Source organism: Oncorhynchus mykiss, chromosome 2, assembly GCF_013265735.2.
Source record: "Oncorhynchus mykiss isolate Arlee chromosome 2, USDA_OmykA_1.1, whole genome shotgun sequence".
Classification (NCBI taxonomy): Eukaryota; Metazoa; Chordata; class Actinopteri; order Salmoniformes; family Salmonidae; genus Oncorhynchus; species Oncorhynchus mykiss.
The window spans coordinates 35,493,511-35,555,987 of NC_048566.1; the positions used below are offsets into that span (position 1 = coordinate 35,493,511).

The following is a 62,477-nucleotide window of genomic DNA, read 5'->3' on the forward strand; positions in this document are numbered from 1 at the left end:
TGAGATATGTGGGCCATAACAACAAGAAGTGAGTATCCACCCTTCACTAACTGTGACAGGGGTCGATGCGAGTTACAGGTACAGGTCATTTCCTGTTTGAATCGACGATAAGGAAACACTTCAGCCTCGCCATCCATTCTAAAACACCTCTGTGTATTCATGAGTGAATGATTGATCGATGAACGGACTTGAGAATCATTAGTCATAAGTTATGCTAACGCCAGAGCGAGTTCAATTAATTTGCCATCCCTAGTCCCATTTCTGGAATCCTCTGAGATGGAGATCCAAAATGGCTGCCTTGTGGATTGGGTTAGCAAGCCAGACTAACCGTAGCCTATAGTTTGCAGGCTCAATTCCCTGCTTTGTACCCTTGACCTGCTATGCTAAAAATACAGCCACGGTAGCCTACTTAACTAAGGTGCTTCAGCATTATACCAATACATCACATTCCGACAAAAGCTTTTACTGAAAGTCGCTCCAAGAGAGGGTGTCAGCTCAACCGCAACTAAACCCATGAACCAATAACCACAACCATGAACGTCGACCACAACCATGAACCATGGGCCTGTAGATTATTAACTGCGTTGGGAAGCAGGCCCTTGTTTTAAAATGGATGCCCAGGCTTGGAGTGTCGCCCTGAGTTAGTTAGTGGCCATGAGACCGAGTCTGATCTTGTGACTCCACCCCCCAGAGAGAATGGCAACCCTGGGCAGGACCTGGTCTCTAAACTGGAGAACCCAGCGTTGTACTACAGCACAGTCAAGAAGGACAAACAATGTCTGAGGAAGAAAGTGGTGAGACATGTTGATGATGATGACTATAATGATGATAATGACCATTCTCAGATCTGTCTTAAACGTGAGAATGATAGCTTACCCGTTGCTGATACTGAAACTATACTATACCCATTCAATTCATGTCCTATATTTGATGTAAAGTAAGGTTCATTCCATGGAGATATTCATAAATAATCAAAAACCTATATGACCTCTTATGTTAAAGAGAAAATGTAAACTTCCCCAGCCAACTACTGGCCTAGCCTGAGAATCCCAGTACCACTATAGCTATCTATCACAGTACCACTGGTGTAGCTGCCACCATAGCCTTTCCAGACATCTGTTTTCTGCTTCATCGCTTCTCTGCGTTCTTCTGTCTCTGTTTTCTCTTTCCTTACTCTTGCACAGCTTAAGACAGAGCTTCTGGGCTCAAAGTTTAACTCCATTCTAGAGGAGAGCACGGTAAGGTTCCTAAACAACCCAGCCCCAATCCCAACTCCAAGTCTCAGTGGTAGACAGCATCCCTCACACATCACAGACAGCAAAATTATGCGATGGCCCAAATTTGGCTCTAGTCTACAATATCACGACTTACCATTTTACCCAGTTAACCACTTGGTGTTACGGTCCTGAAGTGGATCTTTAGCATGAAATGTCCAGACCTTGCCTGGCAATGTGGCCCACATTCAGACCAAAAGTAACTGTGGGAAGTTGTTAGGGCCACATAACTCAAGCCAGAGATGGCCCATAAGCAAAGTGCCAACCCTCCCCCAGTTCGCATCTCATACATTTGGACCAGATCTGGGCCATATGACTCATTGTGGTGCCAGAACTGAGCCACATTGTATGTGTCACAAAACAACCAGATCTGGCCCACAGTCGTCTGCTGTCTGAGATCAGCTTCCATGTGCTCTATTGCCTTTGATTTCCAGTACTACTGTTGCACGGCTGCCTCGATACTAACAGGATATGCTAAACCGCCTCAATCTCCTTGTTTTACGCCTCTGCTCACCAGTAACTACTAACCCTCCTTTCTCCTCTCTCAATGTCTGTCATGTTATCCCTTTATACTCTGAATGTTCTGAGGTGTCAATGGCATTGGTGGCACTGTGCTGATATAACCTGTGATTCTGAATGGGCCTTCTCTCTTTCCGTATCTTCAACAGGGAGAAGACGGGGATTATCAACCTGTGGGCTCTATGGCAGACCTGGAGAGGCAAGAGCTGAATTACGCCGCCCTGCAGTTTCTCGGGGGGCGCTCCAGGGATGGGGGGGCCTCAGGGAGGGGGGATGACGGCAGCGACTACACCGAGATCAAGGCCAAATGAATCGCGATCCTTCCCTGACCCATCGTCACCGCGGGACACAGTGGCAGCCATGTTGTCGCCCCCCTCCTCACGTCATTCGCCCCCTCTTCAAACGTCTTCCCCCCTCCCCCGTAGACTCCACCCCCAACCTTCACCGTCACACCAAGAACTCCCACCGTCTCCGCCCGTCCCTGAATCATCTCAAATGACGTCCCCGTTAGTCGACCCCCAAGCCTCCAAGGGGAACCCCAGTCACATCTCGCCACCCAGGACTGCTGGTAGCTACTTGCAGGGTCAGAACACGGCCCAGTGGACAATGTAAAAAGATCTTTGTATTATCAGCAGCTGTCGGTCTCCAGGCTCTTACTCTATTGTTCATAGTCAAACAATTCCCTCACAACAGGTGCAATGCGTTAGTTACTGTACTGTATCATCTAGATTCAATGTTGCTATTTCCATCTCTACACCATTAATTGTTGGCATTGCTTTTCTGGGGCTCCCCTTCTGTATGTCACCCTATATCATACTCATAGCTAGCCTGGTTAAACCAGATTGAACGCTGAGCTCACCAGTTTTCCTGTGAAACGCAGCGCAATCAGTTTGGATACCAGGCTAACTGTCTAGATCCATCCGTTATAGTTCTTCTCCACTGTGTCCGCTGCCAGTCGAAGTGTCAGGGAAAGGGGTGTGTTTTGTGCTTTTTCTTTTCTTATCTCTATTTCTGACCCTGGATCTGGAGGAAATGAGGGATCTCTTCTCTCTTCCTGATCCAGTGGTTGTCAACGCTGACCAGTGTTCAACAAACGTTAGGCCTGATACACATCCAATTGAAGCCTGTCATCTTCATCTCACATATTCTGTTCCAACATATAGTTCAATAGTGATGTGTGCTGTGACTCTGTGGCTTTTGATGATGATGAGAAATGAATATTTCTTTGATTTTATATAAAGAGAGAAAATTGATACTCTTACAGGTTTGTGGAGCCTCGAACACAAGGTTCTGCTCGTGCAAGAAGTGGCCTGAATATTTTTGTTTTTATGCATTATAAGCACTGATTGCATTGTGTTTTGCTCTTGTGGAAATATGCCGGGGTAACACAGAATGTTCTATTTATTCCGTTGCCCATGATTTAATTACTAGTATTTTTGGACGATGTTTTGCTAAGGGTAAGTGTTAACTTATCCTTAAATGGGAACCAATGGATTAGAATACATTTTTGGATCAATCTGGCATACATGACTCCACTGTAACACTCGCACAGCAGGACAAAATGTATCTCGTTGAGACAATGTGTGTGTGTGTGTATGTAAACAGTGCTGAAAGATCAGCGAACACTGATCACTGTGGGTGTTTCAAAAGATCACTTTACCTGAGACCGCTTCTCACAAAATGTCTACTTCAATGGTTGTGAAGTGTGAAATCGATGCCTAATCCTATAGGGTTGTATCAGAGGAGGCATTTGAGTGGCACAACATTGAAGTTGTTATACCAGTTGGTTGTGCTATTCAAACATACTTGATCAACTCATGTAATGTAATCTCCAAGCTCACTAATGGCAACACTAGATAACAATGACTGTTAATACAATATTAATAAGCTGCATATGGATGGGTAAAAAGATACTAGTATACATTATGTAAATAAATACCCTGCATGACTATTATGCTGTCAGCCATATGTGTAGATACACTACGGTATGTACATGTTCACTATTGCAACAATGGTTTACACAGGCAAGTCGGATACAGGTTCGGTAACACTTTAACTGACTTCTCTGTCATAAGGGTGACATAACGCTGTCATAACATAACACATGTCATTTTCGGTCATGAAAACTGATGTCAAAATACTGACAACCCTTTACACTGTCATGACACAAATGGGTATTTATGTAAATTAGTTGGCTAGCGGTATGCTAAGCCAATAACCTGACTGAAGCAAAGATTTGTGCCATGACGGTGTCAAGCTTATGTCAGCTGTCATGACTGTTTAATAACATATTTTATGTCATTGTTCTGACATGGTTAAGTCACTAGACCTAATGGCGGAGCGTTCAAGATGTGTTGCCCAACATTGAGACATGCCAATATGGACATCCGTTTAGTAACACTTACTGTCGTCAGTTCTCTTGAACGCCTCATGGGGGGGTTTATTTCTTTCTAAACCTGGGAACAAAATGGAGAAGCGTTGTTCATGTCTTCTCTAATTTGTTTGTCACATAGTGTGTTGTAAAGCAGATTTGTACTTTCTTTACTTTGTGGTATTCATTATTATTATTGTGATGATTTTTTTTTTTATATCTTTGACACAATAATTCCGATCAGAATTCTGCAATCCTTCTGCAAATTAGCACTGTTATTACTTAATGACAATAAGAGCTCTATGATGATGTTTGATCATTCTCTTTCTTTTACAAGTCTGTCCCGCCTCAAGCAAAGCCATCTTTCTTTGGGTCCAAACAACAAATAAATCAAGTAAACAACAGAGAATGTGACCAGTTCAGTTTGTTATCTATATAGTTGATATGTTTTCTCATACCCAAAACAGTATGGAAAATACACCCTGAACACATTCTATATCTCCATGTATTAGTATGACTTCATTGATACAGTATGTAACAGTTATTCCCCCCACACAATGAAACAAAGTACTATCTTCGGTTCACCCTTTTGCTATTTAAGTCACAGAAACACTGTTAACTGACATGATTTTAGAGCCAATTTGTGCAGTACTGAAAGAAGTAGAATAAAGGAAGCAGCTACAGTATGTTGCACCCTGTTTATTTAAGATTGATATAAGAACAAATTCTTATTTTCAATGACGGCCTAGGAAAAGTTGGTTAACTGCCTGTTCAGGGGTAGAACGACAGATTTGTACCTTGTCAGCAAAGGGGTTTGAACTTGCAACCTTCCGATTACTAGTCCAACGCGCTAACCACTAGGCTACCCTGCCGCCCCGGGGGCAGCCTATATCACTTTATTGGTCAGTTGCACACAAGGTCCAACCAAAATTTGACTTCCTTTTTTAAGCCAACCCCTCCGCAAGACACACATACATACACATACAGACATATTTTGGAGAGGTGTGGGGGGGCTGCCACAATTTGCGGCAGGTTGATATTTACAGAATAGAGCGAATTTCGCTAGATGGGTCAGCTGCAGAGATGTGTAGTGTTAATTTGAGGTTAGGTTAAGTATTAGGGTTAACTGTGTGGTTAAGGTTAGGGTTAAGTCGGTTTAAATCACATTTTATGACTTTTGGCCATTTCAGCTAGTGACCACTCTGCAGAGCTGCCTCGAGAACGAGATTCAGGCCAAAAACACTAACCTGCCACTGGGTGCTGTTGTGGGGGGTTGCTCAAGGGCACGAAATGGCATCAAATATTTGATACCAGCAACCCTCCAGTTGCCAGCTCACTTCACAAAATACTTTTTCCTCATCGGATCTGGAGTTCGTTTGCTGGTTTGCCTCTCTAACCGCTAGGCTACATTCTCTGGTTGCACATTTCAGTTAGCCAAACGGAACTTAAAGTTGTCCTTGATTATAATTTACCTCGCTCAGACAGTCCTACCTTGCATAACCTGTTGATAAAAAAATCTAAATATAACAGTGATAAGCATTTCATTGGCACCTGACCTTATGCCATATGTCCCCCTGTAATGAAACTGTGGGATTGGAATGTTTTTTTACCATTTACAAGCACTGGTCAGATAGACAAGGAGGGCCACATTAAGGCTGAGGAACAGATCAACAATTATCAAAGGATAGACTGCAATGTCTCTATTCTCTGGCCCAGGGATATCTATGGGAAGTGATTAGAATTAATTGGTACGAAAACACTTTGTTTAATTGGTACAACACTATTCTACTTTAGCTCTACTCTTTACCCCACCAGCCAGGTTTCCATCCAATTGGCGACAGATTTTCATGCAGAATAAAATGTGCACGTTTCCACCAAACTGACTTGCTGCAGATATACTGCTATTTCTCGCATAATAAATTTTTACCGACACAAAAATATCCCACCATGTGGAACGAACAAATGATCTGTCTGCATTTAGAAAATTGTATCATCGAAACTTCCTGGTTCCATCACTTTACCAGCATAAACATTGTGAATGGATAAGTGACCAAAAGTAAGTGGACGCCTGCTCATCGAAAGTCTCATTCCAAAATCATGGGCATTATTATGGAGTTGGTCCCCCTTTTGCTGCTGTAACAGCCTCCACACCAGCCTCCACCTCTGGGAAGGCTGTTTACTAGATGTTGGAACATTGCTGCAGGGATTGCTTCCATTCAGCCACCGGCCTGTTTCACAGTCGGCGTTCCAATTCATCCCAAAGGTGTTTGGCTCTGTGCGGGCCAGTAAAGTTCTTCCACACCGATCTCGACAAATCATTTCTATTTGGACCTCGCTTTGTGCACGTGGGCATTGTCATGCTGAAACAGGAAAGGGCCTTCCCCAAACTGTTGCCACAAAGATGGAAGCACAGAATCGTCTAGAATGTCATTGTATGCTGTAGCCTCAAGATTTCCCTTCACTGGAACTAAGGTGCCTAGTCCGAATCATGAAACAATGTGTTTTATAAAGAAGTGCTTTTAAAAAACTATAGTTTATTAAACTCTGCATAAACTGAGTATAAACAACATATACAGTGCATTCGGAAAGTATTCAGACCCCTTGACTTTTTCCACATTTTGTACATTACAGCCTTATTCTAAAATGTATAAAATCGTTTTTTTCATCAGTCTACACACTATACCCCATACTGACAAAACAAAAACTGCTTTTTAGACATTTTGGGAAATGTATAGAAAAAAGAAAACAAATGTTAAATGTACATTCAGACCCTTTACTCAGTACTTTGTTTAAATCAAATCAAATGTTAGTTGTTACATGCGACCTTACAGTGAAATGCTTCCAAGCCCTTAACCAAAAATGCAGTTGTAAGAAAAATACCTACAAAAATAAGAAATAAATGCATCAAATAATTAAAGAGCAGCAGTAAAATAACAATAGCGAGGCTATATACAGGGGGTACCGGTACAGAGACAATGTGCAGGGGGACCGGTTGGTCGAGGTAATATGTACATGTAGATAGAGTTATTAAAGTGACTATGCATAGATAATAAGCAGAGAGTAGTAGCTGTTTAAAAGCCTCTTGGACCTAGACTTGGCACTCCGGTACCGCTTGCTGTGCGGTAGCAGAGAGAACAGTCTATGACTAGGGTGGCTGGTGTAATTGACAATTTTTAGGGCCTTCCTCTGATACTGCCTGGTATCGAGGTCCTGGATGGCAGGATGCTTTGCCCCAGTGATGTACTGGGCCGTACGCACTACCCTCTGTAGTGCCTTGCGGTCGGAGGCAGTTGCCATACCAGGCAGTGATGCAAACAGTTAAGATGCTCTTGGTGGTGCAGCTGTATATCATTTTGAGGATCTGAGGACCCATGCCAAATCTTTTCAGTCCCCTGAGGGGAAATAGGTTTTGTCGTGCCCTCTTCACGACAAAACTTGGATCATGTTAGTTTGTTGGTGATGTGGACACCAAGGAACTTGAAGATTTAAACCTGCTCCACTACAGCCCCGATAATGGGGGCGTGCTCGGCCCTCCTTTTCCTGTGGTCCATAATCATCTGCTTTGTCTTGATCACGTTGAGGGAGAGGTTGTTGTCCTGGCACCACAAGGCCAGGTCTCTGACCTCCTCCCTCTAATCTGTCACATCGTTGTCGGTGATGAGGCCTGCCACTGAGGTGCACCCGTGTTGAGGATCAAGATAGCGAATGTGTTGTTACCTACCCTAACTACCTGGAGGCAGCCTGTCAGGAAGTCCAGGATCCAGTTGCAGAGGGAGGTGTTTAGTCCCAGGGTCCTTAGCTTAGTAATGAGCTTTGAGGGCACTATGGTGTGAAACGCTGAGCCGTCGTCAATGAATAGCATTTTTCACATAGGTGTTCCTTTTGTCAATGTGTGAAAGGGCAGTGTGGAGTGCAATAGAGATTGCATCATCCGTGGATCTGTTGGGGCGGTATGCAAATTAGAGTGGGTCTAGGGTTTCTGGGATAATGGTGTTAATGTGAGCCATGACCAGCCTTTCACAGCACTTCATGGCTACAGACGTGAGTGCTACGGGTCGGTAGTCTTTTAGGCAGGGTACCTTAGTGTTATTGGACACAGGGACTATGGTGGTCCGCTTGAAACATGTTGGTATTACAGACTCAGACAGGGAGAGGTTGAAAATGTCAGAGAAGACACTTGCCAGTTGGTCAGCGCATGCTCAGACAACACGTCCTGGTAATCCGTGGTCTTGTGAATGTTGACCTGTTTAAAGGTCCTACTCACATCGGCTAGGGAGAGCGTGATCACACAGTCGTCTGGAACAGCTGATGCTCTCATGCATGTTTCAGTGTTACTTGCCTTGAAGCGAGCATAGAAGTAATTTAGCTAATCTGCTAGGCTTGTGTCACTGGACAGCTCGCTGCGGTGCTTCCCTTTGTAGTCTGTAATAGTTTGCAAGCCCTGCCACATCTGAAGAGCGTTGGAGCCGGTGTAGTACGATTCGATCTTAGTCCTGTGGGGACGATGTCATCTATGCACTTATTGATGAAGCCAGTGACTGATGTGGTGTACACCTCAATGACATCAGAAGAATCCCGCAACATATTCCAATCTGTGCTATCAAAACAGTCCTGTAGCTTAGCATCTGCTTATTCTGACCACTTTTCTATTGACTGGGTCACCGGTGCTTCGTGCTTTAGTTTTTACTTGTAAGCAGGAATCAGGAGGATATAATTATTGTCAGATTTGCCAAATGGAGGGCGAGGGAGAGCTTTATTCGCGTCTCTGTGTGTGGAGTAAAGGTGGTCTCAGGCGAGCAAAGCCTTGAAACTTCCTTAGATATCGTGCACCAGCTGTTGTTTACAAATATACATAGACCGCCACCCCTTGTCTTACCAGAGGCTGCTGTTCTTTCCTGCCGATACAGTGTATAACCCGCCAGCTGTATGTTATTCATGTCGTCGTTCAGCCACAAATCGGTGGAACATACGATATTACACTTTTTAATACCCTTGGGTAGGATATACTTTCTTATAGTTTGTCCACTTTATTATCCAACAATTGTACGTTGGCCAATAGTACCGATGGTAAAGGCAGGTTAACCACTCATCGCCGGAAACTTACAAGGCACCCCGACCTCCTTCTGCAATATCTCCGTCTCTTGACGGGATGACGGGATGAGGGCCTTGTCGGGTGTCTGGAGTAAATCCATCTCGTCCGCCTCATTATAGAAAAATTATTTGTCCATTTCAAGGTGAGTAATCGCTGTTCTGATGTCCAGAAGCTCTTTTCGGTCATAAGAGATGGTAGTAGCAACATAATGTACAAAATAAGTTACAAACAATGTGAAAAAACAAACATAATAGCATGGTTGGTTAAGAGCCCATAAAACGGCAGCCATCCCCTCCGGCGCCATCTGATAAGCACCTTTTACAATGATTACAGCCTAGTCTTCTTGGGTATGAAGCTACTGTCACGTCCTGACCTTAGTTCCTTTTTCATGTCTCTATTTTAGGTTGGTCAGGGCGTGATTTGGGGTGGGCATTCTATGTTTTGTTCTTGTGTTTTTATTTCTATGTGTTTGGCCTGGTATGGTTCCCAATCAGAGGCAGCTGTCAATCGTTGTCTCTGATTGAGAACCATACTTAGGTAGCCTGTTTTCCCACTTTTGTTTGTGGGTGGTTATTTTCCGTTTCAGTGTTTTCACACATGTTTTGATTTTCCTTTATTCTCTCGTTCGTTTGTTTTCTGTGTTCAGTGTAATAAATATGACGAACACTTACCACGCTGCATATTGGTCTGATATTTCATACTCCTCGCTAGAGGAAGAAGAAAACCGTTAGAGCTACAAGGTTGACACATCTCTAAATGGGGAGTTTCTCACGTTCTTCTCTGTAGAGCCTCACAAGCTCTGTCAGGTTGGATGGGGAGCGTCGCTGCACAGCTATTTTAGGGTTTCTCCAGAGATGTTAGATCAGGTTCAAGTCAGGGCTCTGGCTGGGTCACTCAGGGACATTCAGAAACTTGTCACGAAGCCACTCCTGCGTTGTCTTGGCTGTCTGCCCAGTGTCATTGTACTGTTGAAGATGAACCATCCCCCCAGTCTGACATCCTGAGCGCTTTCCCTCGATCCTGACTAGTCTCACAGTCCCTGCCGCTAAAATACATCCCCACAGCATGATGCTCTTACAAACCATGCTTTCCTCCAGATGTTAAATCTTGACCAAGGCCCTTCTCCCCAGATTGCTCAGTTTGGCTGGGTGGTCAGCTCTAGGTAGTCATGGTGTTTCCAAACTTCTTCCATTTAAGAATTATGTAGTCCACTAAGTTCTTTGGGACCTTCAATGCTGCATACATCTTTTGGTACCCTTCCCCAGATCTGTGCCTTGAAACAATCCTGTCTCGGAGCTCTACAATCAATTCCTTCGACCTCATGGCTTAGTTTTGCTCTGACATGCGCGATCAACTGTGGGACCTTATATAGACAGGTGTGTGCCTTTCCAAATCATGTCCAATCAATTTAATTTACCACAGATGGACTCCAATCAAGTTGTAGAAACATCTCAAGGATGATCAATGGAAACAGGATGCACCGGATCTCAATTTCAAGTCTCATAGCAAAGGGTCTGAATACTTATGTAAATAAGGTACTTCTGTTTAGTTTATAATACATGAGCAAACATTGATAAAAACATTTTTTTTGCCTTTCTCATTGTGGGGTATTGTGTGTAGATGTATGAGTTTTAAAATGTATTTAATCCTTTTTTAGAATAAGGCTGTAATGTAACAAAATGTGGAAAAGGCTAAGGGGTCTGAATACTTTCCAAAGGCACTGTATATTTCAAGGAACATGGAGTAGAGTTTAAGTGTAAGTTTTTCGGGGAAGTAACACCCGACCTAACAAATAAAAAATATCACAGTCACAAAGTGTGAAGATGAAGTAAACTATTTATGACTACACGCACTTCCTTTACAACTACACAAATTGAAACTGAAATTCATTTGACAGTTTACACATTACTGATACTTTATCAGGCATTGTTGCAACAAATTCCTTCCATTTCACGCTGTGATCAGTTGCACTATTACCATGTCTTCTTGCTATTAAGTCAACATAATGTAACGGTGAAAGAATCATCACTCTTCATAAGTGGGTCTTATATGTCTGTATACTTGAAAGATTGTGGTATAGAACCATCACAAAAATATATTGAACACAACCCAGTAGCCTCTAACGTTGATAATAAAGGGATAACCTAGTCAGTTGCACAGCTGAACGCATTCAACCGAAATGTGTCTTCTGCATTTAACCCTACCCTGCATATTCTTACCCTTTGCCGGCCCCTTGGATTCAAACCAGCAAACTTTCGGTTACTGGCCCAACACTCTTAACTGCTAGGCTACCTTCCACCCACTTCAAGGTCGTTGTAATTAGGAGACCAAGGCGCAGTGTGAAAAGCATACATTCTTCTTTTAATGAAGAAAGGACACTGAACAAAGTAATAAAGTAACAAAACAAACCGTGAAGCTAATATGAAAAGTGCAGACAGGCAACTAAACATAGAATAAGAACCCACAAAATACTCAAGGAATATGGCTACCTAAATATGGTCCCCAATCAGAGACAACAATAAACAGCTGCCTCTGATTGGGAACCAATTCAGGCCACCATAGACCTAGATATACCTAGACTTACAAAAACCCTCGATATACAAAAACACCTAGACAATACAAAAACTAACATACCCACCCTAGTCACACCCTGACCTGACCAAAATAAGAAAGAAAACAAAGACAACTAAGGTCAGGGCGTGACAGTCCATAATAAGTGCATTTAGCACACTATACTTACTATAGTTACTATGTCAGTTACTGCAGAATATGGCAGTACCCTTTTTGCAGCAGATCTATCATATTGGGTACAGGGCTTCATTTCTCAGACCACAGAGGGCATCAATAACAGTGAGACTATTGCCATCTTATCTCTATCCAATGCAAGGCATTCTCCATGTAATTCACATGCACATGTTTCAAACAGCCAATCTTGAAATATGTACACATTTTCTTATAGAAATCTTATAGAAACTTTCTTATGAAATAAAGCTGCATCTGAATATACAAGGCAAGGGGATTGCAGTGTTGATCAAGGCTGGTTGATAGGTGTGGATTGATGGGGTTTGATGTGCTTGGGTTGATTAGGGTCTAGATACAGTACAGTATGGCTGGGTGGTATGTGTGGATTGGTTGGGTTTGATGGGTTGGTTGATGTGCTTGGGTTGATTATGGTCTAGATACAGTACAGTATGGCTGGGTGGTATGTGTGGATTGGTGGGGTTTGATGGGTTGGTTGATGTGTTTGGGTTGATTATGGTCTAGATACAGTACAGTATAGCTGGGTGGTATGCAGTACAGAGGGACTTCCTGGATTGCAGCACCAGGTTAGAGGGAGGAGTAACAGACTGGGGACATGAAGTGACAGTTCACACCCATCAGAGACTCACACAGGGCTCACAGTCAATAGGAAGAGAGAGCACACAGAGAGAGGTAATGTGCTGATTCAGTCTTATTCTCTGCATGGATCAAAAGACAAGCTATTGAACAATGATATATTTTTGTCTCGTTACATTGAATGACTGTTAAAACGTAATTATGACTATGTAATGTAATGGTAATATTATTCATTTAGGGCATTACAACACATTCCTTCATAAGGCTTTAAACAGCATAGGAATACATATTTATGAATGCAGTTAAATATATTTATGAGCAATTGTGAAGAAGGAATTCATATGAACCTTGAGCATAAATGTTTCTTTGACATCCTCTCTAGGCATTACAGAAAAATACATCTTAGTTGAATAAAACTGTTAAGAAGGTTGTTATGAATGCAACTGTAGCACTCATAAAGGTGTAATGAAATGTTAATATCCAATGTGTATTGCGATATGTTGTTATTCTCACAACACCATTTCATATTGTATTTCACACTCCATACCAGTAGACACAGACAGAGATAGTGACCATTAGACAAAGAGGAGAAAGAGGAGAGACCCCGGTGTTGTGGTTGATTCATCGAGGCAGTAGAGGCAGGATGTGGGTCCTCATCTGGGCAGCTCTACTTCTCTCTCTGACAGAGAGAACCACATGCCAAAGTAAGGTTCCTTTTATCACTACTATTGTTAATATACATATGACACACATCCCAACAGATACTGTCACATGATTTTTTTTTACAAACAAGTGAAGTAGTATCAGTGCTTCTTGTATTACTCATGACTATATTAATTTCCCTCCGTCAGAGAAGGCCCTTGCAGCAGCATACAACATCACCTTCAGTCCAGCAGAGATAACACCACAGACTGGACTATGTGCTGTTATTCCATGTTTGTTCACTCACCCTGATGACTTCCTTGCTAGCATAGCAATGTGGCTTAAATGCCCTGATGCACGATGTTCTATTAAAGTCGAAACTGACTCTATTTTCCACTCAAGAAATTCCTCTATAGCTCAGGAGGGTTATAGAAGGCGAGTAGCACTACTGGAGACAGACCTGACAAAGAAGAACTGCAGTATGATCATCAACGACATCACTAAGACTGATGACGGAGACTATCAATTAAGAATGTCCGGAAAATTGAACACTGGCAATATAAGTCAATTTACATACCAGACGAAACTGAAAATGGCAGTGAAAGGTACAGCATGACTATTACTGTTAGTTACAGTGACAAGAGTATTACTTTATTGTAATTTGTCATGTACACTTACTGTAACATAAGTACCTCCAGTTTACAAAGCCCAAGATTTCCCCAAGTCTCCCATTTCAAAGTGTTTATTTTTCTAAACCTGTACCAGGATTTCATACTTTCCATGAGTATATGTTTCTGCTGTTTTCTACATTGATACAAAATCCATGTTATAGCGTGACTTAAATGTAAAGGTAAATATCTTTGAGCCGACATGTGCATTTACCATGAATACGGGAACATTGCCTCTAAATGTAAATCATGCTATTGTGCGAATCTTCCACGATCCTGATTGAATTTAGGCCTCAGTCTGTGTTTCTATTTCCTAACTCCAGCTCTGACCCAGAAGCCCTCAGTGTTGACTCCTCCTCTGACAGAGGGAGAACCAGCGACCCTGACCTGCACCGCCCCGGGAATCTGCTCTGGAACTCCTCCTAACATCACATGGACATGGAGAGGGACAGGAGACAACATCACTGAGCTCAGAGACAACACCACCACACAAAGGAGAGAGGATCTGACCCGCGTCACAACAACCCACTTCTCAACATTGACCTTTACACCTTCAGCAGAGCACCACACCACCAAGGTCACGTGCCAAGTGACATTCAAAGGGAACATCACCACTGAGGAGACAGTGACTTTGAATGTGACTCGTAAGTAGCCTACATCATCTGACCTTACTTTGCACAACCCAACAGCTTGTTGTGCTTCAACAGTTATAATTCATGAACATGATAAACTGATTATATACTTTATTTTCTAGATGTGAAGGAACCCAAGATCTCTGGTAGTAACACAGTGCGAGAGGGTGATACCCTGAATCTGTCTTGCTTTGTTGACAGCTACCCACCACCACCATCTATCACCTGGAGTAAGAATGGGACAACAGCTTTGGAACAGAATAACTCTGGACTGGCCTCTCTCACCATCTCGAACATGACAAGAGAACATGCTGGGGAGTATGTGTGTAAAGCTCAACAAATCAACAGGACTCTGACAGCTTCCATTGATGTCACTGTGATGTGTGAGTACAAACAACACAAAATAGCTTGAAACATGTTTACTTTAAATTGTCCATGATATATCTTCCCCCTCTGTCTCTCGTTAGACCATCCTGTGATTCTCAATGCTTCTGGGTGTGTCATCCAGGCAAAGGTCATGACCTGTGTGTGTGTCAGCCAGGGGGTTCCCTTACCTCTCATAGGCTGGCTTAACACTGAGGAGTACTCCCTCACTAAATCAGTGTTGAGGTCCTCAGTGAACACCACCATCAGGATGCATGTCGGAAACCACACCAACACTACTGTGGAGTGTGTCAGCACAAATGAAGTGGGCAGAGTGAGAGAGAAGCTGCAAGTCACCCAAAAAGAGAGCCAAGGAAAGCGAGGAGGTAAAGATATGTTGTTACTTTGTTAGAGAGCAACAGCTTCCCTATCCCACCCAATACAGTGCCTTGCGAAAGTATTCGGCCCCCTTGAACTTTGCGACCTTTTGCCACATTTCAGGCTTCAAACATAAAGATATAAAACTGTATTTTTTTGTGAAGAATCAACAACAAGTGGGACACAATCATGAAGTGGAACGACATTTATTGGATATTTCAAACTTTTTTAACAAATCAAAAACTGAAAAATTGGGTGTGCAAAATTATTCAGCCCCTTTACTTTCAGCGCAGCAAACTCTCTCAAGAAGTTTGGTGAGGATCTCTGAATGATCCAATGTTGACCTAAATGACTAATGATGATAAATACAATCCACCTGTGTGTAATCAAGTCTCCGTATAAATACACCTGCACTGTGATAGACTCAGAGGTCTGTTAAAAGCGCAGAGAGCATCATGAAGAACAAGGAACACACCAGGCAGGTCCGAGATACTGTTGTGAAGAAGTTTAAAGCCGGATTTGGATACAAAAAGATTTCCCAAGCTTTAAACATCCCAAGGAGCACTGTGCAAGCAATAATATTGAAATGGAAGGAGTATCAGACCACTGCAAATCTACCAAGACCTGGCCGTCCCTCTAAACTTTCAGCTCATACAAGGAGAAGACTGATCAGAGATGCAGCCAAGAGGCCCATGATCACTCGGGATGAACTGCAGAGATCTATAGCTGAGGTAGGAGACTCTGTCCATAGGACAACAATCAGTCGTATATTGCACAAATCTGGCCTTTATGGAAGAGTGGCAAGAAGAAAGCCATTTCTTAAAGATATCCATAAAAAGTGTCGTTTAAAGTTTGCCACAAGCCACCTGGACATGTGGAAGAAGGTGCTCTGGTCAGATGAAACCAAAATTGAACTTTTTGGCAACAATGCAAAACGTTATGTTTGGCGTAAAAGCAACACAGCACATCACCCTGAACACACCATCCCCACTGTCAAACATGGTGGTGGCAGCATCATTGTTTGGGCCTGCTTTTCTCCAGCAGGGACAGGGAAGATGGTTAAAATTGATGGGAAGATGGATGGAGCCAAATACAGGACCATTCTGGAAGAAAACCTGATGGAGTCTGCAAAAGACCTGAGACTGGGACAGAGATTTGTCTTCCAACAAGACAATGATCCAAAACATAAAGCAAAATCTACAATGGAATGGTTCAATAATAAACATATCCAGGTTTTAGAATGGCCAAGTCAAAGTCCAGACCTGAATCCAATCGAGAATCTGTGGAAAGAACTGAAAACTGCTGTTCACAAATGCTCTCCATCCAACCTCACTGAGCTCGAGCTGTTTTGCAAGGAGGAATGGGAAAAAATGTCAGTCTCTCGATGTGCAAAACTGATAGAGACATACCCCAAGTGACTTACAGCTGTAATCGCAGCAAAAGGTGACGCTACAAAGTATTAACTTAAGGGGGCTGAATAAATTTGCACGCCCAATTTTTCAGTTTTTGATTTGTTAAAAAAGTTTGAAATATCCAATAAATGTCGTTCCACTTCATGATTGTGTCCCACTTGTTGTTGATTCTTCACAAAAAAATACAGTTTTATATCTTTATGTTTGAAGCCTGAAATGTGGCAAAAGGTCGCAAAGTTCAAGGGGGCCGAATACTTTCGCAAGGCACTGTAAGTCTGCAGCATAGAGGAATTACATGTATATGCTTTGAGTGAGAAAATATCATGTTATTATTTCATTTAAAAAGAAAATCAGAGGATACAAAGTATGGTGAGCAACTTCTAAAACCATACATGCTTTGTTCTCTTTATAGAGAAAGTATCTAAAGACATCTTGGCTCTGCTGTTGAACCCACCACTGATTACTGCATTTGTGATTGGTGCAGCCTGCTCATCCACCATCTGTTGTATCATCCTGTGTTTGACAGGGAAATGTAAAAGGTACATGCATTCTGTTACTGAAGTACAGTTAGTGTTATATGAGTGTTGGTGATTGTCTTTAGAAATTCACATTTCCTATCAAGAGTATCAGATATATTGTCAAAAGTTGCAATGCCTTGCACCATGTTGTAATGGAGGTGCTTGCTAACCTCTCTAACATATAGTAATTGAGACATTTTATTTATAACATTTTCCCTAGATGCAAAGAGAGGATCCCAAAGGACTCAGACTCCAAAAGCCCTTTAACGAAACTGGAGATGGTGGCATGTGAAGACCAACAGGTGCCGTACCAGTTTCCTTCTTTTTTCAGCTTTACCAACATTCTGTTAGCATTGACAGCATAAACAGATCTGGGACCAGCAAGCTAACAAGACTCCTCACACAGTGCTCTCTGTAATCTACTCCATAGACAAATGCAGGACAGGCTGTGCGGGGCGAACAGACCCCTCTGCAGGTGGTGCTGATGGAGGGAGCTGAAAACACAGGACCCCAGACCAGTGGAGCTGCAGGAAACTCTGCCAAAGGGGAAGAACCTCAAGATGTGCACTACGCCACTATCAACTACTCCCAACTGAAGAAGACTCCTGAGGAGGCAGAGAAGAAGACCACCACCTCAGAGTCAGAGTACGCCAAAATCAAACAAGAGAATAAGAAAGAAGGGTATGAAGGTGGAGGAGAGGGGAGTGGAGTGATGTACGAGGAGGAGAACGAGAATGGTAAGCCAGCAGCAGAGACATATGAGAATACAGAGCTTTACTCCAACGTCAAGGCTATTATGGGTGGTGAGTGACACAGCAATTTTCACTAGAAACATGGGGGATAGCATGCAGTATTATATAGCCATGTGTTCCTATATCATTTTCTGAATCCAGATTGAATGTTTTATGTTGATACTGGGACTTTTGCTCAACTGAAACTACTGTAGTTTTGGTGTTGTTTCCTCATGTGCCTAATCAAGTTTGAATGTTTTATGATAATACAGAGCCGTTGTTTAATAACTGAAACTACTGTAGTTAATAGTTTTGGTAAATGATTTATTTTACAGCCCTGTGTCAGATGGTACTGTATGTATCTGGTGGTTGTACATTTTCAATAAGAATATTTTCTAGTTGTACATAGAAGCAAGTTTTGGTCAAGTTTTTATAAAGTCTTTCAAGGAAGAGTCATTTTACTTTTGTAATGACAGTGTTTTGTCACCAAGGGGAAGGACTGACACATACGTGGTTGGGAAAAGTAGAGGTCAAGCCATTTATTTTTTCTTCTCCTTTTTCCTTTCATTTTGCATTTTGATTTGACAAGTGGGTGGGGATATTAGGTAGTATGTGTGGATGTAATCAATATATTTCTGTAAATAGAATACTGATACACTGTTGGAAATGTTGGCAAAATGTAAATCAGAATTCTCATTTTGGGCTAGCCAGAGAGCTCAAATTAAAGAATCAAGAAAAAAAGTACATTATGTTGTTTTCTTTAGACAGCTTGGTTGTTTAGCAACAAAACAGATGTGAGCACAACTATGTGGTAAAACAGCTGGGTTGGCTTAGATTGTTGACAACATGTCACATATTTCGTCTCCAATGTTTGAAAATATAAATACATTTGCACCATGAGCACTTGTTGTCTCTCAAATACGGTGTTACAGTTGTTTGGTTAGCTAGGTAGTATTTTTTTGTGTGCCATATTAGCAAATAACACCCCCCAGAAATATGACATTTCAAGAACAACATAAAACTAGCTGAAACAAGCCACCTACTATTCGCCAGATGGCAGCTTTGTGTCATTGTTGCTAGATATCTGGCCATCCAGAATCACCACAACATGTGGTCTTCTGCCCCATTGAAGCATGCCTATCGTTTTCATGACATTGTCAGCTAACCCATTTATGAGAATATTTTTCTATTCATAAGTGTGCATTATTGCAGTATTGCTTTATATTGAGGCACTACCTCAATCTTTTTTTGTATTTTCATTTGTTTGTTCTCTGAAATCTGTTAAAAGAATGTATAAATGGTACATTTTTCAACTTACCATCTCCACAAATTTCGTTCAATAGTAATTATAAGCTACCAATTGAATAAATCAGGAATGGGCAACTTTGATGGGGGTGGAGGCCACAAAGAAAATCATCACAGGGTTCCGCAGTGGCTCACAGGTCTGCATACCCACATCTATACCCACATATGTAGTAAGATGTAGTCAGAGCCAGAGTCTGGGCTCTGACTACATGTGGGTATGCAGCCCTGTGAGCCACTGCGGCCCCCTGTGATGATTTTATTTTTGTGGTGCAATGGTGCATTCTGCCACCTAGAGTGTGTTATATGAACAGGAATAAAGCTAAGGATGCCGATTTACTGCCACCTGCAGTTAGGAAATATTTGCTTACAAGTATAATTCATTGGCTGATCTCTCCTGATAACCCTAATGGAATCATGTGATCCCTCCTTAAAACCTCTTAAGGATCCATTTCAATTTTCGCCTAAAATGACTTACCCAAATCTAACTGCATGTAGCTCAGGTCCTGAAGCAAGGATATGCATTTTCTTGGTACCATTTGAAAGAAAAAATGATGAGGTTTTTGGAAATGTGAAAGGTATGTAGGCAAATATAACACATTAGATCTGGTAAAAGATAGTACAAAGAAAAAAACATTCATTTAAAAAAAAAAAAATCTATGAATTGCAAGAGAAATGCCATATTGTGTTATTCCAGCGCAGGTGCATTTTAGATATTTGCCACTAGATGGAAGCAGTGTATGTACAAAGTGTTAGACTGATCCAATGAACCATTGCTTTTATGTTCAACATTTTGTGTCAAGACTGCCCCCTCCCACTGAATGAAGATTACGGTAAGGAATTATTTCCAAATAATATAAAACATGTAAAATTTACAAATGTACAGAAAGATCAGTGAGAAGGCCAAATTACAGAGGAAGAACTTTTTGAGGCTATTAAATCCTTTCAGTCTGGAAAAACCCCAGGGCTTGACGGCATACCGGTAGAGGTATATCAAGTATTTTTTGATATACTAAAAGCTCCATTGTTAGATTGTTTTAACTACTCCTATAGAAATGGTAGTCAGTCAGGTACTCAGCAGGAAGGTCTGATTTCTCTATTATTAAAACAAGTTCCAGACGGCAAATATAAAGACCCGGTCTTTCTAAAAAACTGGAGGCCCCTTACACTTCAATGTTGTGATGCAAAAATACTAGCAAAATGCATAGCACTCTGAATTAAAAGATCTTCACCAGGTATTGTTCATCCTGATCAGACAGATATTTAACATGGATGATACATTGGAGATAATAACCACTACTAGAAATAATAGAACATCATGAAACATATAAGAAGCCTGGAATGGTATTTTTAGCAGATTTTGAAAAGGCATTTGATAAAGTAAGACTGGAATTTATTTATAAATGCCTGGATTTTTTCAATTTCGGTAATTCTCTTATAAAATGGGTAAAAATAATGCATAGCAACCCCAGGTGTAAAATGGTAAATAACGGCTACTTCTCAGAGAGTTTTGAATTGTCAAGAGGAGTTAAACAAGGGTGTCTGCTGTCACCATATCTATTCGTTATGGCCATCGAAATGCTAGCTATTAAAATCAGATCCAATAACAACATTAGAGGATTAAAAATCCAAAGCTTAAAACCAAAGGTGTCCATGTATGCTGACGACTCAAGTTTTATGTTGAGTCCGCAATGTCTCATTAAAGATCTAGATAACCTTTCTGTACTCTCTGGACTAAAACCGAATTATGATAAGTGTACAATATTACGTATTGGATCATAAAAACTAAAACTTTTACAATACCTTGCAGCTTACCTATTAAATGGGCTGAAGTAGACATTCTCGGTATTCATATCACAAAAAATATAAATAAGCTCTCCACAATATATTTCAATAGAAAACTTGTAAAAATAGACAAGATCCTGCAACCATGGAGAGGAAAATACCTGTCTATTTATGGAAAAAGTGCCCTGATTAACTCCTTAGTGATATATCAGTTTACTCACTTACTTATGGCGCTGCCTACTCCTGATGATTCGTTTTTCAAATCATATGAGGAACAATATTTCGCTTTATCTGGGACGCTAAACCAGACAAAATAAAACGAGCCTATCTATATAATGAATATGAATTGGGTGGGTTGAGATGATTAAATATAAAAGCACTAAACCTCTCTAAAAGCTTCTCTCATTCAAAAGTTTTATTTGAACCCTAAATGGTTCTCAAGTAGATTAATAAGAAAAGCTCATCCATTGTTTAAAAATTGCCTTTTTGCCTTTGTGCAGATTGCCATGTCTCATTTTTGATTAATTGAAAATGATACTTTTTTCAAAGTATCTGTCTTTTTCAAACAAGCATGGCAGAACTGGCTACAATTTCAATTTCATCCCCCTGAAAAGATAGAACAAATATTACAACAAATATTATGGCTGAACTCAAATGTGCTGGTTGATAAAATACGTGTTTTTATGGGAAAGATGTTTGAAAATTGTATTTTGTACTTAAATGATATTGTAAATTGTGATGGTATAGTTATGAGAATTGTACGGGAAGGTCTGTTCAATCCAAGAGTACAACTAATTGATTACAGCATTGCCCCAAAAATGGAGGAGGCGGGTGGCAGCGGGAGGAGGTAGGGAACTGGTCTGTCTGTCCAATATAAAGGATCAAAACTGGGAGGAATAAAAATAGCATAAATAGGAAAGTATACCAGTTTAATTTGCGGACCAGGATGTTGATAACTGTGTCATACAGATTGCAAAATAGTTAGGAAGAGATTTTTGATGTACCGATTCCATGGTACAGGGTGTATGAGTTGATATATAAAACAACGCAAGATTCAAGACTTCGTGCTTTTCAGCTAAAGTTATTATATAGAATTCTTGCCACCAAAATTTTTGTTGAATATTTGGGGCATAAAATCATCGAAGCTCTGCTGTTGTGAGGATATAGAATCAATAGTGTCACACCCTGACCATAGTTTACTTTGTATATTTCTATGTTGTGGTTGGTCAGGGTGTGATCTGAGTGGGCATTCTATGTTACATGTCTAGTTTGTCTAGTTCTATGTTCGGCCTGATATGGTTCTCAATCAGAGGCAGGTGTTCGTCATTGTCTCTGATTGGGAACCATATTTAGGTAGCCTGGGTTTCACTGTGTGTTTGTGGGTGATTGTTCCTGTCTATGTGTTTTCACCAGATAGGCTGTTTAGGTTTTCGTTACGTTTATTGTTTTTGTAGTGTTTGTGTTTAGTGTGTTTTTTCCATTAAACATGAATCGCAATCGACACGCTGCATTTTGGTCCGACTCTCCTTCTCATACAGAAAACCGTTACAGAATCACCCACCACCAACGGACCAAGCAGCGTGTCAACAGGCAGCAACAGCAGCGTAAAGAGGAATGAACATGGGAGGACGTTTTAGATGGCAAGGGCTGTTACACTTGGGAGGAGATACTGGCTGGAAGAGATCGCCTCCCATGGGAACAGGTGGAGGCACTTAGGAGAGCAGAGGCAGCCGGAGAGAGGAGCCGGCGATATGAGGGAACACGGCTGGCAAGGAAGCCCGAGAGGCAGCCCCAAAAATTTATTGGGGGGGGGCTAACAGGGAGTATGGCTACGCCAGGTAGGAGACCTGGGCAGACTCCCTGTGCTTACCGGGGGGCTAGAGAGACCGGACAGGCACCGTGTTATGCAGTGGTGCGCACGGTGTCTCCAGTGCGGGTGCATAGCCCGGTGCGGTATATTCCAGCTCCGCGTGTCGGCCGGGCTAGATTGAGCGTCGAGCCTAATGCCATGAAGCCGGCTCTACGCAGCTGGTCCCCAGTGCGTCTCCTTGGGCCGGCTTACATGGTACCAGCCTTGCGCTCGGTGTCTCCGGTTCGCCTGCATAGCCCAGTGCGGGCTATTCCACCTCGCCGCACTGGCAGGGCGACCGTGAGCATTCAACCAGGTAAGGTTGGGCAGGCTCGGTGCTCAAGAGCTCCAGTGCGCCTGCACGGTCTGGTTTTTCCAGTACCACCTCCACACCCCAGCCCTCCGGTAGCAGCTCCCCGCACCAGGCTTCCTGTGCGTGTCCTCGGCCCAGTACCACCAGTGCCAGCACCACGCATCAGGCCTATAGTGCGCCTCGCCTGTCCAGCGTTGTCGGAGCCCTCCTCCTCTCCAGCGCTGTCGGAGTCTCCCGCCTGTTTAGCGCTGTTAGAGCCTTCCTTCTCTACAGCGCTGCCGGAGTCTCCCGCCTGTTCAGAACTGCCAGTTAGCATAGAGCTGCCAGTTAGCATAGAGCTGCCAGTTAGCATAGAGCTGCCAGTTAGCATAGAGCTGCCAGTTAGCAAGGAGCTGCCAGTCTGCAAGGAGCTGCCAGTCTGCATAGAGCTGCCAGTCTGCAAGGAGCTGCCAGTCTGCAAGGAGCCGCCAGAGCTGCCTGTCTGCAGGATGCCGCCAAAGCTGCCAGTCTGCAAGGAGCCGCCGGAGCTGCCAGTCTGCAAGGAGCCACCAGAGCTGCCAGTTAGCATGGAGCAGCCAGGGCCGCCAGTCAGCATGGAGCAGCCAGGGCCGCCAGTCAGCATGGAGCAGCCAGGGCCGCCAGTCAGCATGGAGCAGCCAGGGCCGCCAGTCAGCATGGAGCAGCCAGGGCCGCCAGTCAGCATGGAGCAGCCAGTCAGCATGGAGCAGCCAGAGCAGCCAGTCAGCATGGAGCAGCCAGAGCTGCCAGTCAGCATGGAGCAGCCAGTCAGCATGGAGCAGCCAGAGCTGCCAGTCAGCATGGAGCAGCCAGTCGACCAGACTCTTCCAAAGCTGCCAGTCGACCAGACTCTTCCAGATCTGCCAGTCGACCAGACTCTTCCAGATCTGCCAGTCGACCAGACTCTTCCAGATCTGCCAGTCGACCAGACTCTTCCAGATCTGCCAGTCGACCAGACTCTTCCAGAGCTGCCAGTCGACCAGACTCTTCCAGAGCTGCCAGTCGACCAGACTCTTCCAGAGCTGCCAGTCGACCAGACTCTTCCAGAGCTGCCAGTCGACCAGACTCTTCCAGAGCTGCCAGTCGACCAGACTCTTCCAGAGCTGCCAGTCGACCAGACTCTTCCAGAGCTGCCAGTCGACCAGACTCTTCCAGAGCTGCCAGTCGACCAGACTCTTCCAGATCTGCCAGTCGACCAGACTCTTCCAGATCTGCCAGTCGATGAGACTCTTCCAGATCTGCCAGTCGACCAGACTCTTCTAGATCTGCCAGTCGACCAGACTCTTCCAGATCTGCCAGTCGACCAGACTCTTCCAGATCTGCCAGTCGATGAGACTCTTCCAGATCTGCCAGTCGACCAGACTCTTCTAGATCTGCCAGTCGACCAGACTCTTCTAGATCTGCCAGTCGACCAGACTCTTCCAGATCTGCCAGTCGACCAGGATCTGCTAGATCCAACTACCTGCCTGGGCTTCCTCTCAGTGCTGAGCTTCCTCTCAGTGCTGAGCTTCCTCTCAGTGCTGAGCTACCCATCAGTCCCGAGCTACCTCTGTCCCGAGCTGTCCCTCTGTCCCGAGCGGTCATTAAGGAGGGTAACCTATCTAGGGACGCAAAGGAGGTGGACTAAAACGATTATGGAGTGGGGTCCACGTCCAGCGCCAGAGCCGCCACCGCGGACAGATGCCCACCCAGACCCTCCCCTATAGGTTCAGGTTTTGCGGCCGGAGTCCGCACCTTGGGGGGGGGGGGGGTACTGTCACACCCTGACCATAGTTTACTTTGTATATTTCTATGTTGTGGTTGGTCAGGGTGTGATCTGAGTGGGCATTCTATGTTACATGTCTAGTTTGTCTAGTTCTATGTTCGGCCTGATATGGTTCTCAATCAGAGGCAGGTGTTCGTCATTGTCTCTGATTGGGAACCATATTTAGGTAGCCTGGGTTTCACTGTGTGTTTGTGGGTGATTGTTCCTGTCTATGTGTTTTCACCAGATAGGCTGTTTAGGTTTTCGTTACGTTTATTGTTTTTGTAGTGTTTGTGTTTAGTGTGTTTTTTCCATTAAACATGAATCGCAATCGACACGCTGCATTTTGGTCCGACTCTCCTTCTCATACAGAAAACCGTTACAGAATCACCCACCACCAACGGACCAAGCAGCGTGTCAACAGGCAGCAACAGCAGCGTAAAGAGGAATGAACATGGGAGGACGTTTTAGATGGCAAGGGCTGTTACACTTGGGAGGAGATACTGGCTGGAAGAGATCGCCTCCCATGGGAACAGGTGGAGGCACTTAGGAGAGCAGAGGCAGCCGGAGAGAGGAGCCGGCGATATGAGGGAACACGGCTGGCAAGGAAGCCCGAGAGGCAGCCCCAAAAATTTCTTGGGGGGGGGCTAACAGGGAGTATGGCTACGCCAGGTAGGAGACCTGGGCAGACTCCCTGTGCTTACCGGGGGGCTAGAGAGACCGGACAGGCACCGTGTTATGCAGTGGTGCGCACGGTGTCTCCAGTGCGGGTGCATAGCCCGGTGCGGTATATTCCAGCTCCGCGTGTCGGCCGGGCTAGATTGAGCGTCGAGCCTAATGCCATGAAGCCGGCTCTACGCAGCTGGTCCCCAGTGCGTCTCCTTGGGCCGGCTTACATGGTACCAGCCTTGCGCTCGGTGTCTCCGGTTCGCCTGCATAGCCCAGTGCGGGCTATTCCACCTCGCCGCACTGGCAGGGCGACCGTGAGCATTCAACCAGGTAAGGTTGGGCAGGCTCGGTGCTCAAGAGCTCCAGTGCGCCTGCACGGTCCGGTTTTTCCAGTACCACCTCCACACCCCAGCCCTCCGGTAGCAGCTCCCCGCACCAGGCTTCCTGTGCGTGTCCTCGGCCCAGTACCACCAGTGCCAGCACCACGCATCAGGCCTATAGTGCGCCTCGCCTGTCCAGCGTTGTCGGAGCCCTCCTCCTCTCCAGCGCTGTCGGAGTCTCCCGCCTGTTTAGCGCTGTTAGAGCCTTCCTTCTCTACAGCGCTGCCGGAGTCTCCCGCCTGTTCAGAACTGCCAGTTAGCATAGAGCTGCCAGTTAGCATAGAGCTGCCAGTTAGCATAGAGCTGCCAGTTAGCATAGAGCTGCCAGTTAGCATAGAGCTGCCAGTTAGCAAGGAGCTGCCAGTCTGCAAGGAGCTGCCAGTCTGCATAGAGCTGCCAGTCTGCAAGGAGCTGCCAGTCTGCAAGGAGCCGCCAGAGCTGCCTGTCTGCAGGATGCCGCCAAAGCTGCCAGTCTGCAAGGAGCCGCCGGAGCTGCCAGTCTGCAAGGAGCCACCAGAGCTGCCAGTTAGCATGGAGCAGCCAGGGCCGCCAGTCAGCATGGAGCAGCCAGGGCCGCCAGTCAGCATGGAGCAGCCAGGGCCGCCAGTCAGCATGGAGCAGCCAGGGCCGCCAGTCAGCATGGAGCAGCCAGGGCCGCCAGTCAGCATGGAGCAGCCAGTCAGCATGGAGCAGCCAGAGCAGCCAGTCAGCATGGAGCAGCCAGAGCTGCCAGTCAGCATGGAGCAGCCAGTCAGCATGGAGCAGCCAGAGCTGCCAGTCAGCATGGAGCAGCCAGTCGACCAGACTCTTCCAAAGCTGCCAGTCGACCAGACTCTTCCAGATCTGCCAGTCGACCAGACTCTTCCAGATCTGCCAGTCGACCAGACTCTTCCAGATCTGCCAGTCGACCAGACTCTTCCAGATCTGCCAGTCGACCAGACTCTTCCAGATCTGCCAGTCGACCAGACTCTTCCAGAGCTGCCAGTCGACCAGACTCTTCCAGAGCTGCCAGTCGACCAGACTCTTCCAGAGCTGCCAGTCGACCAGACTCTTCCAGAGCTGCCAGTCGACCAGACTCTTCCAGATCTGCCAGTCGACCAGACTCTTCCAGATCTGCCAGTCGACCAGACTCTTCCAGATCTGCCAGTCGATGAGACTCTTCCAGATCTGCCAGTCGACCAGACTCTTCTAGATCTGCCAGTCGACCAGACTCTTCTAGATCTGCCAGTCGACCAGACTCTTCCAGATCTGCCAGTCGACCAGGATCTGCTAGATCCAACTACCTGCCTGGGCTTCCTCTCAGTGCTGAGCTTCCTCTCAGTGCTGAGCTTCCTCTCAGTGCTGAGCTACCCATCAGTCCCGAGCTACCTCTGTCCCGAGCTGTCCCTCTGTCCCGAGCGGTCATTAAGGAGGGTAACCTATCTAGGGACGCAAAGGAGGTGGACTAAAACGATTATGGAGTGGGGTCCACGTCCAGCGCCAGAGCCGCCACCGCGGACAGATGCCCACCCAGACCCTCCCCTATAGGTTCAGGTTTTGCGGCCGGAGTCCGCACCTTGGGGGGGGGGGGGGGGGGGTACTGTCACACCCTGACCATAGTTTACTTTGTATATTTCTATGTTGTGGTTGGTCAGGGTGTGATCTGAGTGGGCATTCTATGTTACATGTCTAGTTTGTCTAGTTCTATGTTCGGCCTGATATGGTTCTCAATCAGAGGCAGGTGTTCGTCATTGTCTCTGATTGGGAACCATATTTAGGTAGCCTGGGTTTCACTGTGTGTTTGTGGGTGATTGTTCCTGTCTATGTGTTTTCACCAGATAGGCTGTTTAGGTTTTCGTTACGTTTATTGTTTTTGTAGTGTTTGTGTTTAGTGTGTTTTTTCCATTAAACATGAATCGCAATCGACACGCTGCATTTTGGTCCGACTCTCCTTCTCATACAGAAAACCGTTACAAATAGACTATTTATTTTGGTATTGCCCTCAGATAGCCTGTTTCTGGTCTCAGGTTCAGGAATGGCTGAAAATGCATAGCATTGATCTAAAATTGACCCTAGAAATAGTACTGTTAGGCGATCTGGAGAGACCGGGTCAGTCAATTACTAATATACTAACATTCTTAGTAAAAGTATTTATCTTCAACACGCAATATGTAGATTCTATTCGATTAGATAGATTGAAATTGTACGTTAAAACATCATAGCATAGTTGAAAGATATGTGTTGCGTAGAAACACAGTGGGAGGCCAGCAGAGTGTATCGATGTTCGTCTGAGGAAGAAGGAGTAGACCAATGAAACGGAAAACACAGACACAGAGATAGATGGGATAGGCTGAGGGTTGGTATGTGGAATTGGAGACAAGTGGGAGTGGAGTTGTTGTGTGAGAGAGAATGATGGTCAAAAGATAAAGGGGAAAAATAGTCAAAACATGATAAAAGTACATTTGAATGACACTAATTGGCAGTGTTTTTACAACTAATGCCGGTTTGCCTGAGGCTGATGCCGTGCAGGTGTATGTACACATGCATATACACACACTCTCATTCAAATAAACACATACAAGAATATACACGCAATAGTGCCAGACATCCACACAAACATATAAAGTAGGCATTGCTGTTATGATTTCAGTTGTCCTTGATGTCCTTTGTTGTAAATGTTTTGGTTTTTTTGCATTGTTTTTTTGCTGTTTTCTTCTGTCTTTTCCTTTTGTCGCTTTAGTTTATTGGTGCATTGGGTGGTTCTTGGAGGTGATCAATGGAATTAGTAAAAAAAATGTAAAACATTTTTTTGGGGGGGGGGTGGGGCTGTGGGAGGGGTCTCGAATGGTTGAGGGACAGCTATTGGCTAACTGTGGGGGGATATTGGAGGGTTCGGGACACAAGTTATCTTTAAAATAGGAGCAACAGTAATGATACATGCCCTCAATGTGAAGCGACATCCATCCACAAATACAGAGCACAAGTACATCCTTTTTATATAAACATTTTAATGTAGTAAGAAAACAAACATTCACTTAATACATCATTAAAGAAGCCTTGAATTACCAACAACTACCCTGCTAGCAATTGCTAGCATGAAATTACAGTGAACTGACTGGTGCTAGTTAGCTCGTCATTAACGTGGCTAGCTAAGCCAGCAAACACTTGATTAATTTGCCGAAATAGGCTTTAAATACATTAACGGCAAAATAAATATATACATAGTCACATTCGCTAATGACTTTGGGAAATATGAACCAGTTTTCAAAAGACACGATTGTGTTATACAGTTTTAAATAGTGTACAGAACAGTGTACAGAATAAGGAGACATGAACCTGCCCTCAGAATATCTCTCTCGGACTGAAGAGGAGGCAGACCAACTTTCCAAATAGGGGAGAAGCACTCAAAACCCACTAGTTGTTCATTCAAGGAAAATAATATAACAGAGGTAAGTCTAAAGACCTCTCGTATTGCAAACCTTACGACAATGGCAGTAAATCTTTTTATGAATTCGACAACACATAATGAAAGGAAACTTTATTAATATCACATCCTTTTCTGAAGTGAATGGTTTCACCCACTACTCTGACCACGAACGGCAGGGTTCTTTGATATTAAGTTGCACGCAGCGCAAGTGAGGTTGATGGAAACTCTGCATTGTCACTTTGTCACAGTTGCTAACGAGTCTGTTTTGTTTCTAAACAACCAACCCATCTATTGAACCTCCTACAGTTTTGATAGCAGGCTTAGATGTTACTACTTATGCCCAAATTAAGCAGTTACAGATACTGTTGCCCAGACCTCAAGAGACAGATGAATACAGTGTGGCAAAAAAGTATTTAGTCAGCCACCAATTGTGCAAGTTCTCCCACTTAAAAAGATGAGAGAGGCCTGTAATTTTCATCATAGGTACACTTCAACTATGACAGACAAAATGAGAAGAAAAAAAATCCAGAAAACCACATTGTAGGATTTTTAATGAATTTATTTGCAAATTATGGTGGAAAATATGTATTTGGTCAATAACAAAAGTGTATCTCAATACTTTGTTATATACCCTTTGTTGGCAATGACAGAGGTCAAACGTTTTCTGTAAGTCTTCACAAGGTTTTCACACACTGTTGCTGGTATTTTGTCCCATTCCTCCATGCAGATCTCCTCTAGAGCAGTGATGTTTTGGGGCTGTTGCTGGGCAACACGGACTTTCAGCTCCCTCCAAAGATTTTCTATGGGTTGAGATCTGGAGACTGGCTAGGCCACTCCAGGACCTTGAAGTGCTTCTTACGAAGCCGCTCCTTCGTTGCCCGAGCGGTGTGTTTGGGATCATTGTCATGCTGAAAGACCCAGCCACGTTTCATCTTCAATGTCCTTGCTGATGGAAGGAGGTTTTCACTCAAATCTCACGATACATGGCCCCATTCATTCTTTCCTTTACACAGATCAGTCGTCCTGGTCCCTTTGCAGAAAAACAGCCCCAAAGCATGATGTTTCCACCCCCATGCTTCACAGTAGGTATGGTGTTCTTTGGATGCAACTCAGCATTCTTTGTCCTCCAAACACGACGAGTTGAGTTTTTACCAAAAAGTTATATTTTGGTTTCATCTGACCATATGACATTCTCCCAATCTTCTTCTGGATCATCCAAATGCTCTCTAGCAAACTTCAGACGGGCCTGGACATGTACTGGCTTAAGCAGGGGGACATGTCTGGCACTGCAGGATTTGAGTCCCTGGTGGCGTAGTGTGTTACTGATGGTAGGCTTTGTTACTTTGGTCCCAGCTCTCTGCAGGTCATTCACTAGGTCCCCCGTGTGGTTCTGGGATTTTTGCTCACCTTTCTTGTGATCATTTTGACCCCACGGACTGAGATCTTGCATGGAGCTCCAGATCGAGGGAGATTATCAGTGGTCTTGTATGTCTTCCATTTCCTAATAATTGCTCCCACAGTTGATTTCTTCAAACCAAGCTGCTTACCTATTGCAGATTCAGTCTTCCCAGCCTGGTGCAGGTCTACAATTTTGTTTCTGGTGTCCTTTGACAGCTCTTTGGTCTTGGCCATAGTGGAGTTTGGAGTGTGACTGTTTGAGGTTGTGGACAGGTGTCTTTTATACTGATAACAAGTTCAAACAGGTGCCATTAATACAGGTAACGAGTGGAGGACAGAGGATCCTCTTAAAGAAGAAGTTACAGGTATGTGAGATCCAGAAATCTTGCTTGTTTGTAGGTGACCAAATACTTATTTTCCACCATAATTTGCAAATAAATTCATTAAAAATCCTACAATGTGATTTTCTGGATTTTTTCTTAATTGTGTCTGTCATAGTTGAAGTGGACCTATGATGAAAATTACAGGCCTCTCTCATCTTTTTAAGTGGGAGAACTTGCATAATTGGTGGCTGACGAAATACTTTTTTGCCCCACTGTATGTGTGTATTCTGGTGTTTGGACATGAATTGAATTGCCAATCAAGGATTAATTGAATTAAATCAATAAAGTGTTTAATGGAAAATGTACGTATTTACCTGCCTTTTTTACTATATCTGCATGCATATTGATAAGGTAACAACTATATGCTTAACAAGAGTAAGACATTTCTATTCTACCAGTGCTGTGCTTCTGAGAAAGGATGGTTCCCCTTTAGCTCCCCGCAGCTGGTTTAGGGGTATAGTCAAGTACATGGGGCGACTCGGGATCGAGATAAACTTGAGGAACAGAATTGCTTCCAATCATCTTTGCTTCTGAGTTACTTGGTCACGCCACATAAGATAAAGAGCCTCAGAGAGTGACCACAGTTCTTTAGTCCATCCTGTTCCTTTTGTATCTTCCAAGGGCACAGCTGTGTGGAGATATGAAGAGAACAGAGGCTAGCTTGAACAGAAAGGAGAAACGGAACTGGCGTTATCACTTGTTGGTGCGCTAAGACCTCACACACCCGATACACATAACCACAAGAAGAAAAGAAGGTAGCTTATGATGCCCCGATCTGCTGGGGATGGGTGGAACCAGCCATGACTATGCATTTTTAGTTCTCCTATTTAAGACCTCTGAATTCTCTGTATGATCAAGCTCTTGGTCTTACACTCGAGAGTGTGGGGTTGACCAGCTTCATTACTGCAATTATTATTAAATAAAGGTTGGTTGTTTGAAGAAATAACAAAGTCTCTCTCACTTAGTTTGACTTTCCACTACAAGTGCCTAGAAAATGTTTCTTAAATCATCCAGGATTAAAGCAGGTTTGTGGTGTTTGCTGTATGCCCTATGCTAATGATCATCCTCCAGTCTCCTGCAGCCACGATGGCAGATGTTGTACTGTATCTGACAGCCTGAACCTCCTGGAGACTCTCAAAGAGTCCATCGAGAACAACATGCTCTACGTCAAGGATGTTGAGGAGGACCTCCTGATAAGCCGGATCAACCAGGCCGTGGCGGGTGACCAGGAGGCCAGAGAAGCCTGCCTTCATCAACACCCTACCTAGACTGGGGTCTAGGGAGGGTGAATCCAGAAGAGCTGGCCATCTACCCAACCCCAAACACCCAGACTTCTGCCTGTGGGACCTGCCACCCATGCCAGCAGCCTCACCCTTTGACCAGGAGGCGTAAATGGAGCTGGTCAAGTTCCTGCAGTACAACGTGGTGGTCATGGCGTTCACTCAGAGTCTCCAAGACAACAACGTGGTGGAGTTCCTGGAGACCCTCTCGGTGCAGAGGGACATGGTGTACTTTGCCCAGCTGGCCTCAGAGAAGGATACGGAGAAGAGCCTGGAAGAGAGATGGGAGGCCAGCCTGAAGGTGCTGAAGGCCCAGCCCCGGTATGGGCGGTCGCCTCGCTCTTTGGTGGGGTGTCAGACATCCCTGTGCCCCTGGTGGCCTGCATGGCGGATGCCAGCATGTGTTGATCCTCACCAAGGCCAGAGCCTCGCTCTGTTTGGATGACGAGTCTGTAGAGTGGTTGGCAGGGCAAAGTGGTGTGAACATGATTAACTGACTGTGTGTGCACTTTGTTTTCTAAGCCTTGAAATAATTGAGACATGGATTGTGTATGTGTGCCATTCAGCGGGTGAATGGGCAAGACAAAATATTTTTGTCTTCGAACGGGGTATGGTACTATTTTTGCCTTTGAACGGGGTATGGTACTAGGTGTCAGGCTCAAAATTAGGAATATGTTCTTAATGTTTGTACACTTAGTGTATATCAGTGGTGGTCGGTGCCGTATAAGATGAGGGAGGACGATAGTTTTTTTCATGAGCATGGCCTCATTCTATTACAGCATATTACAGCATACAGCATAGACTGTCATTCATATTCTATTCACCCAGTTTAATGTAACAGCAATCGGTTTAGGCTACGACCTGATGTAAAAATGTTCCCTATACCCATCATGAAGTTGCTATGACGTAGGTGCACACAGGTCGAGATCATTTTTGGGGGTGACAGTGACACACGGACAGACAGTAACACATTCAATACCGCCTTGCACACGCTTGCCTGCATCTAGCTGATCTAGGTTGTAATCATTAGTATAACAATTGTAAACGAGAGAATCTAATGGACAAATTCAGGTATTTTTATCCCCATTTCGTTCCGTTTGCTTCCGTTTAAGAAACGTTTTCAACAGAATCGGCGTAATAAATACACCCCTAATCATGCGTAAACAGTTTACTTTTATAGCAGGCCCGTTGTATTTCTTCTCATCTCTATGCACTCTCATCTTCTCTTGTGGAGTTCAATGCACAACACATCAGCTGTATGTGACCAGGTGAAAAAACCTTTCCAAGTCAAACCATATCATAGCCACAACACACAGCCTACATCGTTGTCACCATATTAACTAGTAAGTAATGTCATAGTCAACATAGTTCATAGAACTAATGCGTTAGTAAACCCCCTACAATCATGCAGTAATGTTACAGTGTACAGTTAGTAAGCAGTTTAGCACTTACAACATAAATTAGTCAAACTAAAAGCTTACCTTTACTTGGTGTTCTGTTGGAAAGTCATAGCCAGCTAGCTAACATAGCATCCCTCTGTTTGAGCGGGGGTTTTGAGTGGGCTAAATTGGCTAGCTACATTTGCTAGCTAAGTAAGTGAAAGTGAAAAAAAAGGACGAAATATCTCTCTCTATCTCTCTTTCTTCTCCTTCATTTTTTGAAGAAATTAATTTCTTCAAAACTGTTCAACTAATGTCTTTCTGTCACGTCCTGACCTTAGTTCCTTTTTTATGTCTCTATTTTGGTTTGGTCAGGGCGTTAGTTGGGGTGGGCATTCTATGTTTTTGTTCTATGTTTTGTATTTCTGTGTTTGGCCTGGTATGGGTCCCAATCAGAGGCAGCTAGCTGTCTATCGTTGTCTCTGATTGAGAACCATACTTAGGTTGCCTGTTCCCACCTGTGTTTGTGGTTAGTTGTTTTCTGTTTAGTGTTGTTTCACCTGACAGGACTGTTTCGTTTCTTACATTCTCGTTGGTATTTTTGTTTTGTGTTCTGTTATATTAAAATATTAACATGGACACTTACCACGCTGCGTGTTGGTCCGATCTTGATTACTCTTCCTCAGACGAAGAGGAGAATGGTTACACGTTCTCTCTCTTTGAGTGAACTACTCACCACATTTTATGCACTGCATTGCTAGCTAGCTGTAGCCTATGCTTTCAGTACTAGATTAATTATCTGATCCTTTGATTTGGCGGATATGTCAGTTCATGCTACAAGAACTCTGATAGGTTGGAGGATATCCTCCGGAAGTCATAATTATTGTGTAAATCAATGGAAGGGGGAGAACGATGAGCCTGCTAGATTTTGATTTAAAGTCAATGTACCCAAAGGAGGCGGAAGCTAGCTGTCCTCCAGCTACACCATGGTGTAACCCTACAGAGTGCTGTTGAGGCTACTCATTGCAAAACAGTGCATTTTAATTAACTATTTGGTGACATATATTTAGTATTGTTCATCTAAAAAGTACATCTTAAAAGTTTTACCATTTTCATTTTTATGAAATTCACTGAGGATGATGGTCCTCCCCTTCGTCCTCTGAGGATCCTCCACTGGTGTGCATGCAAATTAGCCATTGCAATGTCTGACTGATTATGATAGAGCGTGTCACATATTTCATGAACATGATTAACTGCATATTCACTTTGTTTTCAAGACGTGAAAGGAACTCATTATCACAGTGAGAGAGGGTGATACCCCGAATCTGACCTGCAGTGTTGACAACTACCCACCACCATCATCTAACTTCCTCTGGAGTAAGAACAGGTCAACAGCTTTGGAACAGAAAAACTCTGGACTGGTCGCTCTCACAATCTCTAACAAGAGAACATGCATGGGAGTTTGTGTGCTCAACACCTCAACAGGACTTCCAGCTTCCACTCTTGTAACTCTAATGTGTAAGTACAAACAGAATTATCCAAACTTGATTGAAAATTACACATTGATATGACATGGAATCACTTATCTGTCGTGTTGACATCAATCTATCACTGATACCTCTCTCTTCAATGTCCTTTTCCAGATCGTCCTTTGATGCTCAATGGTTCTGGGTGTGTGGTCCATGCAGAGGTCATTATCTGTGTGTGTGTGTGTGTATGTCACTCAGGGCGTTCCCTTACCTCTCATACAGTAGCCACTGCTGAAGCTCAACACCATCAGCCCGCCTATTGGAAACCACACCAAAAACATCACTGTGGTGTGTGTCAGCAGAAATGCGGTGGTAGGAGTGAGACAGAAGTTGTAGGTCACCCAAAAAGGAGGGAAACAGAGGTGCTATAATTTAAAGAAAAAACTTGCAGATATTTCTTCTAGTAGACAATATTAACTTGTGCACAGCTTGCAATTGTGTTGTGTGACGGTTGGAGTGTGTTTATTGCAAGACTTCAAAGACTGCTCTAATGACACTGTTTCTCTCTTCATAAATTGTAGATCTTTCTGAAGGATGTGGGAATGCAGTTCTCCCCTGGACCATAGCTGGTGTGTCTCTCAGCTAATATATTTCACATCTAGTTCATAGATGCAGAATATAGAAGTATTTTGTAATGAAAAGGTTACTTTATTTATCAATGTATCTGTTATAAGCCCAGATACTGTCAAATAAGATGCTTACTATAGGCCTAGATTTACTTTCTCTGAGTGCTAGAAGTAACTAGTGGTTCTCAAAGGGTACAAGGTAAGAATGTGAAGCCGTCTCATTGGATACTCTCAGAAAGAGCATGAGGTCATTGCCATGCGTCCACGATTATTGAGCACCTGTTCTTCCCCCACACTCCTATACTTAAGCTGAGAGTTTTCAGTGCACTGAGACCATTTTTACGTGAAATAATTCACACTTCTCTTCTTAGTAAAGTTTCAGGTTTGTATGCATAAAATGGAAAAGTTAAGAGGAAAAATAAATATAAATTCAATTGAAAGTTTTATTACGTTTTCTTGTTTTTCAACCAGCAAAACACATTCCACATAAATAATATAACAAACTTGCAGCAGCACTATCAGTGTTCCTATTAGTCATTTCCAGCTTTAGCTGAGACAATGAGCAAAGAATGAGTTTTTACAGCACCTTACACAACATGTATCTGCTAATTTCACTAATCACCCCATTCACTCTGTCCAATTTGAAATATAGTTGAGTAGTGGAGACCAGAGTATATCAAACCTGGGCTGTTTCTTGTGGAGGTCATAAGTGAGCTTTTCAAGAGGAAGAAAGTCAACAATCTGGTCAATCCACATTTTAAATTTAGAAGAAGTATTAGAAGCCCACAATAGGACAACTAATTTCTTAGTAAAGTATGTGATAGTCATAAACACATTTTCTCTGTCAGGATCAATAACAACGTCCTGCTGGGCATTAAGAAGATAGAGACAAGGGTGATATCAAACTGTACATCTAGTATTTTCTGTGCAGCAGAATGTATAGATTGCTAAAATCTGGTCATCTCTCTACAACTCCAAAATACATGCATATAGGTTCCACTTTCAGATGTACATCTTTTACAATCAGGACAATTGGCTGTATTCATTCTATTGAGTTTCACTGGGGTGTAATACCATTTGTACAAACATTTGATTAATTCATTTTTATATTAGTAGAGGAGCAGTATACCCTATTGCCAACATCCGCCCATAACTCATTGCTAATAGTCAGACAAAGGTCCTTTTCCCAGATTATTTTCAGAGGAGTAAAGAAGGAGCCTCCTTTCTCAGAAAGGAGTCTATAGATGTAGGAGATTTTGCCTTTGATGGATTGTGCTGTAGCAAGAAGGGTCTCAACTTCATTCAGCTGAGTTCTAAACTTCCCCTTGGAAGTAAATGAGTAAAGTACGTGTCTAATTTGAAGATATATAAAAAAATGGATCCTGGCACATTGAATTCACTGCAGAGCTCTTGAAAATATTTCAGTGTAGTGGTTTTCTGATGAAACAGGTCTGAAAAGGTCCTGATCTCTAGAGGATGCCAAATATTAAAGTTGGCATGTCTGGGTTGCATACTATAGGTGAGTGAGAGCATATTTGGGAGAAAATGCCAATGTTTGTCTTACAGTCCCTCCATGCTAGTAGGGTGCTGTAAATCACAATGGTTGTGGCTATGTTGCCCACTTCACTAAAGTTATCAATTAATATAAATGAGCTTAGGGGCAATGAAACAGAGGATTGGGCTTCTATCTGAATCCACGTTGAGTCTTGTCTGTTTGTGACCCATGTTAGCATGTTACGAATTTGGGCAGACCAGTAGTACAATTGAAGGCAGGGAAGGGCAAGAACACCCTTTTTTAATTGCCCCCATACAAATGTAGTGATGCTTTGGTTAGTTGTTTTGAAAAAGGAAACTGGGAGATAGCATGGGAGCATCTGAAAAAAATAGTTCAATCTAAGGAGAATGTTCATACGGATGCCATTGATTCTTCAACTAAGCTAATTAGGAGGGAGATCCAGGTTTGGAGATCGTTCTTGATTCGATCCAGGAGTGGAAGAAACTTTTCCTTGAAAAGGCAATTCAGAATCGGTGTTACAAAGATCCCAAGGTATTGAAACCCCTGTGTCTTCCATTGGAATGGACAGTGTCTTCATAGAGCTGCTGAGTGTAAGATTAAGAGGGCAAACAGTGGATTAGTTCAAATGTATCTTCTATTCTAAAAACTTGCCATACTGAGCAAATGTGTCTAAAATGGGAGGGATTTCTCAGGGTTGGATATGTAGAGCAAGTCATCATACGCGTTGAGTGAAATCTTGTGCTGCAGGCCACCTGCAGAAACACCCATAATACTTGGATTGCTCCTTATCAACTCTGCCAAAGGCTCCGCCCCCAACAAGTAGAGAGTGTGGAAAGCGAGCATCCTAGTCTTGTGCCACTTCCTAAATAATTTAGACCATTAGTAGTCACCATGGCATTTGGATGAGAGTATAGGGACTTAATCTATTTAATAAAGGGCCCATATTGAAGTTTTCTAAGACTGAGAACAGAAAGCTCCACTCCATCCTGTCGAATGCCTTCTCAGCATCCAGTGAAGCCAGCAGGACAGGGGTCTTCTGCACGTTTACTTGATCAATAATATCAAATAGACGGCAAATGTTATCAGAAGAGTATCTGTCTCTAATAAATCCAGTTTGATCCACTTTTATTATTTTGCGAAGAAGAGTGTTTAGTCTTTTGGCGAGCAATTTGTTCATTATTTTGTAGTCGAAATCCAACAAGCTAAGGGGCCGGAAGGACGAGCAGGATAGAGGGTCCTTGTCTTTTTTTTAGCAACACTGTAATGCGGGCTGTGTACATAGAGACTGGGAGTGTCACGTATTTCTAGGAGTGGTGGGTGTAGAGTCAGGCGCAGAGAGCAAACTTCCAAAGAAATGCGTTTATTGCGCGTAGTCTAGCCAAACAAACAGGCAATGCCCATAGAACACGTATGTCTCCAAAACAGGGAAAGAACATAATACGCAGGCAAAAAACACAACAGCACCACGGACAGTAAGGATAAGCCCGCACAACAGCAACCGGGCACTAGAAGTTTAACCTTTTGTGACTAGGGGGCAGTATTTTCATTTTTGGAAAAATAACGTTCCCATAGTAAACGGGATATTTTGTCAGGACAAGATGCTAGAATATGCATATAATTGACAGCTTAGGATAGAAAACACTCTAAAGTTTCCAAAACTGTAAAAAATATTGTCTTTGAGTATAACAGAACTGATATTGCAGGCGAAAGCCTGAGAAAAATCCAATCCGGAAGTGACTCATCTCAGCTCTGAGAGTCCCTATTGAGCAGTGAATGGGCTATCAACCAGATTACTTTTTCTCCGTATTCCCCAAGGTGTCTACAGCACTGTGACGTAGTTTTACGCATTTATGTTGAAGAATACCCGTAAGCGGCTACATAGCGCAAGTGGTCACCCGATGCTCTCAGAGTGATTCTTGCGTAAAATATAGAGGTAGCCATTATTCCAATCGGTCCTACTGAAAAACCAATTGTCCCGGTGGATATATTATCGAATAGATATTTGAAAAACATATTTGATTATAAACAACGTTTGCCATGTTTCTGTCAATATTATTTTTTGGCTTTTCGTGACTGCAATTTCCGGGCGATTTCTCAGCCAAACATGAAGAACAAACGGAGCTATTTCGCCTACAAAAATAATATTTTGGGAAAAAAGGAACATTGGCTATCTAACTGGGAGTCTCGTGAGTGAAAACATCCGAAGCTCATCAAAGGTAAACGATTTAATTTGATTGCTTTTCTGATTTCCGTGACCAAGTTACCTGCTGCTAGCTGGACAAAATGCTATGCTAGGCTATCGATAAACTTACACAAATGCTTGTCTAGCTTTATTTTGAAACCCCCCCCCCCCCCGTTCAGCTTAAACGGTGGCGCAGGGAATGTAAAAATATTCTTTAGAAATATTTAACCTCCACACATTAACAAGTCCAATTCCTCAAATGAAAGATAAACACCTTGTTCATCTACCCGTCGTGTCAGATTTTTAAAATGTTTTACAGCGAAAACACAACATATATTTATGTAAGACCACCACCAAACCAAAGAAAAATTTTTGCCATTTTTTCCAGCCAAAGATAAAATCACAAAAGCAGGATTAAAAATAAAATCAATCACTAACCTCTTGAAAATCTTCATCAGATGACAGTCATATGACATGTTACACAGTACATTTATGTTTTGTTTGATAATATGCATTTTATATCCATAAACCTCAGTTTACATTGACGCCATGTTCAGAAATTCCTCCAAAATATCCGGAGGAATTATAGAAAGCTACGCCAGATAACAGAAATACTCATCATAAACTTTGACTAAAAATACATGTTCTACATATAATTAAAGATACACTGGTTCTTAATGCAACCGCTGTGTCAGATTTATTTTAAACGTTACGGAAAAAGCCTAACATTGCAATAATCTGAGACGGCGCTCAGACGTAACAATATTTCTCCGCCATGTTGGAGTCAACAGAAATACAAAATTACAACATAAATATTCCCTTACCTTTGATGATCTTTCATCAGAATGTAGTGCAAGGAGTCCTAGTTCCACAATAAATCGTTGTTTTGTTCCATAATGTCCAATACTAGTGTCCAAGTAGCAGCATATGCTATCACTTTCAGCTCACATGCCCAAAAACTGACTTCTGGTCCAGGATAACTTGCATGAATTTTTTATCATAAAAATGATTTTGGATATCATGGAAAAGTGCATAAGTAATGTATGATAAGTTAAGGAAAAAGCACATTCGATTTTACATTTTTACTTTAGATAAACTATGTGAATCAAATATGGAGATATGATTCTATGCACTCTGCACTACCGTCCTGAAACTGTATATTTGCTCATTGCACTCTGTCCATTGCTGTGGAAACCTGTAGATTCCTTCAGCTGCCAATATATTTCCATTCCATATTTTTCCTTACAAGCATGCCACATTTTCTGTTATGTTCTTCATTTATTTGTGCTTGGAATTGAAGGAAGTTACTTTTTCTTCATATGTGATAAACTTATTCAGCCAATCAGTGGCCGCGTGGCGGATGTGTTGTTACCTACCCTTACCACCTGGGGGGCGGCCCGTCAGGAAGTTCAGGATCCAGTTGCAAAGGGAGGTGTTTAGTTTCAGGGTCCTTAACTTAGCGATGAGCTTTGAGGGCACTATGGTGTTGAACGCTGAGCTGTAGTCAATGAATAGCAACCTCACATAGGTGTTCCTTTTGTCCAGGTGGAAAATGGTAGTGTGTAGTGCAATAGAGAATGCATCATCTGTGGATCTGTTGGTGCGGTGTGCAAATTGGAGTGGGTCTAGGGTTTCTGGGATAATGGTGTTGATGTGAGCCCTGACCAGCCTTTCAAAGCATTTCATAGCTACAGACGTGATTGCTACGGGTCGGTAGTCATATAGGCAGTTTACCTTAGTTTTCTTGGGCACAGGGACAATGGTGGTCTGCTTGAAACATGTTGGTATTACAGACTCAGACAGGGAGAGGTTGAAAATGTCAGTGAAGACACTTGACAGTTGGTCAGTACATGCTCGGAGTACAGGTCCTGGTAATCCATCTGGCCCAGCGGCCTTGTGAATGTTGACCTGTTTAAAGGTCTTACTCACATCTGCTGTGGAGAGCGTGATCACACAGTCATCCGGACCAGCTGATGCTCTCATGCATATTCCAGTGTTATTTGCCTCGAAGCGAGCATAGAAGTTATTTAGCTTTTCTGGTATGCTCGTGTCACTGGGCAGCTCTTGGTTGTGCTTTCCTTTGTAGTCTGTAATAGTTTGCAAGCCATGCTGCATCCAACGATTGTCAGAGCCAGAGTAGTATGATTCGATCTTAGTCCTGTATTCAGCTTTGCCTGTTTGATTGTTCGTCGGAAGGTAGGATTTCTTATAAGCTTCCGGGTAAGAGTTCCGCTCCTTGAAAACGGCAGCTCTGCCCTTTAGCTCTGTGCAAATGTTGCCTGTAATCCATGGCTTCTAGTTGGGTTTTGTACATACAGTCACTGTGGGGATGACGTCCTCGATGCACTTATTGATAAAGCCAGTGACTGATGTGATGTACTTCTCAATTCCATCGGAAGAATCACGGAACATATTCCAGTCTGTGCTAGCAAAACAGTCCTGTAGTTAAGCATCTGCTTCATCTGACCAAGTTTAGCTTGTTTGCAGGAATCAGGAGGATAGAGTTATGGTCAGAATTGCCAAATAGTGGGAGAGGGAGAGCTTTGTATGCATCTCTGTATGTGAAGTAAAGGTGGTCTAGAATTGTTTCCCCTCTGATTGCACATTTAACATGCTGATTGAAATTCGCTAAAACTGATTTAAGTTTCCCTACATTAAAGTCACCGGCCACTAGGAGCGCCGCTACTGGGTGAGCGTTTCCTGTTGCTTATGGCAGAATACAGCTCATTGAGTACAGTTTTAGTGCCAACTTCGCTCTGTGGTGGTATGTAGACAGCTATGAAAAATAGAGATGAAAACTCTCTAGGTAGATAGTGTGGTCTACAGCTTATCATGAGATACTCTACCTCAGGCGAGCAAAACTTTGAGACTTCCGTAGATATCGTGCACCTCGTGTTGTTTACATAAATGCATAGGCCCCCACCCGTGTCTTACCAGATTCATACACGGGGCTCACAATCAACAGGAGGAGTGAGCGCACTGAGAAAGCAGTAGAGTACTGATTTGGTCTTATTCTGGGGTGGCAGGTAGCCTAGTGGTTAGAGTGTTGTGCTAGTAACTGAAAGGTTGCTAGATCGAATCCCCGAGCTGGTAAGGTAAAAATCTGCCATTCTGCCCCTGAACAAGGCAGTTAACCCACTGTTTGTAAATAAAAAATATATTAATTATTCTCTGCACGGCTTGAAAAAACTGTTAAATGACTTGGGAAAAATTGACAACTCTAGACATTACTTTAAATTATTCAACAAAACTAGTATCTCCTTGTTCCTTGGTAGAAACAATTTGTACTTTCTTGTTTGTTACAATGAATCTCCATAATGACTTAGGTAAAAAGTATGTAATTACTCTGTTACCATGTGGTTTCTAAATAAACTCCAGACAACTAGGGTAAACTAAAGCTTTACTTGGAATTTGATATCTTCTCTCCATGCATTAAATTACAGTTTTAAAAAATGTGCTAAGAAGGTTGAACCCATTATAAACGTGTCATAAAAAGTTCATGATAGATGTTATGAATGCCTATGTATTCCACTTACACAGCTGGCAATGAGATGTGTATTATCATAGCATTACTTATCATGTTATTCTATACTCTTTCTGTGCTCCAGGCCAGTGGAAACAGACGAGGTGACCAGAGAAAGAGGTGAAAGAGGACGGACCCTGGTGTTGTGGTTGACTAATTTAGGCAGTGGAGGCAGGATGTGGGTCCTCATCTGGGCAGCTCTACTCTTCTCTCTGGCAGAGAGAGCAACATTTCAAAGTAGTGTTCCTTTAATCATTAGTAGATGTATAGATGAGGTAGTAGTAATGGTATGGCAATTAAAACCCATTTTAATCTAAACTGATTCTGTATCATCAAAAAATGTTACAGACAAGTGAAGTGTTTATTACTCATGACTATTAATTCCCCTCCATCACGACAGGCAGCTCCAGCAGCTGCAAACAAATACTGCAAACCTTCAGTCCAGAAGAAATAACAGCACAGACTGGCCTATGTGCTGTTATTTCCTGTACTTTCACTCACCCTGATCACATCAAGTTTAGAACAGCAATGTGGTACAAATGCCTTACGAATGGCAAATGCGATAAGGGTAAAGACATACTTTTTGAGGCAGAGGACTGTAGAGCTGTCTGGGAGTTTATCGGACGCCCTCTAGTGAACATTATTACTACTACCACCACCAAGCTGAAGAATCAGACATTTTCTGGCTTGGCTACTTTTCCCACCTTCAGCAGTCAAGGTGATCCTCAGATATGTCTATTGTCTTTTTACACACAATCATCTTGACATATGTAATTGTTACCTGAGATTAAAGCAACATAGGCTCATTAGAATATGTAAAAATAAAATAAAAAGTGACATGAACCATTTCAGTTATATGTCACTGCTACTGACATTAGTTGACCACAGGTAACATATTACTTATATATTGAATATAACATTATATTGACATATATCACATAGCATGGGGCTCCATTGGTCCAAAACAGAATGGTCAAGTGTGAAGTAGTTGATGTGTAATTGAGGTCCGATGTCTGTTGCAGAGGTCTCTGGTGGAGGATTCAACAGACACCATGTGGTATTTGGAGCTGCTTCTGCCCCTGTTGCTGGTCATCAAAGGTAAAACTCTTATGTTTCTCATTCCCTCATGTCAGTGTGAATTACTACTCAACTACACCACAATAACTCAGACTGCGGAAATTAATTGAAAGACTACATATGTAATACTAGAAAAGCAGTAATCTAGATATGCAATTGCACAGTAAAACTGATTTGGTGGTTTTACTGCATTGACCCAGTTGACTTTTAGAGTGTGTCAAACTTACAGCAAACAACACTAAAACAAAAGGGTACAGAGTAGATACAGTGTCCTGGCACACATGGCAGCAGGAAATCAGCCTAATGTGCTGATGTGCTGGCTGGCGTCCATCTTGGCTCAACATTGTCCCTCTCACTTAAAGTGTTGCCAGTGGTGAGAGTGAGACATATGCTTCCTCCACATAGGGTCTCTGCTCTTACCATCTCCCCCAGGGAGAACATTGTGATATAATCCTCTGTTCTCTCTCCCTTTGTTCTCTCTGCTCATCTTTTCTCAGTGATTCCTTTTGAAACTGTTCATGTATTGTAGATTGTTCATTGATATACAGTTTCGCTCTTAATAATCCCATTTCTAATACCCCCTCCCTATCCCAGTGGAATGTTTGGGTACCAAGGGACGTCTCGGCCATGACCAACTCCTGCGTGGTCATCTACTTCACGTTCATGTATCCGGCCACACCGCGGCATCCACGACATCTGGTGCTTTGGCAAGCCTTACTCCCAGCTCTTCCCGTCTATGGTGTTCAAGACATTGTGCGTGAAAGTTACAAAGGGCGTACCAAGCTCATTGGGGACGTGCACCAGAGGAACTGCACCCTGCTCATCAGTAATATAGGTACAGATCACTCAGGAGGTACTACTTCTGTGCCGACCTGGGCGGTGCCAACATCTACACCTACCCAGATTTCTCTGAGCTCAAGGTGCTGGGTAAGCCTGCTGAGAGACCCTGAGAGGCTTTTTTTATGGGCTGGATTGCCCTCGCCTGGTATCATATCTGTTTGTGCTGTCTTGCCAACTACTGTGGCCACTGTTTGGACATGGGATAACAATGACAGTAGGAGTTGGCAAGCACAAATAGATATGGGACCAGCCTAGGATTGCCCTAGCTGTGATTATAATTATTTTTGTTTTAATGAGAATAGGTAAATGTTGTGAATTGGGGAATTTTAACTCATTCACTTATGTCCTCTCTGTTCCCCACACCAGCCCACATTGACATCCTTGCGGAGATAGTTGCTGATGACGTTGGCGTGCTACAGCATCCTCCAGACAACTGTCCGGAGAATAGCCCAGAGATCCAATGGATGTACACAGACTACCTGCCTGAACCCCACTATACCTCAGACTACGTGGAAGAGAGCAACACAGCCGTACTGTCAAGCACGCTCATCTTCACCTCCAAAGTTTAACTCCATTCTAGAGGAGAGCACGGTAAGGTTCCTAAACAACCCAGTCCCAATCCCAACTCCAAGTCTCAGTGGTAGACAGCATCCCTCACACATCCCAGACAGCAAAATTATGCGATGGCCCAAATTCGGCTCTAGTCTACAATATTACGACTTACCATTTTACCCAGTTAACCACTTGGTGTTACGGTCCTGAAGTGGATCTGTAGCATGAAATGTCCAGACCTTGCCTGGCAATGTGGCCCACATTCAGACCAAAAGTAGACCAATAACTATGGGAAGTTCTTTGGGCCACATAACTCAAGCCAGTGATGGCCCATAAGCAAAGTGCCAACCCTCCGCCAGTTCACATCTCCAACATTTGGACCAGATCTGAGCCATATGACACATTGTAGTGCCAGAACTGAGCCACATATGTGTCACCAACAACCAGATCTGGCCCACAGTTGTCTGCTCTCTTCCATGTGCTGTATTGCCTTTGATTTCCACGACTACTGTTGCACGGCTACCTCGATACTAACAGGACATGCTAAACAGCCTCAATCTCCTTGTCTTAAGCCTCTGCTCATCAATAACTACTAACCCTCCTTTCTCCTCTCTCAATGTCTGTCATGTTATCCCTTTATACTTTGAATGTTCTGAGGTGTCAATGGCATTGGTGGCACTGTGCTGATATAACCTGTGATTCTGAATGGGCTTTCATCTCTTTCTGTACCTTCAACAGGGAGAAGACGGGGATTATCAACCTGTGGGCTCTATGGCAGACCTGGAGAGGTAAGAGCTGAACTACGCCGCCCTGCAGTTTCTGGGGGGGCCTCAGGGAGGGGGGATGACGGCAGGGAAGAATCGCAATTTATTTGGAATTGATCTCGGGGTAGTTGCTGCCGTCATCCGTATTTATCTTAACTGCATTGTTGTTTAGGGGCTCGTAAGTAAGCATTTCACTGCAACACCTGTTGTATTCGGCGCATGTGACTATTAAAATTTGATCTGATTTGATCTCCCCCTGTCCCTGAATCATCTGAAATGACGTCTCCGTTAATCAACCCCCCGGCCTCCAGGAGGAGCCCCAGTCACATCTCGCCACCCAGGACTGCTGGTAGCTATTTGCAGGGTCAGAACACGGCCCAGTGGACAATGTAAAAAGATCTTTGTATTATCAGCAGCTGTCGGTCTCCAGGCTCTTACTCTATTGTTCATAGTCAAACAATTCCCTCACAACAGGTGCAATGCGTTAGTTACTGTACTGTATCATCTAGATTCAATGTTGCTATTTCCATCTCTACACCATTAATTGTTGGCCCTGCTCTCATGCTTGGGACACAGTAACACATTTTCTGGGGCTCCCCTTCTGCATGTCATCCTATATCACACTCATAGGTAGCCTGGTTAAACCAGATTGAATGCTGCACTCACCACTATTTTCCTGTGTAACGCAGAGCAATCAGTTTGGATACCAGGCTAACTTGTACCTGCTCCTGTTCTAGATCTGTCCATTATAGTTATTTTCCACTGTGTCCGCTGCCAGTTAGTGTCAGGGAAAGAGGTGTATTTTGTAATTTTAAATATCTCTATTTCTGACCCTGGATCTAGAGGAAATGAGGGATCTCTTCTCTCTTCCTGATCCAGTGGTTGTCACCACTGACCAGTGTTCAACAAACGTCAGGCCTGATACACATCCAATTGAAGCCAGTCATCTTCATCTCACATATTCTGTCCCCACATATAGTTCAATAGTGATGTGTGCTGTGACTCCGTGGCTTTTGATGATGATGATGAGAAATTACTTTTTCTTTGATTTTATATAAAGAGAGAAAATGGATACTCTAACAGGTTTGTCAAGCCTCGAACACAAGGTTCTGCTTGTGCAAGAAGTGGCCTGAATATTTTTGTTTTTATGCATTATAAGCACTGATTGCATTGTGTTTTGCTCTTGTGGAAATATGCCGGGGTAACACAGAATGTTCTATTTATGCCGTTGCCCATGATTCAATTACTAGTATTTTTGGACGATTTCTCTGTTTTGCTAAGGTTAAGTGTTAACTTATCCTTAAATGGGAACCAATAGGTTAGAATCAATTTTTGGATCAACCAGGCATACATAACTTCACTGTTGTCACGGCTGTCGTCGGATAAAGAAGGAGACCAAGGTGCAGCATGGTAGGCGTTCATGATTTTTAATAAAACTGAACACCGCAACAAAACGGGCTTCCATGCTAGTGACCCCTTGTAAAAATGCTTCCTCCTTGCTGCCTCCGTCTGCTCCCATAGGAGACGATCCCTCCCAGCCAGGATCTCCTCCCACATCCAGGAGCCTTTCCCATTCAAAATGTCCTCCCATGTCCATTCCTCCTGACCATGCTGCTTGGTCTTTTTGTGGTGGGTAGTTCTGTCACGGCTGTCATCGGATGAAGAAGAAGACCAAGGTGCAGCGTGGTAGGTGTTCATGATTTTTAATAAAACTGAACACCGCAACAAAATAACAAAGTTGAACAAAACGAAACAGTTCTGTCAGGTGCAGACACTACACAGAAAACAACTACCCACAAAACCCAAATGAAAAAGGACAACTTATATATGATCCCCAATCAGAGACAACGATGAACAGCTGCCTCTGATTGGGAACCACACCAACATAGAAATAAAGAAACTCGAATGACCACCCTAGTCACACCCTGGCCTAACCAAAATAGAGAATAAAAACCTCTCTATGGCCAGGGCGTGACAACTGTAGCACTCGCACAGCAGGCCAAAATGTATCTCGTTGAGACAATGTATGTGTGTGTGTATGTAAACAGAGCTGAAAGATCAGCGAACACTGATCACTCTTTCTGTTTCTAGGATCACTTTACCTGAGATCGCTTTCCACAAAATATCTTCTTCAGTGGTTGTGAAGTGTGAAATCGATGAATAATCGATTACAAATCAACTTACCACTCTCTACTGTGCACCTGCTCTCTGCCTGTCTCACTTAGGTATCTTTGTTCAGTGGAGATCTTCTTCTCTGATACTTGTGAGCACATTTACAAACTGTTGCACAGTAGAACACTAGGGATAGGCGTCCTGCTAGCAATAATCGTAATTTTAAACATTCATGAACATATCTTATATCATTTAAAAGCTTAAATTCTTGTTAATCTAACAGCTTGTCCAATTTACAATATGCTTTCTGGCAAAAGCATACCATGCTATTGTCTGAGGACGGCGCCCCACATCAACATATATTTCAACCAGCACAGGCTTCATAACATCACAAATAGCGATTAAATAAATCACTTACTTTTGAAGACCTTCCTCTGTTTGCAATCCCAGAGTCCCAGCTACAACATGAATGGTCGTTTTGTTAGATAAAATCCTTCTTTATATCCCAAAAAACGCGCCAAAAGATTGATATTGTACCGGTGCTCTCCTAACCAAAACTCCAAATTCTTGCTTGTTTTTCAAAAACAAGCCTGAAACCTTGAATAAAGACTGTTGACATCTAGTGGAAGCCATAGGAATTGCAATCTGGGAGACAGATTTACATTGGAACAGGAATAGGTTTCCATTATAAGAGCCTGGGACCTAAAAAAAATAATTTCAGTTGGAATTTTTTCAATTCTGTTATAGTCTCCGACATTATTTTAACAGTTTTAGAAACTTCAACGTGTTTTCTATCCAATGCAATCAATTATATGCATATCCTGGCTTCTGGGCCTGAGTAACAGGCAGTTTACTTTGGGCACAACAGTCAGGCGGAAATTCAGGAAACTAAACCCTATCCCTACAAATTTTAATTTCAGCACAATTAGCCACAGTTGTAGATGATGCTAAAGTCAGCATAAAGTAACCTAAAATATTGCATTGACATTCAGGCCCTTGGTATAATTGTTTTTTCAGTCTTTGCACTAATGCATGAGGGCAGTTCAAATTTCAATTAAATAATTGTGCATATGGTTCACATTGGTCAGATCTTGCGTTCCATCTTAACAGCTTCGTTTTTAGTGCATCTCAACATATTACAAAAACAACAAAAAGCAAACCAAACGTCAATGGTAGAGCATACATAACTTCAGCCATTTATGGTGCTGGTGGGTCTTTACTAATAGTCACTAATATCTGACTGAATAGATATCTTTGGACCTGTACACACTCAGGTTGTACAACTGATGTACAACGCATTTGACACCATGGCTGTGATAGCTTATATCATTGTGATACAATAAAGAGTTTAAACAACCAAGGCTTCCACAATGCTTATGTGATTATATTTGTGCAGACCAAACCTTGTTTTATCACATTAGTTAGTGCATCAGTTGAGTATGTTTTACTTAGTTGTTTACCCACTTAGTTTTACCCTCAATTTCAATTCAATTCCAATCAATTTGACTATAACTTACAATGGCTAAAATAACTCTACATGGCTTTTAGTTTAGGGACCAACTTTGTGAATGTGTGTAGTATGGTGCATGCTGATGATGGACTTTCAAATCAAATCAAATTGTATTTGTCACACGTGCTTAGCAGATGTTTTTGTGGGTGTAGCGAAATATCTAACAAATTCACGACAAATACCTAATACACACAAATCTAAGTAAAGGAATGGAATTGAGAATATATAAATACATGGATGAGCAATGTCAGAATGGCATAGACAGGTAGTAGATAGTATAGAATAAAGTATATACAGTGGGGCAAACAAGTATTTAGTTAGCCACCAATTGTGCAAGTTCTCTGAGAGAGGCCTGTAATTTTCATCATAGTTACACTTCAACTATGACAGACAAAATGAGAAGAAAAAAAAAATCCAGAAAATCACATTGTAGGATTTTTAATGAATTTATTTGCAAATTATGGTGGAAAATTAGTATTTGGTCACCTAAAAACAAGCAAGATTTCTGGCTCTCACAGACATGTAACTTCTTCTTTAAGAGGCTCCTCTGTCCTCCACTCGTTACCTGTAGTAATGGCACCTGTTTGAACTTGTTATCAGTATAAAAGACACCTGTCCACAACCTCAAACAGTCACACTCCAAACTCCACTATGGCCAAGACCAAAGAGCTGACAAAGGACACCAGAAACAAAATTGTAGACTTGCACCAGGCTGGGAAGACTGAATTTGCAATAGGTAAGCAGCTTGGTTTGAATAAATCAACTGTGGGAGCAATTATTAGGAAATGGAAGACATACAAGACCACTGATAATCTCCCTCGATCTGGGGCTCCACGTAAGATCTCACCCCGTGGGGTCAAAATGGTCACAAGAACGGTGAGCAAAAATCCCAGAACCACACGGGGGGACCTAGTGAATGACCCGCAGAGAGCTGGGACCAAAGTAACAAAGCCTACCATCAGTAACACACTACACCGCCAGGGACTCAAATCCTGCAGTTCCAGACGTGTCTCCCTGCTTTAGCCAGTACATGTCCAGGCCCGTCTGAAGTTTGCTAGAGAGCATTTGGATGATCCAGAAGAAGATTGGGAGAATGTCATATGGTGAGATGAAACCAAAATATAACTTTTTGGTAAAAACTCAACTCGTCGTGTTTGGAGGACAAAGAATGCTGAGTTGCATCCAAAGACCACCATACCTACTGTGAAGCATGGGGGTGGAAACATCATGTTTTGGGGCTGTTTTTCTGCAAAGGGACCAGGACGACTGATCCGTGTAAAGGAAAGAATGAATGGGGCCATGTATCTTAAGGTTTTGAGTGAAACCCTCCTTCCATCAGCAAGGGCATTGAAGATGAAACGTGGCTGGGTCTTTCAGCATGACAATGATCCCAAACACACCGCCCGGGCAACGAAGGAGTGGCTTCGTAAGAAGCATTTCAAGGTCCTGGAGTGGCCTAGCCAGTCTCCAGATCTCAACCCCATAGAAAATCTTTGGAGGGAGTTGAAAGTCCGTGTTGCCCAGCAACAGCCCCAAAACATCACTGCTCTAGAGGAGATCTGTATGGAGGAATGGGCCAAAATACCAGCAACAGTGTGTGAAAACCTTGTGAAGACCTACAGAAAACGTTTGACCTCTGTCATTGCCAACAAAGGGTATATAACAAAGTATTGAGATAAACTTTTGTTATTGACCAAATACTTATTTTCCACCATAATTTGCAAATAAATTCATAAAAAATCCTACAATGTGATTTTCTGGATTTTTTTCCTCGTTTTGTCTGTCATAGTTGAAATGTACATATGATGAAAATTTCAGGCCTCTCTCATCTTTTTAAGTGGGAGAACTTGCACAATTGGTGGCTGACTAAATACTTTTTTGCCCCACTGTACATATGAGATGAGAAATGCAAGATATGTAAACATTATTCAAGTGGCATTATTAAAGTGACTTGTGTTCCAAGTGGCATGTAAGTATTTAGGAGAAGTAAAACCCCAACTAACAAATGTAGCAAGGCCTTTGCACTTTAGCACAGTCTCAAAGTGTGAAAAGGAACTAAAATAGGGCCAAAGAGTGTCGTAAGCTTTGGTCAAACTCTGTGAAGACACACTAACCGGTCTGGTTAAACACAATAAAAATGTAATGGGAAACTGAGTTGAAGATGAAGAAGGCATCATGGCTTTTACAATGATATTGTTTTTAGAGAAATGTACAATTATGTTGATGTATGACTAGATGCACTTCCATTACAATTACACAAATTGACACTGAAATTCATCTGACAGTGTACATATTATTTATAAAGTATCAGGCATTGTTGCCACCGAATTTCTTCCATTTCAGGCTGTGATCAGTTGCACTATTACCATGTCTTCTTGCTATTAAGTCAACATAATGTAACGGTGAAAGAATCATCACTCTTCATAAGTGGGTCTTATATGTCTGTATACTTGAAAGATTGTGGTATAGAACCATCACAAAAATATATTGAATACAACCCAGTAGCCTCTAACGTTGATAATAAAGGTAGTACCGAGTCAGTAGCGCACATACATACATATATACACATCTTAATTAAATATTTTTTCTTTTCTTTTTTTCCCACAAACCCTACCACCCCTCCCCAAACTGGATTAAACTAATGAACAACATCACTTAGGCTTCCACTTCCAGCTTATACATACTATATACATTTCAAGGACACATTCTATTTTACAATATTAATATTTTGTTTGTCTTTAGTCCTGGCCTTCCTCTATTTCTATTGGCCAAAAGTTCTGAACCTATATACATGTTACAGACACAGTATATTTTACATTTGTTATCTTGCTTTTATTAGTCCCACTCTTCAGCTCCATTCAACCCCTCCCATCCATCTCTTAACACCATCCATATTGGATTTCTATTTGCCATATATTTTTTCAACTGTCCTGTGATGCTTCACAAATGTTCTGAACCTTTCTATTCTCATAGTTTCTTCAGATTGTAAATGAAAGATAAACATTTTTGCTATTAGTATTATTGTATTATTGATCACCCGGTAGTGCTATCTGCAGCATTAGCTCCAGGTAAATGTTGCAATTCTTCAGACATTCCTTGACCTGTGACCAAAAACCAGCTACATATGGACAGTCCCAAAAACAAACATCTAATGACTGTGCCTCCTCTCAGCAAAATCTGCAGAGCTGGTAAGGTTTTATCCCCCATATATATATATGTATATATATATATATATATAGATATATGTGTATATATATATATATATATATATATATATATATATATATAACATTCTATTGGTTGCAAGAATTTTGCAAAATAATTTAAATTGAAAAATTCAGTTTTGAATCCGGCGTCGTTTTGCATGTCAATACATAAACCATGTGCCATGGAATCGGTACATCGGAAATCTCTTCCCAACTATTTTGTAATCTATATGGCACAGCTGTCAATTATTTGGTCGTTAAATGAAACTCGTATATATTTTTATTTATCACAATTGTCTTTATCCAATTTTAGTCTTTAATGCAGGGCTGACAGACAAGTTCCTTACTATTAGCCTCTTCAACTTGCCTCTTCCATTTTTGCGGTAATGCTGCAATTAGTTGGTTGTCATTTTGGGTAGAGATAGATATTTCCATATATTTGTGTTAGCTGCATGTGTGACATAACTCCACCAGTCCTATTTATGATACAATTGACAAAGATTATACTTTTTTTTTTTATTGAAAAATAAAGGCATATATTAGCATATTTGAGTTTAACTACAATATTTGATGTATTATTTCTTCAGTCTTTTCTAGTGGATTAAACTGAAATTGCAACCAACTTTCTATGGCTTGTTCTTAAAAATTATGACATTTTGGAGAAGATTTTTTTTTTTCAAATGACCTGAAAGTGAGTGGTTGTGAATAAATGGAAAAAGGCCGTTCTTGAACATGGGGTGAGACATTCTTACTAATTTGCTAGAGAACCAGTTCGGATTTAAGTATAGCCTTTGTATGACTGATGCCTTTAGTGAGAGGTCTAATGCTTTAATATTTAATCATTTCTGCCCCCCCGAATTCATATTCATTATATAAATAGTCTCTTTTAATTTTGTCTGGCTTGCTATTCCAAATAAAAGGGAATCTTTTTTGCAGGTTGCTAGGTGTAGGCCAAACCATAAGCAAATAGGTAAACTGTGATATGACTAAAGAGTTAACCTGGGTGATTTTTCCACCCATACACAGGTATTTTCCTTTCCATGGCAGCAAGATCTTATCTATTTTCGCTAACTTTCTATAAACATGTATTGGAGTGAGATCATTTCTTTCTTTCGTGATATGTATACCGAGTATGTCCACATCCCTGTCAGACCATTTTATTGGTCAACTACACAGTAATGTAAAAGTTGCATTTTTTAGTGACCCAATACGAAATATAGCACATTTTTTCATAATTTGGTGTTTAGTGAGTCCATCAGATCAAAGGCAGTAGGGATGATAAATGTGTGAATTGGACCATTTTCCTGTCCTGCTAAGAAGCATTCAAAATGTAACAAGTACTTTTGGGTGTCAGGGAAAATGTGTGGATTAAAAAGTATATCATTTTCTTTAGGAATGTAGTGAAGGAAAAGTAAAAGCTGTCAAAAATAGAAATAGTGAAGTACAGATACCCCCCAAAAAATACTTAAGTAGTACTTTCAAGTATGTTTACTTCAGTACTTTAAACCACTGCATGTTACAAACAGCCAATCTTAGAAATCTTATAGAAACTTTCTTATAGTGAAATAAAACTGCATCTGAATATAAAAGGCAAGGGGATTGTAGTGTTAACCAAGGTTGGGTGATGGTTGTGGATTGATGGGGTTATAAGGGTTGGTTAATGGGTTTGTGTTGATTATGGTCCATACAGTACAAGCATGGCTGGACGATATAGTACAGAGGAACTTCCTGGATTGCAGCACCAGGTTAGAGGGAGGAGTAACAGACTGGGGACATGAAGGGACAGTTCACACCCATCAGAGACTCACACAGGGCTCCTGATCAACAGGAGGAGAGAGCACTCAGAGAGAGGTAATGTGCTTTTTTCTGCATGGATCAAAAGACAAGCTATTTAACCATTATAGAGTTTTGTTTCGTTACATTGAATGACTGTTAAAACTTGATTATGACTAAGTAATATAATGGTAATATTCTATTATTCATTTAGGGCATTTGAACATATTGCTTCAAAAGGCTTTATATAGCCTAGGTATAAAGATTTCTGAATGCAGGTAAATATATTTATGAGCAGTTATTAATTAGCGCCTATGTTGAGCATTATATTGTATTATAAGGAGTCACTCATAAGGAGTTATAAATGGGCTTGTAATGCATTATGAAGAAGGCATTCATATGAACCTTGAACATAAATGTTTCTTTGACATCCTCTCTAGGCATTACAGAAAAATACATCTTAGTTGAATAAAAGTGTTAAGAAGGTTGTTATGAATGCCACTGTAGCACTCATAAAGGTGTAATGAAATGTTAATGTCCGATGTGTATTGCTATATGTTGTTAATATCACAACACCATTTCATATTGTATTTCACACTTGTCTCCTGCTCCATACCAGTAGACACAGACAGAGATAGTGACCATTAGAGAAAGAGGAGAAAGAGGAGAGAGACCCCGGTGTTGTGGTTGATTCATCAAGGCAGTAGAGGCAGGATGTGCGTCCTCATCTGGGCAGCTCTACTTCTCTCTCTGACAGAGAGAACCACATGCCCAAGTAAGGTCCCTTTTATCACTACGAGCGTTAATATAATAATCAGCTGTAGGAGAGCACCATGCATGTGCTGACTTTGAATGGGAGTTTTCCCAGTAACGATATCTTGTCCTGTTATGGGAGGAGCAGGGTTGGGGAGGAGCAGGGTTGGGGAGGAGCAGGGTTGGGGAGTAACGGATTATATGTAATCCGTTACATGGAAGGGATGGAAGTGCATTTTACCAGTAAGATTATTGTAATCAGATTACAGATACTTTTGAAAATCAAGATGATTGAATTCAGAAAGGATGTTTGCAAAAAAAAAATGGTTCACACTGCTCTGCTTTCTCAATGACATTCAAATCAGCATTGAGAAAATGCGCAAATCTGACTACAAATTAGAGACCACTATGATGACACACCAAATGTGTTTGATGAATCGCGGGAAAAGAGCAGTGATAGGCTTTTGTAGGTTACAGTCCAAGCTATGTCTTCCAATGGTGCGACTGCTGTCGGCATCCAAAGATTATCCAACATGAATAAACGTTTGGAGGTAAGGATGACAGCAGTGGTGTAGTCTACGCGATACGGATATGATTTATTATCGATATCTACATAGCGCATTGACGTGAATCACACTGCTCCTCTCTCATTCAGCTATTTGCCCCGCACGGATTGTGGTTGTTGTGGACGGCTTTTCACAAATCTAAATGTGTATTGGAAACATATAATGGTTGAATTCAGGAAGTTTAAGCTGTTTTTGAAACCAGTGGACAGGCAGTGAAAAATGCGCTCTTGCAAAAGCTGAATAGTGAGGATCCAAGCCTGTGGAATAAAAGTGGGCTTTTATTGCTCAATCTAATTCATGCTGATTTAAAAAAAAATATCCATAGAGGCCTAATGGACACATGCTCAAACTTGCACACTTTTGATAGACTTAAAAGGGAAATCTGTAGTTGCTACGTCCATTTTCTTTTAGATATATGTTGAGCTGGAACTTGGCAAGTGGTGAACTGTATACAATGAACTACAGTAATAGTCTCTCACCGTAACTGGTAATAATAGCAATGAAGTACCTTTCACTGTGATTTTCACTTTCTTGGGGTATGTATATGCACTTAGCAGTCTGAATTGATACTCTCCAGTGTCATTCTCTCTGATGTCGTTGATGATCACACTACAGTTCTTCTTTGTCAGATCGGTCTCCAGTAGAGACACTCTCTGTTTATAACCCTCCTGAGCTTCAGAGGGAGTTTCAGAGTGGATAATTATATTTTCATCCTGATCACATTTGCCATTTTTAGGACATTTTAACCATATTGCTGCAGTAGGTTTGAAGTTCTCTGCATGATTGAAGGTGCATGAAATTACAGCACATAGTCCCTTCTCTCCTGTTATCTTTGCTGGACTGAAGGCGATGGCCCAGGGTGATGCTGTTGGTGGTGGTGGTAGTTGTGGCTGCCCTGAAGGAGGGACATGAATAAAGTCATTAGTAATACAGAAAGCACTTCGATACTACTTCACTTGTTTGTAACATTTTTCATGATGTAGCATCTATTGAGATATTTGCCATACCACTACTGCTACCACATCTACTAATGATAATGTGTCACTGCTGTTTTGAAGACAGATGTAAAACTCACTTCTGTGTTTGTATTTCCTGTCTCCAGCTCTAACCCAGAAGCCCTCAGTGTTGACTCCTCCTCTGACAGAGGGAGAACCAACGACTCTGACCTGCACCGCCACGGGAATCGGCTCTGGATCTCCTCCTAAAATAACATGGACATGGAGAGGGACAGGAGACAACAACACTGAGCTTCGAGACAACACCACCACACAGAGGAGAGAGGACCTGACCAACGTGACAACAACCCACTTCTCAACTTTGACCTTTACCCCCTCAGCTGAGCACCACAGCATGATGGTTTCGTGTCAAGTAACCTTCCAGAAAACATATACAATTGAAGAGACAGTAACTTTGAATGTGTCATGTGAGTACCATCTATCCTACATTTTACATGAAAGACCTTATTCCGGAGAATCTTTGAAACCTAGGATTAACCTTCATAATAATCAAATTATACAATATGTAGTCTACACCCAGTTACGTCATGGCTTTGACTTTTCCCCTTTTTAATCATGATCCATTGTTATCAGTCCCTCAACCAATATAGTTTGAATTTAGAGTATGTGTAAAAATAAATGTGTAAAATTAGAGACTCTTTGCACTCAAAGATGTGAAAGACCCCCAAATAACTGGACATGAAATGGTGAAGGAGGATGGTACCCTGGAACTGACCTGCAGTGTTGACAGTTACCCTCCATCTGATATCACTTGGAGTAAGAATGGGACAAGTCCCTCACTTCAGAATTACACTGAAAATGCCAATCTCACCATCTCCAATGTGACAAGAGAACATGCTGGGGAGTATGTGTGTACAGTTCATCACCACAACAGGACAATGACAGCTTCCACCGTTGTCACTGTGCTGTGTAAGTACAAACTCATTTCATATTTTATGATCTGGAAATATGTTGCCATGTTTATAGGATCAATCTATCACTAATATCTCTCTTTTCACTGTCTTTCTCCAGACCTTCCTGTGATTCTTCCTGGCTCTGGGTGTGTGGACCAGGCAGAGGTCATGACCTGTGTGTGTGTCAGTCAGGGGGTTCCCTTACCCCTCATAGAGTGGCCACTGCTGGAGCTCAACACAGAGAACACAACGTCAGTGTTGGGTTCCTCAGTGAACAGCACCATCAGCCTGCTTGTTGGAAACTACAACAACATCACTGTGGAGTGTGTCAGCAGCAATGTGGTGGGTGTAGTGAGAGAGAAGTTGCAGGTCACCCAAAATAAGAGCCAAGAAAAGCAAGAAGGTAATTATATAAGTCAAGGTACTTGGTTAGAGAGCCACAGCTTCCCAATCCCACCCAATGTTTGCAATATTGAGAATGTTCTGTACATTTAGGCTGAGAGTAGGAAAATTGCAATTTTTTTCCTCCAGAGGATATGAAGTAATGTGAGCCATTTCCCATACAGAGTTGTTGTTCTCTTTTTAGATAAGGAATGGGAAGACCTTATAGCTATGCTGTCGGACCTAAAACTGATTGCTGCATTTGTGATTGGTGCAGCCTTCTCAGCCACCATCTGTTGTATCATCCTGTGTTTGACAGGGAAATGTAAAAGGTACATGCATTCTGTTACTGAAGTACAGTTAGTGTTATATGAGCGTTGGTGATTGTCTTTAGAAATTCACATTTCCTATCAAGAGTATCAGATGTACTGTCAAAGCGCCAATGCCTTGCACCTTATTGTAATGGACTTGCATGCGAACCCCTCCAAAATATAGAGAAATATAATTTGTAATATTTTCCATAGACAAAAGAAGAGGATCCCAAAGGATTCCAAAAGCCCTTTCATAAACCTGGAGATGGTGGCATGTGAAGACCAACAGGTGCCGTACCAGTTTCTTTCTTTATTCAGCTTTACCAACACTTAGTTAGCATTGACATGCCAATAGTAGTATTGAAGTGCTTTCTGTAGTTGATAATACAGCATAAACAGGTCTGGGACCACCAAGCTAACAAAAGACTCCTAACACAGTGCTTTCTGTAGTTGATAATACAGCATAAACAGGTCTGGGACCACCAAGCTAACAAAAGACTCCTAACACAGTGCTTTCTGTAGTTGATAATACAGCATAAACTGGTCTGGGACCACCAAGCTAACAAAAGACTCCTAACACAGTGCTTTCTGTAATGTACTCCATAGACGGATGCAGGACAGGCTGTGGGGGGCGAACAGAACCCTCTGCAGTTGGAGCTGAGAGGAGGAGCAGAAAACGGAGGGACCCAGACCAGTGGAGCTACGGGAAAATTTGACACAAGGGAAGAACCAAATGAAGTGGACTACGCCAGTATCAACTACTCCCTGCTGAAGAAGAAGACTCCTGAGGAGGCCGAGAAGAAGACCACCACCGCAGAGTCAGAGTACGCCAAAATTAAACGAGAGAAGAAGAACGAAGGGGATGAAAATGGAGGAGAGGGGAGTGGAATGATGATGATGATGATGGGGAAGGATGAGGAGAAAGAGAATGGTAAGCCAGCAGCAGAGACAGATGAGGATACAGCGCTTTACTCCAACGTTAAGGCTATTATGGGTGGTGGAGAGTGACGCACATATTTTCGCTAGAAACATGGGGGATAGCATGCAGTATTGTATAGCCATGTGTTCCTATATCATTTTTCTGAATTCAGATTGAATGTTTTATGTTGATACTGGGACTTTTGCTCAACTGAAACTACTGTAGTTTTGGTGTTGTTTCCTCATGTGCTGAAACAAGTTTGAATGTTTTATGATAATACAGAGATGTTGTTTAATAACTGAAACTACTGTAGTTAATAGTTTTGGTAAATGATTTATTTTACAGCCCTGTGTCAGATGGTACTGTATGTATCTGGTGGTTGTACATTTTCAATAAGAATATTTTCTAGTTGTACATAGAAGCAAGTTTTGGTAATGTTTTTGTAATGTTTTTCAAGGAAGCGTCATTTAACTTTTTGTAACGATTCTGTTATGTCACCATAAGGAAGGACTGACAATGACGTGGTTTGGATAAGTCGAGAGGTCAAACCATTTCTTGTTTTTCTCCTCTTTCATTTCATTTATTTTTATGGGTGGGGATTTTATGTAGTATGTGTGGTTGTAACCAATATATTTCTGTACGTAGAATACTGATATACTGCAGTACATTTTGGCAAAATGCCATAAAGAATTCTCATTTTGGGCTAGCCAGAGAGCTCAAATTAAATAGTTAAAAAGTACTTAAAAGTTGTGTACTATAGATGGGTTGGTTGTTTGGCAACCAAACAGACGAGTGCACAACTATGGGGTAAAACAGACGGGTTGGTTTCGAATGTTGACGACATATTAACTATATTTCATCTCCAATGTTTTTTGAAAATATAAATACATTTGCACAATGAGCACTTGTCTCTCAAATACATTTTTACAGTTGTTGGTTAGCTAGCTAGCAAATGCTTGCCATATTAGCATAAAGCACCTAAAAAAAGACAAAACTAGCTGAAACGAGCCACCTACTATTCCCCAGATGGCAGCTTTGTGTCATTGTTGCTAGATATCTGGCCATCCAGAATCACCACAACATGCGGTCTTCTGCCCCATTGAAGCGTATGTATCGTTTTCATGACATTGTCAGCTAACCCGTATGTATATGAGAATATTTTTGTGTATTATTGCAGTATTGTTTTATATTGAGGCACTACCTCACTTAATGGCTTTGTGTATTTTATGTTGTTTGTTCTCAGAAATCTGTTAAAAGAATGTATAAATGGTGTATTTTTTTTAGCTATTTCCAACCTACCATCTCCGCAAAATTCGTTCAACGGTAATTATAGGCTACCAACGGTATAAATCAGGGATGGGCAACATTGATGGGGGTGGAGGCCACAATAAATCTGAACTGATCACGGAGGGCTCACGGGTCTGCACACCCACAGCCATACCCACACATGTAGTCAGAGCCGGCCCTATCCTTTTGGGGGCCCTAAGCAAAATGTGGTTTCCCCCACCTTGCGAACACAACATTTTAGGCCTCCCCTCTTGACAGCGGAGAGAAAAAAATGCATGTTTTAGATTTAATATCCTGCAATTCTACAGATGTTTGCCATGGGGCATAGAGAATTCTATCCATTTTGCCATAGGGTGAAGATAAATGTTTGCGGTTTTTAATGTGATATCTGAGTGCGAGTGATCAATGGGTCCCCATCAACCATTATTACAACATGTTTATACTAACTTACCAATCAACAACAACAACATAAATGGCTGACGTGGGCTAATTGAGTGACTGCCAGTGACTGACAAAACAAGAGAAAAACTGCTGATGCGCAAGCAAATTTCGAAATTGCACATTGTGTATTCTACTGTTCTAACTCTCAAAAGTAAGTTGAAACCCCGACTGAGTTCCCCAGGGACCTCCCAGTGATCTGGGCCCACACCTTCCTCCTGGCCTTGCCCACTCTCCCCCCTGTCCTGGTCACCCAGAAGATGGATGCTTTGAAGACCATGGTCTGAGCCATTACTGTGCCTGTGGCCTGGGCCATTACTGTGGCCTGTGGCCATTACTGTGGCCTGCATGGTGGATGCCATCATGGGTGTGAGAATTCTCACCAAGGCCAGGGCTTCGCTCTGTTTGTCCGTGGAGCGGTTGCCAGGGCAACGCGACGTAGACTCTATTTCATGGACATGATTACCTGCATATGCACTTTGTTTTCTAATTGTGAAGGAACCCAAGATCTCTGGTAGTAACACAGTGAGAGAGGGTGATACCCTGAATCTGACCTGCAGTGTTGACAGCTACCCACCACCACCATCTATCACCTGGAGTAAGAACAGGTCAACAGCTTTGGAACAGAATAAATCTGGACTGGACACTCTCACAGCATTTCCAGCTTCCACTGTTGTAACTGATGTGTAAGTACAAACAGCATTGTACAAACCTGATTGAACCATAAACTAACACGAATCACAGCCCTTTGTCTCCTAGAAACAGGAGCGGTTATGGACTATGGGGATGTTTTCTGCAAGCTGGCCCCTTAAACTGTCCTCAGCTAAATGGATGCGCTGTACCTACTGTACCGTGGCAATTTTAGCATGTAAATCTTGGTGAGGCAAAAAATAATAATGTGGGATGCATGCCTTCAAAGCC

At 42.4% G+C, this 62,477-nt stretch overlaps 3 protein-coding genes and 1 pseudogene across 4 annotated transcripts in view; all 4 read left to right on the plus strand.

Annotated features, from left to right (window-relative positions):
- Nucleotides 1-4,573, plus strand: part of LOC118939546 (myelin-associated glycoprotein-like) — a 5,267-nt gene extending 694 nt beyond the window's left edge. The window contains exons 2-5 of one of the 2 annotated variants that reach the window (XM_036947095.1): nucleotides 1-28; nucleotides 692-794; nucleotides 1,185-1,238; nucleotides 1,943-4,573. The exon at nucleotides 1-28 is cut by the window's left edge and continues 72 nt beyond it. In XM_036947095.1, the coding sequence (XP_036802990.1) occupies nucleotides 1-28; nucleotides 692-794; nucleotides 1,185-1,238; nucleotides 1,943-2,104 (347 nt within the window). In that variant the 3' untranslated portion in view covers nucleotides 2,105-4,573. The remainder of the gene's footprint in view (nucleotides 29-691; nucleotides 795-1,184; nucleotides 1,239-1,942) is intronic. The other variant, XM_036947099.1, reaches the window with a different exon arrangement.
- Nucleotides 4,574-13,146: 8,573 nt separating this feature from the next.
- Nucleotides 13,147-18,680, plus strand: LOC110488566 (sialic acid-binding Ig-like lectin 5). Its single transcript, XM_036947104.1, has 8 exons — nucleotides 13,147-13,296; nucleotides 13,444-13,839; nucleotides 14,226-14,546; nucleotides 14,657-14,917; nucleotides 15,002-15,283; nucleotides 17,100-17,226; nucleotides 17,426-17,507; nucleotides 17,636-18,680. The coding sequence occupies exons 1-8, from the start codon at nucleotides 13,236-13,238 to the stop codon at nucleotides 18,014-18,016; spliced, it is 1,911 nt and encodes a 636-aa protein (XP_036802999.1). The 5' UTR covers nucleotides 13,147-13,235; the 3' UTR covers nucleotides 18,017-18,680.
- Nucleotides 18,681-32,575: 13,895 nt separating this feature from the next.
- LOC110534853 lies at nucleotides 32,576-46,938 on the plus strand (annotated as a pseudogene).
- Nucleotides 46,939-54,609: 7,671 nt separating this feature from the next.
- On the plus strand, nucleotides 54,610-60,729 carry LOC110488573 (sialic acid-binding Ig-like lectin 11). Its single transcript, XM_021560843.2, has 7 exons — nucleotides 54,610-55,767; nucleotides 57,414-57,734; nucleotides 57,979-58,236; nucleotides 58,339-58,623; nucleotides 58,807-58,933; nucleotides 59,126-59,201; nucleotides 59,519-60,729. Exons 1-7 carry the CDS (start codon nucleotides 55,707-55,709, stop codon nucleotides 59,918-59,920), a joined length of 1,530 nt encoding a protein of 509 aa, XP_021416518.1. The 5' UTR covers nucleotides 54,610-55,706; the 3' UTR covers nucleotides 59,921-60,729.
- The last annotated feature ends 1,748 nt before the right edge of the window (nucleotides 60,730-62,477 follow it).

Excerpts from the sequence above, each read along its gene's own strand:
- LOC110488573 (XM_021560843.2), top strand. The coding sequence starts at position 55,707 with ATGTGCGTCCTCATCTGGGCAGCTCTACTTCTCTCTCTGACAGAGAGA. Across the intron at positions 55,768-57,413 it reads AGAGAGAACCACATGCCCAA|CTCTAACCCAGAAGCCCTCA; the intron begins GTAAGGTCCCTT and ends TCCTGTCTCCAG. Across the intron at positions 58,237-58,338 it reads CACCGTTGTCACTGTGCTGT|ACCTTCCTGTGATTCTTCCT; the intron begins GTAAGTACAAAC and ends GTCTTTCTCCAG.
- LOC110488566 (XM_036947104.1), top strand. The coding sequence starts at position 13,236 with ATGTGGGTCCTCATCTGGGCAGCTCTACTTCTCTCTCTGACAGAGAGA. Across the intron at positions 13,297-13,443 it reads AGAGAGAACCACATGCCAAA|AGAAGGCCCTTGCAGCAGCA; the intron begins GTAAGGTTCCTT and ends TCCCTCCGTCAG. Across the intron at positions 14,918-15,001 it reads CATTGATGTCACTGTGATGT|ACCATCCTGTGATTCTCAAT; the intron begins GTGAGTACAAAC and ends GTCTCTCGTTAG.